Source organism: Dipodomys merriami, unplaced genomic scaffold, assembly GCF_024711535.1.
Source record: "Dipodomys merriami isolate MVZ:Mamm:240054 unplaced genomic scaffold, mDipMer1.0.p SCAF_481, whole genome shotgun sequence".
NCBI lineage: Eukaryota > Metazoa > Chordata > Mammalia > Rodentia > Heteromyidae > Dipodomys > Dipodomys merriami.
Genome location: NW_027206048.1, coordinates 323,951 through 396,039, shown reverse-complemented (window position 1 = coordinate 396,039; position 72,089 = coordinate 323,951). Strand labels below are relative to the sequence as shown.

Genomic DNA, 72,089 nt, shown 5'->3' with positions numbered 1-72,089 from the left:
CTTTGTTTGCTGAAGGGACATTCATGTGCAAAGTGACCAGGTTGTTTACAATTAAAGCAAGTAAGCAAGCAAGCCCGGGACTGAACTTTGAAATGCCTTGGTAAAAGCAGCGCCTATGATGTGAGCAGTCCCTACTCCAGCACAAAGACAAACTCAGAGAGGTCACCCTTGTTTTTATGTGGCAGGAGGACATCTTGACATGCCGGGTTAGCATTTTCAAAGGCAAGATGTTTAACAAAGGCACTTTCATTTTCACTAGGCCCAAGAAGCCTTTCTGCAGCCAAGTTAAGCCGTGAGACAAAGTCACTGTAGGGTTCCTCTGGCCCCTGTCTAACCTTTGCCAGGGAAGTAGTAGCCGATCCCTTTTGAGGGAGACGCTTCCAAGCATAAAGGCCAGCGTTTTGAATTTGTGCCAAAAGTCCGGTAGGAAAGCACGCCTGTTTAGCATTGGTATCAAAGGGCACATTAACCAAAAGTTTAGTATAGGTCCAGGTTTCTGAAGATGTTTTAGCCAAATTTTTTTGTGCGGTCTCTCTACATTGTTCCTTAAAGTCCGCATTCCAGAAAACAAAATCACCCCCACTAAGGGTGGCGCGGGCCAGAAACTTCCAATCATTAGGGGTGAGCCAGCGCGCACTTTGGTTTTCTAATAAGGCTAACGTATAAGGGGCAGTCGGGCCATACCGGAGGCTAAGCCTCTTATACTCTTGTTGGCCTTTTCCCTGGGTGGGTTGTTCCTCTTCATCCCCAGTATCCTGTTCCTCATCCTCTTTTTCCTCCTCTTCTGATTCGTCCTCCTCACCCTCTGAGGTCCTATCTGTCTGGCTCCGAGTTACTGGAAAGGCGAGAACTGATTGATGGCCTGATCTAACCTTAATTTTATCAGGCTGTTTTGGCGTATCGGCCAAGGCCAGTGTGTGGAGTTCATAATCAAGGGACCGCAGTTCTTTTAAAAGTTGAAGGTGTTCTCGCCTATGTTGAAGAGTCTCGCATAAAGGTGCCAGGTTAGGTAAAGGGGGGGGAGAAAAAACATCTGGATCTGGAGGGGCAGTGGGCCCTTGAAAGGCCGGGTCACAAAAGGGAGGGGGTGCATAGGAGGAATGCGGAATATTTGAGATAGAGGGTTTAGTCTGAGGTAGGGGGTGACTGAGTAAGGGGGGCCAATCAGGCTGATGATATTGGGCCGCCTCCTCTTCCAGGGTGGCCTCTTCCTCAGGATTTCAATTATTCTGAGGGGAATGGGCAGTCTGGGGTACAGGATAATAATATTCATCTACCTTTTGAGAAGGAGTTTCAAGATCTAATACAACCAATGGGCAAGCCGCGGGGGGCGGAGAGGCCTGTTGGAGAACCTCCTCTCCCATTTTTATAAGTTTTAAAATTCCACTATCAAACAGAGAACATTTTAAAACTTCATTAATCAAATTCCAATAGGAAAAGGCGGTAACAGGAACCTTTTCCGGACCAAAGTTTTCATAATAATCTTTTAAACAATCTCCTACTCTTTGCCATCTTTTTGCATCTATGATTCCTACAAGTCCTCTATGAATGAGAAAAATAATTCTAAATCCTTTTTCTTAACCCGCGTTCCCCGTGTCTTGAAGGCCTCCCTGAGGTCTGACAGAAATAGATCATGTGACGACATTGCTTGTCCCATGGTGGGTCATTCACCTTGCGTCGTCCCCACTCTCCTCCTGGATCTGTCTCTCGGTGGGGTCTGTTGAGGCGATCTCTCGATCTCGGACTGTACTTGGCCAAGTTTTCCCGGAGGACGGCGTTCCTTTCTTAGTCAGAGGCTCAAGCCCCACGTTGGGCACCAGTTGTCCTGACCCGCAGGACTTCAACCAGGGCAGTGAACCTAAGCGAGAAGGAAAGAAGGGACAAGAGACACGAAGAAGGACAGCAAGACAAGGATTCTGATCAAGCTGCCAAATTTTATTTTTCACACAGGGGTATTTATATGCTTAGAATAAGGAAGCTTTTTCATTGGGCATAGCAGCTGCAGGATGCTTGCTTAGGGCAATGTGAAAAGGTGGTCAATAGCAGCTACCTGGTCTTTGTTTGGGGCAGGATGCAAAGACCAGATTCTGTAAATAGCCTTGAGAGATGTTCCAGCGAGATAGTCAAGCTTATCATGCAGATAGACTCCCTGCAGGGCTCTCGACAGTATCTAAATACCTAAATATATATTTATCTGTATACCACTGTCTGCATAGAAAGGTATTGCTGTTTTGGCCAAACCTATGTCTCCATCCCAGGTCCTGGGACCCACTTGGCAGCTGAATGGTCTGGAGGCTGCTGTGCTGACCCTCACCCATTCATGAATTGAGCCTCGTTGGTCCTCAGTTCAGGTCCCAGCATTGCCAAAAATTTCATTTTGCAGTAAGATTCCAAGTGTGACACCTGTTTTCCTTTTCTGTGCAAATGCTGGGTGTCAGGTATGATGTATATAGTATGTCTGCAAAGCTACGTGCTACAGAATAGATTGGAATAAATGTAATAAATATTATAGGTGTACTCAGGATCAATAAAATAATTGGTAAATACGTAAATAAATACTAAAATATAATTAAACACTTCAACAAACACGATATGGACTGAACATATGGATGTTAGTATAAATCATATACTAAAAATTACTATAAATGTTATGTTCTCCAGGATTGGGGCTAGAATTCAGGCCTAGAGAACTGTCCTGAATTTCTTATCTTCTAGGAGGGTAAACTTCCCCTTTCCCCACAGTGCTCCAGATTAACTCAGACTCTGAGTTCAAATCTCAGGCCTAGCAGAAAAAAAAGGGGGGGGGGCACAAATTCCATGCCAGGGAGCTTCATTAGTCCTTTTACTATTTTTAGGTTTATTTATTTATTTATTCATTCACTCATTTATTTATTTATTTATTTATTTGCCAATCACAGGGCTTGAACTCAGGTCGTGGAAACTCTGCCTCAGCTAACATCACCCTAGGCTGGGATGGTGCAACCTCTGGACCCACAGCCCATCCTGGGATCCTAGGCCTCGGGGCCTGACAGGAAATCAAAATGAAAATGGCATTGAAAAAAAAAACTGTGAACTGCAGATGGTCAGTAGTTTCTCAGGTTTCCCTTCCTTTCATTGTGACCATTCCCGTGTCCAAGTGACACGGCTGCAACCTGTAGTTCACCTGGCATTGCTGAAGGCTGTCAGGCTGTCAGCGAAGCCATAGGCCAACCTGGACACCTAGGCCCTGAGTTTGAATCCCGGTTATGCCACTTACAAAGGGCTGGAGAGCCTACAAAATTATTGCCTGTCCCTAGGAACACCAGAGGAATGTGATCAATGTCATGGTTGGATGAGTAGTTCATGAATCAGTCTAGCATGAAATTAGACCCAATAATCACAGGACACAGATTGATTAAAATTCATAGTTTATTTTGCATTAAAAGACTACTATCGATTAAATAGGGTCCTCACTAAAGACCTGAGAATCCGTAGGAATGTAGTATATATCATTGAATATCAGATAGACATTTCTGACAGTATCTAAATATCTAAATTTATATTTATTTATATACCATCATCTGCATAGAGAGTTATTGCTATTTTGGCCAAACCTGGGGCTTAATCCCAGATACTGGGATCCACTTGGCAGTTGAACTGGCTAGCGGCTGCCATGATGACACTCACCCTTAGTCTAGGTCCCATCATTGCCAAAAGTTTCTTCCTGGTGTAATATTCCATGTGTGACACCTGTTTTCCTTTTCTGTGCAAGTGCTGGGTGTCAGGTATGATGTACATAATATATCTGCAAAGCTACATGCTATGGAATAGATTGGAATAAATATAATAAATGTTATAGGTGCACTCACAGTTCATAAAATAAATGCTAAATCGATCTATCAATAATGAAATATAATGAATCACTCCAACAAACATGATATAGACTGAATATATAGATGTAAGTATAAATCATATATTTAAAATGTCTATAAATGTTACGTTTTTCGGGCTGGTGCTTGAATTTAGGTCTAGGGAGGAGATGAGAAGTCAATGCATAATTCTCATAGGAAATGATATGCAAGATCTTTGGCACAATGATTATTTTTAATTAAGACTTCATGAAGTGTGACAATAATACTTACATTCAGGAAATTGAGGCATTGGGAAAGATCCAAGAATTGGTACTCACATGGTAGATAAGATTCCAACACAGTTCGCCACATCTCCTACTCTGTACAAATAGGTATTTATTAGCACAGAAGTTTCAGCATATGAATGGATGAATATCGTGCACCAGCCCCACTCCGGGGCTCAAGCTCAAGTTCTGGAAACGGCCTAGCACCTTAGTGGCTCACAGGCTGATATGCTCACCTTGACCCATTCATCAATTTTGCCTGCTAGGCCCTGAGTTCAAATCCCAGTACTGCCAAAAGATTCATCCTGATGTGAGAAGTTTTCCTGTCCTGTGAAAGTCCTGCACCTAAGTGAGGATGGAGAATGCTATATAGCCATGGGAATAGGTTGTCATCCATGGCAGCACAGATATACCTGTCACAATACTCAATAAAATACACAATATATCCATGAACAGGACTCAAAAAAAAAAAAACTACACTGAATGGAAGATGCATACCACAACTGTATGTAAATAAAGATCTTATGTTTAAAAGAGATGAGCTTGTTATTTTGTCCAGTGCTGGGGCTTCAAATCAGGCCCTGGACAAGGCCTGACATTCTAGTCTTCAAGGATGGTGAGCTTCCCCTTCCCCCACAGTGCAATGGAGTTAACCAGACATGAGTTCAAATGACAGCACTGACAAAACTTTCATCCTGATGTCAGAAGCCAGTCGTTGCACCTGTTTTCCTCTCATGTGGAAGTCCTGGGTCTCAGCTAGGATGGAGAATGTATGCATAGACAACCCTTTAACCATGGGAACAGGTCATCATCCATGTCAGCACAGTTATATCTGTCACCATACTCAGTAAAATACACAATACCTCCATGAATTAGACACAAAATAAGAAGGAGTGCACTGAATGCAAGATGCTGTCCACACATATATGTCAATACAGATCCTGTGTTTCAAGGATGAATCTATGCCTATCCTGGCCCTCTCTGGGGCTCGATGCCAGGTCCTGGGAATGGCCTACCTCCTCAGTTGCTCACAGGCCCATGTTCTCTCTTTGACCCTTTTGCCAATTGGTCTGCTGGGTTCTGAGTTCAAATCACAACAGTACGGAAACATGAATCATGATATGGGAAGCCCATCGATCCACCTGCTTTCCTGTCCTGTGAAAGTCCTAGGTCTCAGCTAGGATGGAGAAAGCATAAGCAACTCCATGGACATGGGAATTGGTTGCCATCCATGTCAGTATAGTTATATCTGTCATCATACTCAATAAAATACAAAATGCATCCTTGACCAAGACACACACTGAAAGCATGAGGCATTCCACACATGTATGTAAATAGAGATCCCATGTGTGAAATAGGTGGGCATATGATTTTTGCTAGTGTTGGGGCTTCAGTTCAGGCCCTGAGAGCAGGTCTGACCTTGTAGTATTCAAGGATGGTGATCTTCCCCTTCCCCCACAGTGCAACAGAGTTACCCAGACCTGAATTCAAATCCCAGTTCTGGCAGTAAAATGGCATGAATTCTGAGCGACAGTGCTTCATTCATAATTATTTATTTATTTATTTTTATTATTATTAATTTTTTTTGCCAAACCTGGGCCTTGAACTCAAGTCGAGGCAACACTGCCTTTGCTGCAATCATCCTAGGCTGCAGCCTCTGGACCCACAGCCCATCCTCGGATCCTAGGACCCCAGGGCTTGCAGGAAAGAAAAAATGGCCAGAAGGGGAAAAAAGTAGCCAGAATTTCCACCTCATGCTTTTAAATTTATTTTCCTTTGCATAGTGACCATGTTGGTCTGAACCCGGTGGCCTACAGAGTGAAGGTGACCTGGCATGGCTGAAGGCCTGCTGGCTATCGGGGAAGTCACAGCCAACCGTGCAACGGAGGCCACGGGTTGGAATCCCGGTCAAACCCCCTACATTGTGGGAATGGTGGAAGATCCTGAAATACTCGTTTCCGGACCTAGGAAGTGTGAAATGTGATCATCTCATCCTTGAATGAGTAGTTCCTGCAAGATGCGAGTAGGAAATGATAGGAGAGACTCATGAGGTATCCATTTTTTTTTATGAAGAGTAGATGAAGCGTGACCATAATCATCACAGTCATGAAATGGAGGCATTGGGGAAGATCTGAGAATTGGTAGTCACAGGGTAAATTGGATTCCATCACAGGTTGCCATCTCTCTACTCTATACAAATATGTGCTTATTTGCATACTACCTTCAGCTTATAAGTGGACGAAGATTGTGCCCCCCTCACTCCAGGCCTCAATCTCAGGTCCTGGGAATGGCCTAGCTCCTTAGTGGCTCACAGGCTGGTGTGCTCAGGTGGAACCATTTGCCTATTGGGCCTGCAAGGCACCAAGTTCAGATACCAGCAGTGCCAAAAGATTCATCCTGATGTCTGAAGCCAATCATTGCCCTGTTTTCCTTTCCTGTGTGAGTCCTGGGTCTCCTCTAAGATGGAGAATACATGGGCAACCCTGTGGCCATAGGAATAGGTTGTCATCCATGCCAGCCCAGTTATACCTGTCATCATATACTCAAGAACATACTAAATACATCCATGCATAGCACACAAAATAGAGAGGATAACTAACCTCAATGCAGGAGGCAGTCCACACACGGATGTGAATAGACATCCCATGTTTCAATGATGCATTGACGATTATTGTGGCCTCCTTAGGGCTAGATCTCAGTTCCTGGGAAAGGCCCAGCTCCTTAGTTGTTCACAGGCTGGTGTGCTCACATGGACCCATTGGGCAGTTGGGCCTCCTAGACCCCAAGTTCGAATCCCAGCACTGCCAAAAATTCACCCTGATGTGAGAAAACAGTCATTGCACCTGTTCTTCTGTGCTGTGCAAGTTCTGGGTCTCAGCTAGGATGGAGAATGCATAGGCAACTCTATACTCATGGGAATAGGTTGTCATCCAGGTCACCACAGTTGTATCTGTCATCCTATACTCAGTAAAATACAGAATACGTCGTGAATAAGACACCATGTAAAAACAATGACTACACCGAACCCAAGATGCTGCCCACCCATGTATGGAAATAGAGATCCTCTGTTTTAATTATGAATTGATAACTATTAAGGCCCCCACTGGGGCTCAATCTCAGGTCCCAGGAAGGGCATATCAACTTAGTGGCTCACAGGCTGGTGTGCTCATCTTGACCCATCCACCACTTGGGCCTGCTAGGCCTTGAGTTCAAATCCCAACCCTACCAAAAGATTCATCCTGATGTGAGAAGCCCATCGTTGCAATTGTTTTCCTGTGCTGTGAAAGTCCTGGGTCTCACCTATGATGGAGTATGCTATATAGGGAACTCTGTACTCATGGTTGCCAGCCATGTCAGCATAGTTATATCTGTAATCATACCCAATAAAATACAAAATACATCGCTGACTATGCCACACAATAAAATAACTACACTGAACCCATGATGCATGCCACACATGTATGTAAATAGAGATCATCTGTGTAAATTATGAATTTATATCAATAATGACCCCCAGCAGGGCTCAATCTCAGATCCCAGGAACAACCTAACCCCCTAGTGGCTCACGGGCAGGTGTACTCACCATGACCCATTCACCATTTGGGCCTGTTAGATATTGAGTTAAAATCCCAGCACTGCCAAAAGATGAATACTGATGTCCGAATCCAATCAATCCTCCACTTTTTCTGTTCTATGAAAGTCCTGGGACTCAGCTAGGATGGAGCATGCTATATAGGTAATTCAACCACCATGGGAACAGGTTGACATCCATGTGAGCACAGTTGTAGCTGTCAGCATACTCAGTAAAATACACAATACCTCCATGAATTAGACACAAGTTAAGGAGAAGTACACCGAATGCAAGATGCTGTCCACACATGTATATCAATAGAGATCCCATGTATAAATTATGAATTTATGACTATCCTGGCCCTCCCTGGTGCTTAATGTCAGGTTCTGGGAATGGTCTAGCTCCTCAGTTGCTCACAGGCCAGTGTCCTCACCTTGAGCCTTACACCAATTTGGCCTGTTAGGATCTGAGTTCAAATCACAACACTGTCAAAACATCAATCCTGATGTGAGCAGTACATCAGTCCACCTGTTTTCCTGTCCTGTGAAAATCCTGGGTCTCATCTAGGATGGACAAGGCATAGGAAACTCTATAGACATGGGAATAGGTTGTCATCCATGTTAGCAAAGTTAAATCTGTTATCATACTCAATGAAATACAAATGCTTTCCTGACTAAGATAGAATAAAATGAATAACTACACAGAAATCATGATGCATTCCACACATGTATGTAAATAGAGATCCTATGTGTAAAGTAAGTGGGCATATGATTTTTGCCAGTGTTGGGGCTTCAAATTCTGGCACTGGGAGCAGGCCTGACCTTGTAGTCTTCAAGGATGGTGAGCTGCCCCCTCCTTCACAGCGCAACAGAGTTACTCAGACCTGAATTCAAAACCCAGCTCTGGCAGTAAAATGGCGCAAATTCTGAGCGAGGGTACTTCATTCATAATTTTTTAATTTTTATTTTTTTTCCATACCCAGGGCTTGAACTCAAGTTGTGGCAATTCTGTCTCAGCTCTGATCATCCTAGGATGCAGCCTCTGGACCCACAGCCCATCCTTGGATCCTAGGACCCCAGGGCTTGCAGGAAAAAAACAAACAAACAAACAAAATGGACATGAGAAGAAAAAGGTGGCAGGAAGTTCCACCTGATGCTTTTTTGTTTATTTTCCTTTGCATGGTGACCTTGCTGGGTCTGAACCTGATGGCTTGCAGATTGAAGGTGACTTGGCATGGCTGAAGGCCTGCTGGATATCAGAGGAGCCCCAGGCTGACCAGGCAACAGACACCCCAATTTCAAATCCTGGACAGCCCCCCTACATTGAGGGAATGGCGGGAGATCCTGAAATACTTGTTTCCGGACCTAGGAAGAGTCATGGAATGTGGTTGAATGAGTAGTTCCTGCAGGATGCAAGCAGGAAATGGTAGGCAAGACTCATGGGGTATCGATTATTGTTCATGAAGAGTTGATGAAGCATGAACATAATCATCACAGTCATGAAATAGAGGCATAGTGGAAGATCTAACCATTGGTAGTCACAGGGTAGATTGGATTTCATCACAGTTCGCCATCTTTCCTACACTGTACAAATATGTACTTATTTGCATAATATCTTGAGCTTATAAATGGATGACTATTGTGCTCCCCAGGACCTCTGCCCTGGGGCTCGATCTCAAGTCCTAGGACTGGCCTAGCTCCTTAGTGGCTCACAAGCTGGTGTGCTTACGTGGACCCAATCACCTATTGGGCCTACTAGGCCCTAATTTCTGATCCTAGAAGTGCCAAAAGATTCATCCTAATGTGACAAGACAGTGTTTACACCTATTTATTTTTCTTGTGGGAGTCCTTGGTCTCAGCTAGGATGGAGAATGCATGGGCCACCCTATAGCCATAGGAATAGGTTGTCATCCATGTCAGCCCAGTTATACCTGTCATCATATACTCAAGAACATACTAAATACATCCATGCATAGCACACAAAATAGAGAGGATAACTACACTCATTGCAGGAGGCAGTCCACACACGGATGTGAATAGACATCCCATGTTTCAATGATGCATTGACGATTATTGTGGCCTCCCTAGGGCTAGATCTCAGTTCCTGGGAAAGGCCCAGCTTCTTAGTTGTTCACAGGCTGGTGTGCTCACATGGACCCATTGGGCAGTTGGGCCTCCTAGACCCCAAGTTCGAATCCCAGCACTGCCAAAAATTCACCCTGATGTGAGAAAACAGTCATTGCACCTGTTCTTCTGTGCTGTGCAAGTTCTGGGTCTCAGCTAGGATGGAGAATGCATAGGCAACTCTATACTCATGGGAATAGGTTGTCATCCAGGTCACCACAGTTGTATCTGTCATCCTATACTCAGTAAAATACAGAATACGTCGTGAATAAGACACCATGTAAAAACAATGACTACACCGAACCCAAGATGCTGCCCACCCATGTATGGAAATAGAGATCCTCTGTTTTAATTATGAATTGATGACTATTAAGGCCCCCACTGGGGCTCAATCTCAGGTCCCAGGAAGGGCATATCAACTTAGTGGCTCACAGGCTGGTGTGCTCATCTTGACCCATCCACCACTTGGGCCTGCTAGGCCTTGAGTTCAAATCCCAACCCTACCAAAAGATTCATCCTGATGTGAGAAGCCCATCGTTGCCTGTTTTCCTGTGCTGTGAAAGTCCTGGGTCTCAGCTAGGATGGAGAATGCTATATAGGCAACTCTCTACTCATGGGAATCAGTTGGCATCCAGGGCAGCACAGATATCCCTGTTACCAGACTCAATAAAATACACAATACATCCATGAATAAGACTCAAAATAAAAAAAAAATCTACAATGAATGCAAGATGCATACCACCCCAGTATGGAAGTAGAGATATGTTTGAAAGAGTTGGGCTTGTTATTTTGTCCAGTTCTGGGGCTTCAAATCAGGCCTTGGACCAGGTCTGACATTCTAGTCTTCAAGGATGGTGAGCTTCCCCTTCCCCCACATTGCAATGGGGTTACCCAGATTTGAGTTCAAATCCCAGCACTGACAAAAGTTTCATCCTGTTGTCAGAAGCCAGTCGTTGCATCTGTTTTCCTCTCGTGTGGAAGTCCTGGGTCTCAGCTAGGATGGAGAATGAATGTATAGGCCACTCTATAACCATGAGAACAGGTTGCCATCCACGTCAGCACATTATATCTGTCACCATACTCAGTAAAATACACAATACCTCCATGAATTTGACACAAGTTAAGGAGAAGTGCACCGAACGCAAGATGCTGTCTACACAAATATGTCAATACAGATCCTGTTTCAATTATGAATTTATGCCTATCCTGGCCCTCCCTAGGGCTCGATGTCAGGTCCTGGGAAAGGCCTAGCTCCTCAATTGCTCACAGACCAGTGTCCTTCCCTTAACATTTTCACCAATTGGGCCTGCTAGGCTTTGAGTTCAAATCCCAACTCTGCCAAAACATGAATGCTTCTTTCAGAAGCCCATTGTTGCACCTGTTTTCCTGTGCTGTGAAGTCCTGGGTCTCAGGTAGGACACAGTATGCTATATAGGCAACTCTATACTCATTGGAATAGATTGCCATCCATGTCAGCACAGTTATATCTGTCATCATATGCAATAAAATACAAAATGCATCCCTGATTAAGACACAAAATAGAAAGAATAACTACACTGAATGCATGATGCATTCCACACATGTAAGTAAATAGAGATCATCTGTGTAAATTATGAATTTATATCAATAATGGCCCCACCAGGGCTCGATCTCAGGTCCCAGGACAGAACTAACACTCTATTGGCTCACAGACTGGTGTACTCACCATGACCCATTCACCACTTGGGTTTGTTAAGCCTTGAGTTCAAATCCCAGTACTGTTAAAAGATGAATACTGATGTGAGAAGCCAAGTGATCCTCCTCTTTTCCTGTGCTGTGAAAGTCCTGCTTCTCAGCTAGGAATGGAGCATGCTATATAGGCAACTCTATAACCATGGGAACAGGTTGTCATCCAAGACAGCACAGTTATACCTGTCACCATACTCAGTAAAATACACAATACCTCCATGAATTAGACACAAGTTAAGGAGAAGTGCACCAAATGCAAGATGCTGTCCACACATGTATATCAATAGAGGTCCTATGTTTAAATTATAAATTTATGCCTATACTGGCCCTCCCTGGTGCTCAATGTCAGGTTCTGGGAATAGTCTAGCTCCTCAGTTGCTCACAGGCCAGTGTCCTCACCTTGACCCTTTCGCCAATTGGGCCTGCTAGGTTCTGAGTTCAAATTACAACACTGCCAAAACATGAATCCTGATGTGAGCAGTATAACAGTTCACTTGCTTTCCTGTCCTGTGAAAGTCCTGGGTCTCATCTAGGATGGACAAGGCACAGGCAACTCTATAGACATGGGAATAGGTTGTCATGCATGTCAGCACCTTTATATCTGTCATCATACTCAATAAAATACAAAATGCATCTCTGACTAAGACACACAATAAAATAAATAACTACACTGAAAGCATGACACATTCCACACATGTATGTAAATAGAGATCCTATGTGTAAAATAGGTGGGCATATGATTTTTGCCAGAGTTGGGGCTTCAATTCAGGCACTGGGAGCAGGCCTGAACTTGTAGTCTTCAAGGATAGTGATCTTCCCCTTCCCCCACAGTGCAACAGAGTTACCCAGACTTGAGTTCAAACCCGAGCTCTGGCAGTAAAATGGGGCGAATTCGGAGCTAGGGTGCTTCCTTCATAATATTTTTTAACAGACTCAGAGCTTGAACTCAAGTCGTGGCAACTCTACTTCAGTTCCAATCATCCTAGGCTGCAGCCTCTGGATCTACAACCCATCATCAGATTCTAGGACCCCAGGGCTTGCAGGAAAAAAAAAAAAGCTGCTAGGGGAAAAAAAAAGTGGCAGGAAGTTCCACCTGGCCCTTTTATGTTCATTTTCCTTTGCATGGTGACCATGCTGGGTCCGAACTCAGCGGCCTGCAGAGTGAAGTTGACCTGGAGTGACTGAAGGTCTGCTGGCTCTCGGGGAAGCCTAAGGGCAACGGGGTATCGGAGACCTCAAGGTCGAATCCAGGTCATTCCCCCTCCATTGAGGGAATGGCGGAAGATCCTGATATACTCGTTTCTGGCACTTGGAAGGGTTGTTGAATTCTCATCTTTGAATGAGTACTTTCTGCAGGATGAACTTAGGAAATTGCCACGGACCAGCTCTGTCGGACAACTGAGGACACCAAGTGGAGATAACTGGAATAGGTGGGGAGATGGCAGACAACTCACACACAAGAGGAGTGAGTGCTGAGTGGGATTTATTGCAGAGGATAACAAGCTTTTATAGCAAAAGTCTCCATGAGAAAGGGCAAAAGGTTACACAATCTTGTTGTAAGGCTTCATTCTTGGGTGATCGGTCACCAGCTGGTCACCTGATCTTGTTTTTTGGATGACGAACTATGACGATAGGCACTTGTTTTTGGCTTTACCTCTATTTTTAAGAAATACAATTGGTTTCAATGTTTATCACCTATTAACCATTAACCAGAGCATATGGGCAAGGGCTGAACAGAAAGGCATGAACTCTAGTACTTCATAGTTACTTTTGTTTAGTTTTGTACTTTATATGATTCAAATCTTTTTTAAGCAATTTTGCTTCTTTGCCATTCTTTAGAGGGTCCCCAATTTGTGGCCCAAATCATGATATTTAGTATACTTAGTTAAATCTGGCCATATATCAAATTTAAGCTCACAGTGTCTTTTCTGTAACCCGTTCACATAATCGTTTACTCTTCTCCATAGAGGCCTTAACTGGCTCATAAGATCTTTCTTATTCCTTCTTTGATAGTAAGTACCAAAGAGGCCTAGATCTAGCAAGTCTCTGAGTAAATGGAAGAGAGTAATAGGAAGTTCTTTCTCCTAAGTAGTTCTCCCAATGATTGCCATCCTTATCATACACACCTGTAAAAGGCTATGGATCTGGGGGAAGTCTCTGGGGTCCTCTAGATAATGGAGGATCCCATCATTTTCCTTTGATAAGCCATTGCCACCTTCCATCTACCGACTTTTTAGGAATCTTATTTAGTTTTTGGTCCACATATCCCTCTACATCTTTCTTATCCACAGGATATCTATATGAGTCTATTGTATATGCTTCAGGATTAAAGGGACGTCTCCAATAGCCATACACTCTTTCTGCTCTAGCCGTGCCTACAGCTTCTTGTAAATTTCTTACAATTCCTTCTGCTGAAGTGACATCATGAAACCCCCAATACTTTTATATTTACTTATGACTTGTCTACTAGCCTCCATAAGAGGGGCTTTCAGGGTAGCACTTAACTCTGGTGAGTTAGTCATATCCTCAGGACACTCATCAGATGTTGGAGTCGTCAACAAAAGAGCCTTGAATAAGGGAACGTAGAACATGAGTAAGTAGAGCAAGCAGCAGGAACAGTAAAAGATTAATAGGCGCTCCTATACAGCGAGGAAAAGGAAAACAGGAACACATCTTTCCCAGGGGCTTGGCAGCCTTTCCAGGAGGTAGGCCTCTTTAAAGCCCCATTCTCAGATCTAAAAGCAGGTTTGCCATGCTAAGCAGACTCCACCGGAGTAGGCGTGGAAGGAAATGATAGGCAAGATTCATTGTGTATCGATTATTTTCAATGAAGAGTTGATAAAGCTTGACCATAATCATCTGGAAAGATCCAAGAATCGGTAGTCATGGAGTATATTGGATTCCATCACAGGTCACCATCTCTCCTACTGTATACAAATATGCTGACTACCTTCAGCTTATGAATGGATGAGTATTGTGCTTTCCCTCTCCCACTCCTGGGGCTCGATCTCAGGTCCTGGGAAGAGCTTAGTTCCTTATTAGCTCTCAGCATGGTGTCCTCACCTTGACCCTTTCTCCTATTGGGTTTGCTAAGCTCTAAGTTCCAACCCCAACACTTCCAAAAGAGGAATGCAGATGTGAGAATCCAATATGTCCACTTGTTTTCCTGCCCTGTGGAGAAGGCTTAAGCAATGCTATAGACATGGGAATTAGTTCTCATCCCTGCCAGCACAGTTATAACTGTCATAATAATCAATAAAATACAAAATGCATCCCTTACTAAGACATAAATAAAAAGAATAACTACATTGAATGCATGATGCATTACACACATGTATGTAAATAGAGATCCTATGTTTGAATTAGGTGGGCATATGATTTTTGCCAGTGTGGGAGTTTCAATTCAGGCCCTGGAAGCAGACCTGACCTTGTAGTCTTCAAGGAGGGTGAGCTTCCCCTTCACCCACCGTGCTATAGTGTTATCCAGGTCTGAGTTGGAATCCCAGCTGTGGCAGAGAAAATGATGTGAATTCTGAGCTCGGATGTTTATTATTTTTTATTTTATTTTATTTTTTTGCCACCCAAGTGATTTGAACTCAGTTCATGGCAATTCTGCCTCAGCTTCGATCACTTTAGGCTGGTGGGCTGCCATGGGCGCATAGCCGACCCTGTGATCCTACGCCCTGAAGCCTTGCAGGAGAAAATAAAAACACTCACTGAAAAATAGCCGTAGAATGGATTTTTTACATTTTATTCCTTTGCATGGTGACCAATCTGGGCCTGAATGACAAGGCTACAAGTTTACTTCACTTTGCATTGGCCAAGGCTAGCGGGCTATTGCGGAAGCCACAGGCCCATATGTTAGCGAAGGCCCTGATATTGAATCCTGGTCCTGACACCTACCAGTGGGGAGACTTCCCAAGAGACTTGTTCCTATGCACGGGAATAACGATGGAATATTTGGAAACTCATGATTGAATAAGTTTCTGCGGGCATCGTCTAATCTAAAATGGGACGCAATGATCCTAGGATGCTGATTGATCTTAATGAATGGGTAATTAAGCATGAAAACAATACTATTCCTTCAATGGCAGCATAATAAATACCTAAGAGTTGGTAGGAATGTAGTTGATGTCATTGAATCTTAAGTAGATGTCTCTGGAATTCTATACAAATATATATTTGTTGGTATACTGCCACCTGCCTATCCATGTATGGCTATTTTGTCCACCCCTGTGGCTCAATCTCAGGGTCTGGGAACTGCCTGGCAGCTTCCTTGGCTAGAGGATGCTGTGTTGAATTGGGTCTGCTAGGTCCTGAGTTCAGATCCCAGCACTGCAAACAACTGGATTGTGGAATAATAAGCCAAGTGTGACACCTGTTTTCCTTTTCTCTGAGAGTCCTGGGTGTCATACATGATGGAGAACACATCTACAAATTGAGATACTATGTGATGGGATGTCATCAGTATAATAAATGGAATGCATATCTTCACAGTCAATAAACGGTAAATAGTTGAATAAAACAAAAATACAATCAATAACTACAACAAACAGGATATGGACTGAACATCTATAGGTAAATACAAATTCTATCTTTATAATGAATATAAATAGTATGTTTTCCAGGGCTGGGGCTTGAATTCAGGCCTAGGGACCAGGCCCGACTTTCTTGTCTTCAAGCATGGTGAACTTCCACAGTGCTACAGAGTTACTCAGACCCTGAGTTCAAATCCAAAGCCTGGTAGAAAAAAACAGCGTGAATTGCAAGCCAGGGAGCTATTTTTTATTTATTTATTTATTTTGAGAAACAAGGTCTTACACTCAGGTCATGGCAACTCTGCCTCAGCTTCCATCATCCTACGCTGGGGTGCAGCCACTGGAGCCACAGCAGATACTAGGATCCTAGATTTCCAAACCTTGCAAGTGGGAAAAATATGCACAGAGTAAAAGTGACAGAGGCGGGCGCCGGTGGTTCACAACTGTAATCCAAGCTACACAAGAGGCTGAGATCTGAGGATCGCAGTTCAAAGCCAGCCCTGGCGGGAAAGTCCGTGAGAATCTTATCTCCAGTAAACCACTAGAAACACGGAAGTAGTGCTATGACTCAAGCGGTAGAGTGCTCGCCTTGAGTTGAAGAGCACAGGGACAATACCCATGCCCAGAATTCAAACCCTATGACCGACCAAAAAAAAAAATGTTGCATGATTGCATTTTTACATTTTCTTCCTTTGCACCATGACCATCTGGGTCTGAATGACAGAGATCCAAAGGGTACTACATCTTGCATTGCTGAAGGCTGGCGGGCTATTGGGGAAGCCATAGTCCTGCAAAGGAACATAGGTCTAGAGTTTGAATCCCAGTCATGCCACTTCCAGATAGTGGAAGATCCTAAGAGACTCATTCCCATCCATCGGAATAAGGATGGAATGTTATGAATGTACAGTTGAATGAGCTAATCGTGAATACTACTCGTATAAAATTAGACATCATAATTTCAGTAGACTGATTTTATTTAATATGAAACATTAAAAGAATACTATTTCTTACAGGGATACAATAATTTCAGGACCTTGATTTACTTAATAGTTTATTAAGGATTAAAACAATAACATTAATTACATGGAGGCATAATAAATACCCAAGAATTGGTAGAAATGTAGTCTATATAACTGAATAATGTATCAACATCTCTGGTACTCTGTAAAGATATATATTTATTAGCATAATACCATCTACATGTCAATCTGTTCTTATTTTGTCAACCCTTGGGGCTCGATCTCAGATGCTGGGAATTGCCTGTAAACTCAATTTGTCCCGGATGGCGTGCTGACACTCACCCATTCATAAATTTGGCCTTGTAGGCTTTGAGTTCAGACACCAGCACTCCCAAACAATGAATCATGGAGTAAGAAGCTGATGGTGACATGTTTTCTTTTTCTGTGATAGTCCTGGGTGTCAGGTATGAAGTGGAATACATATGTAGACCTATATCCTATGTAATCAATGTAATCAATGTTCTATGTGCAATAATACTCAATAAAATAAATGGCCAATACATGAATAAAACAAAAAATAAAATGAATAACTACACTGAACGCAATAAAGAGTCAACATATGTATGTAAATATAAATAATGTATATAAAATATACATGAAAAAGATGTTTTCTAGTGCTGGGGATTGATTTCAGGCCTAAGGAACAGACTTGAATTTCTTGATTTCTCAGAGGTGAGCTTCTCCTTCCCACACAGTGCAACAGAGTTACCCAGACCATGAATTCCAATCCCAGTCCTGGCAGAAAAAATGGCACCTTCATTCTATGTGACACCCAATTCTTAGATATTTCATTATGCCTCCATTTAATGTATATGATTGTTTAAATGCTTCATGAAGTGTTACTTAAAATTGATCAGAGTCCTAGGATATAATTGTGTATAATTTTATCCTAGAATCGTTCAAGAACTGCCCATTCATTCATGACATATATCACATTCCATTGGTATTCATATGGATAGGAATGAGTTTCTTAGGATCTCCTGTCATTTGGAGGTGGCAGGAACAGGATTCAAACTGTGGGCTCCAGCTTCCACCATTCAATCTGCAGGATAGGGAACTCACAGGTCTGTCCAAGAACATCAGCAATGATTAGGCAGGCACCAATGGCTCTCAGCAGTCCTCCTTAATACTTACAAGTCTGTGATAGGAGGATGATGGTCAAAGTCACCCTAGGCAGGAAAGTCCTTGAGACCCCTGTCCAACATCAGTGCCAACAAAGCCAGAAGTAGAGCCGTGTGGCTCCAGAGGTTGAGGGCTAGCCTTGAGCAAAAGCAGCTCACAGACTGTGCCCAGATCCTGAGTTTAAGGTCCAGGACTGGCAACAAACAGACATACAGAACAATCTGTGCAGCCATCCAGCTAAAGCAGGTCACCTTCTTGTCCCCATCTGGATTAGACAGACTTTCCTGGGAAAGCGGTTGCTCTCATCTTGACTCCACCCATTTTGCCTGCATCACAGTATTCTGGTCACACCCCCATTCTTTTTTTTTTATTTTTATCTTATTTTATTTTATTTTTTTGTGGACACACTATACAGAGGGGTTACAATTACATGGGCAGGATAATGCATACATTTCTTATCAAGCATTGCAGCCTCCTCCTTTGTTTACCCTTCACATCCCTTCCCAGCCTCCCCCCAACCCCTCCACCTAATCACCCCGCCTTCCCCCCATCCCACCCCACCCCCCGCACCAACGTTGTAAAGCTCGTTTTCGACATGACAACTTGTACTTCTCATTGTTGCAACAGGTCCACCTGTATCCTTAAACGACTTGCTTTTCCCCATCTCCTCTACAAGTTATACTGACATCAAATATAGTGAAAGCAGGGGTTATACTGTGGGGGAGGGACATACAAAGCAACAAAGAGATAATCTTATAAATGAGTTAGAAACAAATGCATGAAAGAAAAAAATTAAAATACATATCTAAGGGTTCATTTTCCTAACTTCACTTTATCTGACCTTTTCCGCTTGACTCATACATATACTAGATATTGCAAATATAAGGGAAACCATGGGACCTACGTTTCTTTGGGCCTGGCTTACTTCACTTAATATAATTTTTTCCAAGTCTTTCCATTTCCGAACAAATGGGGCAATGTCATTCTTTCTGATGGAGACATAGAATTCCATTGTGTATATATACCACATTTTCTTGATCCATTCATCTACTGAGGGGCATCTGGGCTGGTTCCATATCTTAGCTTTGGTAAATAATGCTGCAATAAACATAGTTGTGTTGGTAGCTTTAGTGTGTTCTTGTTTGTAAACATTTGACACCCCCATTCTTTCATGGTTCTTTCTGACCAATGGGATACAAGAATGGTGGCCACACCCACATTCCATGCTGCCCAGGATTCCCTCTGTTGGTTGACACCATTACTAGCAGTTGAGGAAGGTAGAGGTGGCTAAGTGGTGAGCAAGAGACTCCAGGCGACCTTGGAGTAGAGTACGAAATTGACATCCTAATCAGTGAGTGGGAGAATAGAGGATTTCCCAGAGCCTGGGAATATGTCCAGCCCATCTTTCCCATCCCAGCGCTCAGATGTCTGAAGCAGTAAAACTCCATGAGAAAGCTGTGGGCCTGAAACTGCCGCCAGAACACCGGTAGAAGAATCCTCCTGACAGACCTGCCACATTCAAGAAAACAAAGAACATGAAAAAGGGAAGGATCCACAAGACAAACACCACCAGGGAGAGTGATTCAATGGAGGGTCCGGCCAAAGGTGATGCCCACCACGGGCCTCCCGTGCATTTGGACACAGTCACAACCACGAGGTTCCAGAGTGTCAATGGTCCTGATACCACCAAGGATCTGTAGAGGTGCTACCGACACGTGGTGCCCACCCTGGACCCCCGCAAAAGAAGAAACCAGGCACTCTATGCCAAGATCCAACCACTGAAGCAGGAAAAGACTGACCTGCAGGATCAACGGGAGAAAGAGAGGGAGAAGATAGCCTAGGTGCAGGTAGCACCTAAAATGGAGCTAGAGAGCCACAAGGCACCCATACAGAGGTTGGTTTCGGCAGAGAGCAATTTACAATGTGCACTCGCTTGCATGCAGCAGGCGGCTGATGACACAGAAAGGGAGCGTGAAGCTCTCACCAGCTGCCTGCAGGCCACAGAGCAGTGCGTGGCAGAGCTGGAGATGTCGGCTTCTGTGGTCACTGATCACAGAATGAGACTGAAATGTTCTTTGAACAGCTGCATGATGTGACCCTTCTGCTCAAGTAAAATGCCAGAAGCTTCGATGACCTGGAGCAAGTGAACTCAAAGTTACAGGAGAAGCTGGAAGTGCTCTGGACAACAGGAAGAAAGGAATCTGCAAGGTCCAACAAGCACTGGTGGGGCATGAGTTACTGAAGAGACTACTGGACAACGTGAGCTGACTGGTGAGCACATCCAATCTCGAGAAAGACACCTTCACAGAAGACCTGAGCATTGAGAGGTCCACGTGGAAGGAGGAGGCCCAGCAGCTGACCCAGCGGGTGAACCAACTGACTAAGGAGAGGGAGCGAGGGGCAAGGCAGGTGTTTGGCCTAGAGAACAGGCTGGAGGAACCATGGCCCAGCTCAGGCCGAGTGGCAATTGCAGGCCCAGGCCTACTGCACGCAGATGGAGTTGAAAAACCTGGAGGAATAACTTCACATCCCGGACCAGGAAAACCAGAGTCTCCATCTCCAGAATGTGGAGCAGCAGGAGCAATTGTGGAGACTGGAGGAGAAGGCCAAGGATTGGCAGGAGATCCCTGAGATACCATGATGTGCATATGTGTGTGATGGACAGCTGGAGGAACAGCTGGTCCTGCTGTGGGACACTCTCCAGAGGGTGAGCGGTGAGAAGGAGGAGCTCACCAGCATCCTGGACACAGAGCAGCAGGTGAAGAAACACTAGTGGGAACATCTGGTCCACACAGAGGAGAAGATAGAGGAATGGAAAGAAGTGGCTGAGAAAGAAAGAAAGCCAAGAATCTCAGGACCAGCAGGTGCAGTCCCTGGCCCAGCTGCAGGAGCTCAGAGCCACCTGTGAGTGTCACATCACCTCCAATTAGCGGCTGAGCACCGAGAAGGAGGCCCTGCAGCAGCACCTAGAGAGGCAGACCCAACTCTTGGAGCAGCTGAAGCAAGTGCATGGCCTGACCAACTGGGGAGACCAGGTGGTGTCCCCAAAGTGGCAGGACACTCTCAAGTGCCTGAAAGCAATCAGACCACAGGAGGAGCGGCTGCAGGTCCAGCTGAGTTTCCTGGCTTTCCCTGGGGAAGGTGAAGTTGAAAATCCTGGAGAAGCACAAGGTGAGGAGTCAACTCCCCCACCCCCCACATGACCATTGCAGAGGATGGAGACATTCCCCAAACTGAGAGGGATGTGGATTTGTGAGCACTCTTAGTGGCTGAAATCCACAGGGGGAAACTCCTGCAGCAGGAGTGGCAGGCCCACTGTGGGCAACTGGTTCACCTGGCAGCTCAGTGCCAGAGAAAGATTGAGCCACAGGCCCTTCATCCCGTGAGCTGGCACCACAGCCTGTGTGGGGATGGGAAGCGGGACACATGGGTGTCCGAGAAGAAAATCTACTTTGTCCATGACCTGCCTGATAAGATGGACTTCCATAGTCCAGCGGGTGATCTTCAACATAGATGCAGCCAGCTGTTGGCACACATCACACTGTTGAGGAGTCCCTCATGGCATGTAAAGAGCAGATGTTCATTCTGGCTGAACTGTGACAGAAGAAACGTGAGCGTGTGTACCAGCTGTCCTAGGAAAAGATGGAGAAGAGGAGAGAGCTGCGGGAGCCACTGTCACTCCTCACAGGGGAAGACATGGACAACGGGCTCCAGATGCCAGCACAGGCTGCGCCTTCTGTCACTGCCACCTCTTTGAATGCCTCCAGGCTCCAGGGTGGGCGAAATGAGAGAGGAGCAGAAAGGTTTTGAAGAATTGCCACTTCAACACAGTGTGGAAACTGCCAGAGGAGAGATCGAGGTTCACAACCCCATAGAGGACTCCCCCACAAAGCACATCCTGCTGCAGCTACCCCACATCCAGATCCACCCACAGCTCATGGGCTCAGGTGAGGAGTGCTCCCTCCCTTTCTTCTTTAGACTGATGCAAATGATGACTATGTGACATAATGACTCTCCAAAGCCTCAGCAGCAACCATAAGTAGGTGGCCAGTGGCCTTTCTCTCAGGCCTCCATCTTCTGGGTCTTGGGAAGGGTTAACTGTGGGTTGGGTAGGGCAAAGTCTGCTGAGAGGTGGTCCATATTCAAGGGACATCTAATGGCCTATTGGTGGCCAGGGAAGAGGCCCATGTTATGCTTATCACAAAGAAAAAATCGTTTTCAAAGGGAAAACAAGCCTCCAATAAAGATTTGTTCTTCCAGTTCTGGGGCTTCAACTCTTTTCCTTGTCACTGTCCCGGAGCTCTTTCTCTCACGGCTAGCACTCTACTACTTGAGCCACAGGGCCCCTTCTTGTTTTCTGATGGTTCATCGATGATAAGAGTCTCACACACTTTCCTGCCCAGGCTGGCTTTGAACCGTGATCCTCCAGATCTCAGCTTCCAGAGTAGCTAGGATGACAGGCATGAGCCATCAGTGCCCAGCATTTGATACCTTTTGAAGGCATCTTGGCGAGTCTGTAAAAGGAGATCCAAAGAGCCTGGATAGACCTTGACCCAATCAAGGAGCTGAGATGGGGGAAGGCTGACCTTCTAGCCATTCTGTTCCCCAAAATTAAAGATGCCAGGTGGTGTTGGATGCATCAAACACCTAGGCCAATAGCCACCAGACTCAGTGGGGAAAAAGTAGAGAATACCCAAAATTTGCAGTGTAGAAATCTTTGATTTTGCATGCATGTGGAGTGTGTGTGTGTGTGTGTGTGTGTGTGTGTGTGTGTGTGTGTGTGTGTGTGTGTGTGAACTCAGGGCCTAGGCTCTATCCCTGAGTTTTCTTGCTCAAAGCTAGTGCTCTGCCACTTGAGCCACAGCCCCACTTGCTTTTCGATGGTTAATTGTAGGTAAGTCTCAAGGACTTTCCTGTCCAGGGTGGCTTCAAAGCATGATGCGGTCCCCAGGGAAACAAGAGAAAACACAACTCGATAAAATCCCTATGGTGGACAACTCCTGCCTCCTGGTGGCCAGACGTGGAACATATGTCCCTGTGCCATCGTGGGGGACTATTGTCCTCTAGAGTTCAATTTGGGGAAGAGACAGGGGCCAACCTGACTTTTGCTCACCCTGAGTGCTGATTCCAGAGCCGATCTGTTCCACCCTAGGCCAAGAGAGCTCCAGGAGGCCTTGCTTCCACGGGCACAAGAAGTGAGAAGTCAGCTCCAGGCCCAGCTAAGAGCCTTTGCCCATGGACACACCAACTTGGCCTTCCTGATCACCATAAGGCCTGTCAAAGAACAACCCCAAAAAAAAACCAAAATTGGAGCTGTGAATCAAAGTGGTAGAGCTCTAGCATTGAACCAAAGAGCTCAAAGACAGGGGCCCAAGCTTTGAGTTCAAGACCCCCAGCTCACCTTCCCCCATAAAACACACATTAGCTAAATGTGAACTAGTAGGATTTGTGAAGTGTTTCTGAAGAATGATGATACTGAAGAAAGCACTCTAACTCTAATGACAGCTGAACTTGTGACATACAGGTATGTGCTGAGTGTTTCACAGGATGCTGTTTTCTGGTTTCTTCCCACATAGTGTGTTTTTTCTGAGTCTTCATAAACCATGCTGTTGTGCTGAGTCATCCCAAAGGGTGCTATGTTCTGAGTCCTTGAGAAGAGTGGGCTGTGCTGGGCTTTTCAAAGGGTGCTGTGTGCTGAGTCCATTACACAATGTACTTTATGCTGAGTCCTTCAAAAGTGCGGTGTGCTAATTCATCCCAAATGGTGCTATGTGATGATCCCTTGAGAAGGGAGGGACAGATGAGTTTTTCAACGGGTGCTGTGGGCCCAGACCTTTACACAGGTACTTTTCCTGAGTACTTCAAAGATGGCTATGTACTGAGTTATCCCAATGGGTGCAATGTGCTGCATCCTTGAGAAGAGAGGGATGAGGTGAGTGCTGTGTGCCAACTCCTGTAGACAGTGTGCTCTGTACTGTCTTTCAAATGGTGCTGTGCTGAGTTCTTCCACAAGGGGGTATGTGCTGAGTCCTTCAAAACTGTGCTATGTGCTGAGATTTTCAAAGGGTGCTGTGCACTGAGTGTTTTACCAAGGGTGGTATATACTCAGCCCTTCAAAGGATAGTGTGTATGGAGTCTTAACAGAGGGTGCTATGTGCTGAGTCCTGGAAAAGTGTGCTACGTGCTGAGTTTTTCAAAGTGTGCCATGCACTGAGTCCTATTCACTGCGTACTATGGACTCAATCCTTCAAAGGGTGCTGTGTGCTGAGTCATCCCAAAGGCTACTATATGCTAAGTCCTTCAAAGGGCACATTGTGCTGAGTCTTTTACTCAGGGTGCTTTGTGCTGTTTTTTGAAGTATGCTGTGTGCTGAGTCAGCCCAAAGGGTGCTATGTTCTGAGTCCTTGAGAGGTAGTTTTCCCCAACAATCTTTCTAAATCTCTCAGTCTCTCAGTCTCTCAGTCTCTCTCTCTCTCTCAATCTCTCTCTCTCTCTCTCAGTCTCTCTCTCTCTCTCTCTCTCTCTCTCTCTCTCTCTCTCTCTCTCTCTCTCTCTCTCTCTCTCTCTCTCTCTCTCTCTCTCTCACTGGGTCACTGTGCACATCCTTGATATGTAGAGTGGAGAGGCTTGGAGGAGAGTCTCCTCTAGTGGTGGGGCTGAGGGGAGATTTGATCCCCTGAGCAAGTGCTACGATTGGCGGGGAGTGCTGAGCTGAGGTGAGGCTGTAATTCCCATGGCCTGGAAGCCTTAGGGCTCAGTTAGGGCTGCTCTTGTGGGCAAGGGTAGGGGTCGGAGCCAAGGGGAAAAGGGGACTGGGCTGAGGGGAGGAGGAGGCAGGGCTCAGGGGCCGCACTGTGGAGGCAGCAGTGGCCAGGGTCTCGCAGGGGCAGGTGTGCATGCGCAGAGGGTGTGAGGCGGCCTGCGAGAGGAGTGGAGATAGAGAGAGCAGAGAGGAGCGAGTTCAGGCACAAGGGTAAGTGGCTTCACATGCTCTGTTCGTGGATCAATAGAAAAATAGCCAAAACAAGAATAAAGGCAACAAATGTACAGCCAAGAAGAATATAGTTAGAATAAAGGTAGAGGCAATAAAGGTGCAGCCAAGTGTATAGGAAGCCTTGAACCAACACCCGCTTCCTGCAGGCATGCTTCCATGAGGCTTATGCTTTGTCTGGCATGATCTCTCACGCAGATTCAGCAGGAGGTGTCATGGCATTTCTTCCTATTTTTTTTTTTAATTGAAGCTCATGAATGTCTCGGTGCACAGAAGAGACAAATCCAAAGATCATCCTGAAAATGACTCAAAATATAAGAATAAGAATTGAGAGAATTGATCTGACAATGACAATTATAATTATTACATGAATCCAATCCAGAGGATTGAGGGCCTCCAAGTTATGCTTAAATAACTCTGCCAAAGATTGTAAATTTTTTACATCTAAATGAGCTTTACTAATTGATGTAATTTTGTCTTGTAAAGCCTCCATAACATGAGAGATATCTTTATCTCTCCAAACTCCTAACAAATGATTTTTGGTAGCATTCCAATTAAAAGAAAAGTTATATTTTAGAGCAGTAACACCGATATATTTAAAATTAGCATGACATTTAACAGAGTTGTGTTTTTAAATTTTGAACTTCCTGACCTATAGCCAGAACCACTTCCTCCAGAGCATTTATTTTCATTTCTAACTTTTTATCTATAATTTGTTGTTCTGCTAGGTCTAATGAAACATTTTTGCTTAAATCAGTAACAAAATGAGCATTGTTTACTTCATTTACTAAGGCTGCTGTAGAAATCGCTAAAGAGCTAATTATTGTTATTAAAGAACTTATTCCTAAAATCAAGGCCGTAACAAAGCGTTTTGGCTGCAACATAATATCCACAGTTTTCAGCATTCATAAAGCAGAATTTTTAAACCAAGGGTCATTTTATAGATCTACATGTAACATTACATGTGAAGGTCTTTTTAAAATAAAAATTACAGAATATGTTTTATCCAGAGAAGAAGTAAGACAATTAGTAAAAATACAACCCTTACAGCTAATATAATAAGATTTTCCTTGATTAATAATGATTAAATTATCTAGTTTTCCAGCTAAAATTTCCATAGGATAACTCACACATGCTCTTACCCCAATTGCAGTACTCTTAGTTTCTATGGGCTTTTTCAGTAAAATCATGTTTGTTGCTGCAAAAAGTCTGAACAAATCCAGCTGAATGCCAGTTTTATTGTGAAAGGGAGAGTGACTCACCAAAATGGAAGCCACCCACCCTGGAGTGAGCCATCTTTTCAGGGGTTCCCTGGGCGTATCAGGAGCATAGCCATTAAACTTTCATGAATTATGTTTTAAGTAGGCGGCATAATCATAATCGGGGTTAGCAATGGAAAAATCAAAAATACTATCTGGTGCCCCATCAGGTTGTAAAAAAGAGGCCTTTTGAAATCCATGGCAGCTTTCAGAAAAATTGAGGTAGCAATAAATAAGTCCTCCCATTCCATTTTGTTACATTAATGACTCATGAGCTATGGGACCCTTACATTAGCAACCCCTTGCCATCTGTGTAGGTGTATTTAGTATCAGGAAAGACTGTGATTTTTAGAAAGCAAAAGAGATCAGGTATGGAAAAACAGCATAAGAGGAGATACATTTATCACACAGAGATTAAGAACTAGCCTAAGAGATTTAGAATGCTAAAGGCAATGAACAATAAGCCTGGTTGATAACTAGTTCTTCAATAACCAAAAATGCTTCCCTAGAATGATTTCTGGTATGCATTAGTTACAATCATTTGTTCCTTCCATTTAGAGTTATTCCTTCTCTTGTCCCAACTGATAATTTGCCTCTGCCTTTTTGGTGCCATGACTGACCAAAAATATTTCCAAATCTCACTTAGACTATCCTTCTCATTGTGATTAGCAGTGACCACTCAAAAGCCTGGAATCTTTGAATTTCCAGAAATAATCTTCACCTGACATCTAAGCACATTCCTAGCATTAATTGTTGTGACCTAATGAACAAAACTTTTTTTTCAACACAGTATCCTAATATAGGTAAAGTACATGAATTAGGGAGTATTGTCAGGTATTAGTATGGAAGGAGCAACATATATTCCAAGTATGGATTATTTATTTTGCATTTACTAACTAAATTTTTTTAATGTTTTTTGGGTTTTTTTTTTGCCAGTCCTATAGTCCTGGGGATTAAACTCAGGGCTAGGGAATTATTCCTGGGCTTTTTCTTTCTCTCATGGCTAGCACTCTACCACTTGAGGCACAGCACCACTTCCAGTGTTTCTTTTTCTGTTTATGTGGTACTGAGGAATTGAACTCAGGTTTTCATGCATGGTAGGCAATCACCGTACCATGAAGCCACATTCCCAGAGTTCTAAATGACTTTCTTAAGATGGTATTATATTTTCATTCCATAACTATGTATCATAATTTTGGCCAGTTGCTAGAAAAGGACATAGAAAACAATACTAAGTCCAATAAGGCTGGATGGACAATAAGGCTGGATGGTCTAGCCAGGGCACAGAGGGGCTTACCTCATGGGGCTGGTTCAACAGGCTGAGTGAGACAGTTCCTGACCCACAGCCCACCTCCAGAATGAGAGGGCCACCTTAGGTTCCAGCCACATGGGGACACTGGGCCACCTCTTCAGCACCCATTCAACCAGTTCCTGTGAAAGAAAGAGAGAGAGAAAAAGAAAGCCAGAATTACAATTAAGCCAGGTGCCAGTGGTTCAGGACTATAATCCTAACTAAGAGGCTGAGATATGATGAACATGGTTCATAGCTAGCCCAGGCGGGAACGTCCATAAGACTCTTATATCCAAAGAACCACCAGAAAACTGGAAGTGGCACTGTGGCTCAAGTGGTAGAGTGCTAATCTTGAGCTGAGGAGCTCAAAGACAGCACCCAGGCCCAGAGTTCAAGCCCCATGACTGACAAGAAGTGGACTTCCCACCACAAGAAGTGTACTGAATACCACTCATTCTCCTAGGGACCATGGCAAAGAAGTCAGGCTGAGCTTTCTGTCAACTGGAGGTCATGAGTTGGTCACCTATCTTCTCCGTGCCTCATTTTCCCCAGCTACAAAACTGAACACAGTGAAGGATCTCCTTCCTCATGGGAATAGGATAAAGATGAAAGAGAACCATGTTTTGTTTCATAATCCCGTACATGTCACACGACTAATAACAGGCCCCATCTGAGCCCTTTCCCAGTTATCTTCCTGTCATATGCTCCCAGAATTGCCAAGAACCATATCTGACAGCCGCTCCCTCTGTGCCAGGCCCTGCTCCAGAGATCCCCCTATATTGATCCCTTGTTTCCTCACAACTGTCCCAGGAGGAGACTGAGGTACAATGGTGGAGGCCCAACCCAGAGCTTTACGGCTGCTGTAAACTAAGTTTAGGACAATCATCTAAACGGATGACTGAGCATGGCGCTATATGTCTACCATCCCAACTAAGGAGGACCAGGCCTCGTGGCGCATGCCTGTCACAGATCGGAGGACCACGATCCAGCCCAGCCTGAGCACATATTGAGTGAGTCTCTATCTCGGAAATGCCCAAGACATAAAGGCTTGGCTACCGTGGTAGAAGACCTGACTGGCAAGCCTAAGGCCTTGAGTTCAACCCTAATACACCAAAAAGAACGAGAGTCCCGGTGCCAGAGGATCATGCATATAATCCTAGCTACTCAGGAGGCTGAGATATGAAGATCACAGCAAAAGATTTAAAATAGGTTTGGCCTCACCCATCAGAAGTCAAGATGAGAAAACCCGGAGTCTGACATATGCTGGTGCACTCCATACCAGCAGGGCTCACCTCCTTACTAAGTGCTGGCCATGCTCTCTGTACCCCTTGGAAGCCAACCCCTGTGGGCCCCATACCCAGATCCTCCCAAGCTCCAGCTGCCACCAACCAGGCCTAAAGGAGTAGAGAGCTCGAAGGCACACAGTTCCATTGGTCTTATAATTTAATGTTGCTGAGTCCCCTTCAAGCGTCTCACTCTAGGCCCCCAGACCTCAGCCACAAAGCCCATGCATCCCCCAAATGTATCAGGCACAAGTTACCAAAGGACCCAGCCACCTTATTACAACCCACTTCTACACACACACACACAAATCCAGACCAGTGACAGAAGACTCGTCCATGCAGCACCTGCAATTTTCCAAATGATCACTCACCTGATCACAGTCAGGTTATACAAGGAGGAAGATGATATCTCTCTCTCCCTCTCTCTCTCATGCACACACACAGACACAGACACACACAGACACACACACACACAGACACACACACACACACACACACACATACACACACAAACAGACTCAGAGTAGTGCCTCTCCAGAGTTTGTTGGTTCCTCATCTGGGACAATGTACAAGCTAGTGCACGGGGCTTCCCTTGGAGGAATCAGGAGCTCCAACCCAAGGGGAGCACCACTCTAATGATGCAGCACCACCCTGCCTATCCCTTTCTCCAGGGCCAGACCCTTGACTCCCCATTCAACAAAACCCTAGTCCAGGACGCTGGGTGAAGGAGTCCCGAGACAAGCGGCTCCTCAGAGCCAGGAGAGGAAACAAGCAGGGGGTCATGGTGACCCCAGAGGGGTGTCTGACCCCAGGTGGGGGTGGTGTTGGGGAAATGGATGGGGCCCTAAAGGCTACATACATGGACTTACTCCCTACTTCCAGCCTACATGCTTCTGGGCCACATGGCAGATTCTTGGGAAGGACAAGGAGACCAGATAGACTGGGAGCACCAGCAGAAGCTGGCAGAGCTGGGAAATGTGATCACTCTGTGAGAACTGTTGACAGTTGGGGGGAAGGGACAGGCTGGGTATATGTGTATGTGAGTTTGGGGGGGTGTTCCTCCCAGATATTCACATTCTGCTCTGACCCCCAGCACTGTCACTTCCCTACTGGGCTCTTCTGGGACCCTCTCTTCAGGTGAAAGGGTGACCGAGCACAGAGGACAAGAGCTCACACAGCAAGAGAGACCTATTTTCTGCATCCAACACCCCCAACCCTCAGAAAAAAGGAAAAGACCCAAGAAGGCAGGTGTGGAGGTGCTGCTCCCCACCTCTGACTAAAGCCACCAGGTTCCCACCAGGAAGAGGAAGGGTGTAGATGCGTGGCTGTGTGGTTCCCACTGCTCCAAGCCAGGGTCTCTGTGGTGCCCCCTCCTCACCCATCCCTGCATTTCCCTGTTTCCTGGGACACTGGCAGCTAGGGATGGGCGTGGGATCCCCTGGTCAACACCCACTCCCACCCCCACCCCTGGGGCACATTTGTTGCAGCGCCCTGGTCAGACTGTAGGGCATAGGGGAGCCGGAGGTCCAGTTGGGAAGGGGGGGGAATCGCATGGTGGGGGTCATAGGGTATGGGCCCAGGAGGAGGCCACTCACATGTGCTGCTGGGAGAAGCTGTTGGAGGCAGCTCCTGGTGGGTTCGAGCAGCGAAGGCAGTAGCATGGCAAATACTCAGGCCTGGAGCAGAGACAGGGGGGCCTTGACCAGGTCAGGGCCACAAGCCTGCCTGTGGTGTGCCATCACCTGAGGACTCCAAGAGGTACCATGGGTCCAAGCAAGCAGTGCTAGGTTTGAAATGCAGTGCTGCGGAATGCTGAAGGGGACCGGGGCGTGGGCAGGTGCGTGGCAGGGCTGAGCAAGGCCTCTCCTCCTACAGCTTGAGTCTTGATGACCACTCAGCCACCTCTACCTTCCTCAACTGTTGGTAGTCGTGTCAACCAACAGAGTAATCCCAGTGCTATCAGGCAGCATGGAATGGGGTGTGACCACCATTCTTATATCCCATTGGTCAGAAAGAACCATGAAAGAATGGGAGTATGGCCGGAATCCAGTGATGCAGGCAGAATGGGCAGAGTGAAGATGACAGTGGCTCCCCAGCCCCTTTCCCAGGGAACTGTGTCTAATTCAGTTGGGGACAAGAGGGTGACCGGCTTTAGATCATTGTGTATGTCTGTTTGTTGCCAGTCCTGGACCTTAAACTCAGGATCTGGGCATAGTCTGTAAGCTGCTTTTGCTCGAGACTAGCCCTCAACCTCTGGAGCCACACAGCTCTACTTCTGACTTTGTTGGCATTGAAATTGGACAGGGGTCTCAAGGACTTTTCTGCCTACGGTGACTTTGACCATTGTCCTCCTATCACAGCCTTGTAAGTATGAAGGAGGACTGCTGAGAGCCACTGGTGCCTGCCTAATCATTGGTCTTGCTGATGTTCTGGCACAGACCTGTGAGTTCCCTATCCTGGGGTTGAAGTGGTGGGAGCTGGAGCTCACAGTTGGAATCCTGGTCCTGCCACCTCCAAATGGCAGGGGAACCTAAGAAACTCATTCTTATCCATAAGATTACCAATGGAATGTGATCAATGTCAAGATTGAATGAGTAGTTCTTGAATGATTCTAGGATCAAATTATACACAATTATATCCTAGGACACTGATCAATTTTAGTTAATACTTCATTAAACATTTAAATAATCACATTCATTAAATGGAGGCAGAACGAAATACCTAAGAATTGGACCTCACATAGGTGTAATTTTTTCTGCCAGGATTGGGATTTGAACTCATTGTCTGGATAACTCTGTTGCACTGTGTGGAAGGGGTAGCTTGCCTCCTTGAAGTCAGGAAATTCAAGTCTGTTCCTTAGGCCTGAAATTGATCCCCAGCACTAAAAAACATCCTATTAATGTACATTTTAAATATATGATTTATATTCATATACAAATGTTCACTCCATATTACACTCAGTATAGTTATTCATTTTTGTTTTTCTTGTATTGACCATTTATTTTATTGACTATTATGACACATAGAACATTGATTACATAGGATTATAGGTCTGCATATGTATTTCACTTTATACCTGACACCCAGGACTTTCACAGAAAAGGAAAAAAAATGTGTCACCATCAGCTTCTTACTCCACGATTAATTGTTTGGGAGTGCTGACATCTGAACTCATGGCCTACAAGACCAAATTCATGAATGAGTGAGTGTCAACAAGCCATCCTGGGGAAAATTGAGCTGACAGGCAGTTTCCAGGACCTGAGATCGAGCCCCAGGGGTTGACAAAATATGAACAGATTGTCATGCGGATGACAGTACACTAATAAATATATATGTTTATAGAGTGCCAGAGATGCCTATACATTATTCAGTTATATAGACTCATTCCTACAAATTCTGGGGTATTTATTATGCCTCCATGTAATTAATGTTATTGTTTTCATCCTTAATAAACTATTAATTAAATCAGTGTCCTGAAATTATTGCATTCCTGTAAATAATAGTATTCTTTTAATGTTTCATAAATATTAAATAAAATCAATCAGCTTCCTGAAATCATCTTGTCTAATTTTATAGAAGAATCATTCACGATCAACTCATTCAACCGTGACATTGATAACATTCCTATGGATGGGAATGAGACTCTTAGTATCTCCTGCCATTGGTAGGTGTCAGGACGGGGATTTGAAATCAGGGCCTATGTTGCCACGTAGTCCTATGGCTTCCCCGATAGTCCACCAGCCTTCAGCAATGGAAGGTAAAATACCCTTTGCAACAGTGTCATTTGGACCCAGGAAGGTCACCTCACAAAGGAAGAAAACATAAAAAGGCCATCTTGCCACATTTTTCCTGTGATTTTTTTCCCCTTCAAGGCCTAGGGATCTAGGATCCCAGGATCAGCTGTGGGTCCAGTGGCTGCACTTCAGCCTAGGGTGATCGAAGCTGAAGCAGAGTTGCCACGACCCGAGTTCAAGCCCCACTCTGGGAAAAAATAAAATAAAATAAATTTAGCTCCCTGGCTTGCAATTCCCACCATTTATTCTGCCAGGTTTTGGATTTGAACTCAGGGTCTGGGTAAATCTGCAGTGGATTTGAAGATAAGAACTTCAGGCTTGTTGACTAGGCCTGAATTCAAGCCCCAGCCTTTGAAAACATACTATTTATATAAAGATAGGCTTTGTACTTACCTATAGATGTTCAGTCCATACAAGTTTGGTGTGGTTTTTCCTTGTATTTATTGTTGTATTCATTTATTTACCATTGATTTTACTGTCTATGATGACACCCATTAATTCTATCACATAGCATCTAGATTTGTAGACATGTTCTCCATCATACCTGACACCCAGGACTTTCAGAGAAAAGGAAAACAAGTTTTACACTCAGCTTCTTACTCCATGATCCAATTGTTGGTAGTGCTGGAATCTGAACTCAGACCCTAGCACGACTAATTGGCAAATAGGTCAATATGAACACACCATCCTGTGAGCAACTAAGGAGGAAGGCCATTCCCAGGATATGACATTGATTCCCAGGGTGGGCCACAATAGTTATAAATTCATTGTTTAAACATAGGATCTATATTTACATATATGTGTGGACAGCATCTCGCGTTCGGTCTACTTCTTATCCATGGAGGTATTGTATATTTTACTGCGTATGGTTACAGATATAACAGTGTTTACATGGATGACAACATATTGCCATGTCTATAGGGTTTCTTATGCATTCTCCATCCTAGTTGAGACCCAGGACATTCGCAAGACAGGAAAATATGTGAATCGATTGGCTTCTCACATCAGGATTCATATTTTGGCTGTGTTGGGGTTTGAACTCAGAGCCTAGCAGGCCCAATTGAGGAAAGGGTCAATGTGAGGACACAGGTCTGTGAGCAATGAAGGAGATAGGCCATTCCCAGGACCTGACATCGAGTGCCAGAGAGGGCCAGATAGTCATAAATTCATAATTTAAACATAGGATCTATATTTACATACATGTGTGGGCAGCATCTTGCATTCAGTGCACTTCTCCTTATTTTGTTCCTAATTCATAGAGGTACTGCGTATTTTATTGCTTATAGGTATAACTGTGCTGACATGGATGACAAGCTGTTCCCATGGTTATAGGGTTGCCTATGAATTCATTCTCCATCCTAGTTGAGACCCAGGACTTTCACAGGAGAGGAAAATATTTGCAATGACTGGATTCTGACATCAGGATGAAACTTTTGTCAGTGCTGGGATGTGAATTCAGGTCTGGGTAGCTCTGTTGAATTGTGGTGGAAAGGGAAGCTCACCATCCTTCAAGACTAGAATGTCAGGCCAGGTCCCAGGCCTGATTTGAAGCCCCAGCACTGGACAAAATAATAAGCCCACCTTTTTTAAACATAGGATCTCTCTTTACCTACAGGTGTGTTATGCAACTTGCATTCAGTGTAGTTATTCTTTTTATTTTGTGTCTTATTCATGATTATTGAGTATGATGACAGATATAACTGTGATGACATGGATGACAACCTATCCCCATGTCTATAGAGCTGACTATATAGTATTCTCCATCTGCGCTGAGACCCATGACTTTCACAGGACAGGAAAACAGATGGATCAATTGGCTTCTCACATCAGGGTGAAGCTTTTGGCAGTACTGGGATTTGAACTCAAGGCTTAGCAGGCCCAATTGGTGAATGGGACATGGTGAGCACACCAGCCTGTGAGCTACTAAGGAGCTTTGCCGTTCCCAGGACCTGAGATCAAGCCCCCCAGGGTAGGGGCCAATATAGTCATAAATTCCCAATTTAAACAGAGGACCTCTATTTCCATACATGGGTGGGTAGTACCTTGCGTTCTGTGTAGTCATTCTCATTATTTTACCTTATTCATTGATGTGGTGTGTATTTTCTTGAGTATAGAATGACAAATATAACTGTGTTGACCTGGATGACAACCTATTCACATAAGTAGAGAGTTGCCTATGCATTCTCCATCCTAGCTGAGACCTAGAACATGCACAGCACAGAAAAAAAAGGTGCAAAGACTGGCTTCTCACATCAAGGTGAATTTTTGGCAGTGCTGGGATTTGAACTTGGGGCCTAGGAGGCCCAACTGTCCAATGGGTCCACATGCGCACTCCAGCCTGTGATCCATGAAGGAACTAGGCAGTTCCCAGGAACTGAAATCGAGCCCCAGGGACGCCACAATAGACATCAATGCATCATTGAAACATGGGATGTACATTCACATCTGAGTGTGGACTGCATCAATCATTTAGTGTAGTTATTCTCTCTATTTTGTATGCTATTCATGGATGTAGTGTGTATTTTCTTGTGTATATGATGACAGGTATAACTGTGCTGACATGGATGACAACCAATTTCCATGGCCACAGGGTGACCCATGCATTCTCCATCCTAGCTGAGACCCAGAACTTGCACAGGAAAGGAAAACAGGTGCAACAATTGGCTTCTGACATCAGGATGAGTCTTTTGGCAGTGCTGGGGTCTGAACTCAGGGCCTAGCAGGCCCAAGAGGTGAATGGTCCATGTGAGCACACCAGCCTATGAGCCACTAAGGAGCTAGGCCGTTCTCAGGACCTGAGATTGAGCCCCCAGGTGGAGGGTAGGGGGAGGGTGCACAGCAGTCATCCATTTATAAGCTGAAGATAGTATGCAAATAAGTACATATTTGTATAGAGTAGGAGAGATGGCCACCTGTGATGGAATCGAATCTACTGTGTGACTACCGATTCTTGGATCTTTCCTGATGCCTCCATTTCACAACTGATGATTATTGTCATGCTTCATCAAATCTTCATTGCAAATAAGCAATACCCCATGATTCTTGCCTGTCATTTCCTACTCCCATCACGCATGAACTACTGGTTCACAGATGACATCAATCGCATTCCATGACTCTTCCTAGGTCCATAAACTAATATCTAGGGATCTCCCTCCATACCGTTTTAATATGGTGGCTGAATTCAAGCCTCAGGCCTGGAAAACATACTCCTTATATGCATTTTAAAGATAGCACTTATACTTCCATACAGATGTTCAGTCCATATCGTGTTTGGTGTGGTAGAATTTATACTTCCATATAGATGTTCAGTCCATACTGTGTTTTGTGTGATTATTCATTTTATTTTTTGTTTTATTCATTTATTTACCATTTATTTTATTGACTCTGATGACACCTATACCATTTATTATATTGTTTATATTCTATCACATAGTATCTAGATTTTTAGATGTGTTCTCCATCATGCCTGAAATGCAGGGCTCTCCCAGAAAAGGAAAACATGTGTCACACTCAGCTTCTTAATTCAAGATTAAATTTTCACAGTGCTAGGATATGAACTCAGGGCCTAGCAGGCTCAATTCATGAATGGGTGAGTGTGAGCCTGGCAGCCTCTAGCCAATAAAGCTGTCAGGTGGTTCCCAGGTGTTCATAATGAGCCCCAGGTTTGGCCAAAACAGTGATACATGGATAGGCAGATGGTGATATACAAATAAATATATATTGGTAAAAAGTGCCAGAGCCGACTATGTATTATTGAATGACATCTACTACTTTCCTACGAACTCTTAGGTATTTATTATACGTCCATTGAAGGAATATTATTCTTTTCATGCTTAATAAACTATTAATTAAGATCAATCAGAATCCTAGGATTCTTGCATCCAATTTTAGACTAAACCAATGCACGAACTACTTTTTCAATCAGTATTCCTATGCATAGGAACGAGTCTCTTGAGATCTCCGCCACTGGTAGGTAGGTGTCAGGACAGGGATTTGAACCTGGGGCCTATGTTGACAGGTGGGCCTATGGCTTACCTGATAGCCCGCCAGCCTTCAGCAATGGCAGGTCAGGTTCACTTTGCAGCTGTGTCATTCAGAACCAGTAGGGTCACCCTGCAAAGAAAAAAATTATAACCCCCCCAACCCTCTGCAGCTCACTACTTTTGGTGCTGTTCCACTTTTTTTTTTCTTCCTGCAAGCCCTCTTGGCTTGAGATCCCAGGATTGGCTTTGGGTCAAGAGGCTGCAGCCCAGCCTAGGGATATCAAAGCTCAGGCAGTGTTGCCATGATCTGAGTTCAAAATCCGTGGTTGGCAAAAAAAGAACAAACAAACAAACAAATAAATTATTTATTTATTTATTTAACTAAATTTAAAAAATAAAGCTTCCTGATTTGGAATTTCTGCTAGTTTTATTTTCTATCCTGGGATTTGAACTCAGGGTCTTGGTAAATCCATACCAATGTGAGGCAAGGTGCAGAGTCACCACTACTTTAGTTCAAACCCTGTGCCAATCCAAAATTTAAAATTAAGTCACTGATCTTGGCAGGGGGAGGTAGTTGTGGAAATGGGAGGGAAGGGATAGTAGGGGGAAAACAAAGGAAGAGGCAACAATGCTCAATAGGAAATGTACTCATTACTTTTCTCATATAACTGTAACCCCCTGTACATCATTTTTACAATAAACATCATACAAAAAATAAACAATTTAGTGCTCAGAGAAGGACTTTGGGGGTAAGGGAAAGATGTCTGAATAGCTGTACAAAATTCTACACTGCTTTTTTTTGAAATGTTCAGTATGGAACTGAATAAACATAAGTGCTTTCATCAAAAAAAAATTGTCACTGTCTTGGAAATGGGGCCAGTATTTCTGCCATTGCTGGGATTTGATCTCACATTCCAGGTAACTCTTTTGCACCATGGGTAAAGGCAAAGCTTACAGTCCTTGAGGAAAACAAATTCAGGCTATAGTTCCCAAGGCCTGCAGTAAGGCCCTGCAATGGAAAAATATTTATGATATATACTTACATATGTATGTTTATTACATATTATTATTATTGTCATTGTTTTTTATTTTTATTTTATTCATTTATTCGTTGTTTAATGTATTTAGTATTATTACATACATACATAATATTTATTACATTTTGTACATCTATTATAAAATTATACACAATAATTTAGGACATTGAGTCATTTTTCATTAATACTTTATTAAGTGTTGAAATATGATACATAATTAAATGGAGGCATTTGTCACAGTCATCACATGTTTACAATGTGTCCCCAGTATGAGCTTTGTCTTATTCATTTTTGGACAACTTCCTATAGGGATTTCTTTAGATGATTTATACTCAGAGGCTTTTTCTTGAGGATAGGCAAGTTGAGGGATAAAATAGTAAGAGTGAAGCTGGGAATGTGGCTTATAGGTAGAGAGCTTGCTCAGCATGCATGAATACCAGGGTTTAAATCCTCAGTGCCACATACTCAGAAAAAGCCAGAAGCTGTGGAATGGCTCAAGTGGTAGAGTGTTATCCTTGAGAAAAAGAAGCTCAGAGACAGTACCCCGGGATCTATGTTCAAGCCTCAGCACTGGCAAAAACAATAGGCCAGATGCCGGTGGCTCACACCTACAACCTTAGCTAATCAGGAGGCTGAGACCTCAAGACCACAGTTCAAAGACAGCCTAGCCAAGGAAAGCCTGTTAGACACTTACCTCCAATGAACCACCAAAAGACCCCACATGGAGCTGTGACTCAAGTGGTAGAGTGTTCACCTTGAGCTGAAGGGCTTAGGGATAGTGCCCAGGCTTGAGTTCGAGACACATATCTGGGGAAAAAAGTGAGGGTTAATCAAAGTACTTTTCCTATTTGTTAATTATGAGAACATTTTCTGGAAAATGAATGCTGGTGTACATCAGAATTGGAGTCAGAGCTCAATGTTCAAGTATAGCAGATTCATATGCTCAGGCTCTCTGTCTTTAGCATTATAACCTTGCTTTCTACAGGGTTCTGAAAGATCCAATGTTGAAAAGGTTAATATGCTCCCCAAGCCCTTTATGATGAGCAGTTGACTTGTATTTTCAATGTCATTACAGTTCTGAACTTAGCAGAGCAACAGAAGCTCATGCTTGTCAACCTCGCTTAGCAGTCTGAGGTCTGAGGATCACAGGGTGAAGACAGCCAGGGCAGGAATGTCTATGAGGCTCTGACTTCCACTTCACCACAGACAAAGCAGAAAGGGACTCATGTGGCAGAGTGCTAGCCTTGAGCCAAAGGAGCCCAGGGACAGAGCCTAGATCCACAATTCAAGCCCAAAGACCTGCAAGACATTTAAAGCAAAGGACAGAAAAAGAAGGAAAAAGCCAGTAACTCCCTTTGGGTTTGATCAATCTATTTCTATCTTGGAAGCTCCTGAGGAGCTAGCAGGACAAGGACCAAAGAAGGACATGGACTAGGAGAGCAGGCTGAGTTCAAGGTTCAAGTGTAGCAGATCCATCTGCCCAGCCACTCACGTGAAGATTGTAATCATCTTGTGTCCTCCAGTGGGCTTCCGGAAGATCACATGTTCAAGAATTCCTGGGTTTCCCTTGGTGATGAGAAGTTACTTACTTTCTAAATGTTCTTAGAGTTCTCAAGCTATAAAAGCAGGAAAGAAACATCATTGACCCATCCTGGGTATAAATGAAGTTCTCAGGATCCAAGACCTAGCCCTGCTAGCAGGAAGAACTCCAATGTAACTCTTTATTTGAAGGACAGGAAACAGTTTCAAAAAAACAGGCTAGGTGCAGAGACCTAGGCCTGCAGGATTAGAAGGCAGAATGTATACACTCAACAGGGAAGTGAGCTGCAAAACCACTTCATTCATTCCAGGCACAGCCAGCAATGGGGGGAAACCTGAAATATTTGTTAGAGTCACACCAGGGTCAGGCTTTTCTCAGCCTCTTCAAACAATGACTAATTATCCTTCCTCCCTCAGGTGAAGGGAGCCTCAGGCTATCTTTAGGTTACCAATAGAGAGCCAGTTTAGTAGGGGAGAGGGGAGGAACAGAGTAGAAAAATACTGCTTTTTGGTCTTAGGGAGTAGGTTCTTGACTCTCTATCTGTCAGATTTAAAGGCCCTTCTACCTCTGCCAGTCCATTCTCCTTCCTTCATTCTCCACATCATTAATGTACATCCCCAGTCCAAAGGGAGGCAGGGCCCTTTCTCTTCTGCCTCCAAGCATGTGAGTTAAAACTTGGTTCTGCCCTCTTGACTCTCGGGCCCTCCACTGCCTGAGAAGTGGGAAAGAGACAGTCTTCCTGCTCTGTGGTTATGTGAAGGCGATGCTGGTTTCCTGGCATACTGCAGAAGGCCTCATGGTAGGGAAGTGTTCCCTTCTTTCCTACTGACATCCAAGACCAGATTCACCTATCATCTGTCTATCTATCTGTCTGTCTGTCTGTCTGTCTATCTGTCTGTCTGTCTGTCTGTCTGTCTGTCTGTCTCTCTCTCTGTCTGTCTGTCTGTCTGTCTGTCTGTCTATCTATCTATCTATCTATCTATCTATCTATCTATCTATCTATCTATCTATCTATCTATCTCTCTGTCTGTCTGTTTGTCTGTCTGTCTATGTGTCTGTCTGTCTGTCTACCTACCTGGTATCTCTTTGGCGGTTCTTGGGCCGAACTCAAGGCCTGGGCACTGTCTCTAGCACTCTGCTACTTGAGTCACAGCACCAATTCTGGCTTTTTCTGTGTATGTGCTACTGAGGAATCAAACCCAGGGCTTCTTGCATGCTGGGCAAACACTCTCTCACTAATCCACATTCCCAGCCCCCTCATCTTTTTCTTAATGGTAGTTTTTACATAAGTATGCTACCATTTTTCGTCCCCAAGTTAATTTTTCTGAATGGCTGTAATAACTATGAACCCTGATCTTCTCTTCCCCTGCCTGATTTGTGACTGTTCCTGTGTTGGCCTCATAATAAAATGTAAATAAAGGCTGCTGAGAGCTTAAGTGTGCATCATATAAGGATGCAGGCATGGAGCCCCGGAAGAGAAAAGTGATGTGGGCTTGAAATGAAGAGAATGCTGCAGTATGCGCAATGAGCATATCTGAAAAATAAATCAGTAAGTAAAAGCAGAAGCATTTCATAGGGTCTGTTTGCACTCAGGGAAGTAATATACACACATAAGTTGGTAGGAGGACACTGATACATAACTTGGCCTTCTCTTTTTGAATTTTTTTGTGGGCATCCCAGGGCTTAAACACAGGGCCCAATGCATTCCTGAGCTGTTTTGCTCAAGGCTGAGGCTCTACCACCGCCACAGCTCCACTTCCAGCCATCTGGTTGATAATTGAACATAAGCGCATCCCAGGCTTTACTGCCTGCTCTGGACAGTATCTCCTGCTTGGCTTTATCTCTCAAAGCTGGAGCTCTACCCTCTGAGCCACTGCTCCACTTCTGGTTTTCTGGTGGTTTATTGGAGATAACAGGCTCACAGACTTTCCTGCTTAGGCTGGCTTTGAATGGTGATCTCCTGAGGAGGATTAAGCGGCTTTCCTTAGGGATTCACTGAGAAGCCGCTCCACACAAACATTTAGTTTAAATCTCAAGAGGTTCTAGAGAAAAACAGAAACAGAAAGATGCTTCTAGTGTGTTCTAGATACTTAAGGGTGTAGACAAAAAAAATTCATAATTTTATAGACAAAAGGAGCAATGCAGACAGTATGAAAATCGCTCAAGTTTTCAGTCCTCTCATCCTGAGACAGTAAATTCACTGCAGCTCAATGCTAAGTGACTGAACTGGCATGGCCTGTGGACATTTGCTCCAAAATCCTGGGACACTCATTTCTCATTTTTGGCTTCAAACCTGTAGCCAGAGGGGAAGATAAGGAGAGAAAAACCTTCTCAGAGAAGGCAGCTATAAAGAACATTGGGTAGTTTACTTATAAATTCAAACCATTGGAATGACCCTGTTAAGAAGTCAGATGTCCAGAGTAAAAAATGAAGAAGAAAAGAAAGGCAGGTGCCAGTGGCTGCTGACTGTAATTCCAGCTCCTCAGGAGGCTAAGATGTAGAAAACCTTAGTTTGAATCCAGCCAGTGTAGGAAATTTGACACTATTATATCAATGAGATCAGAGAAAAACCCAGAAATGGGGCTGTGAATTTTAATGCACTACCTCTGAGCAAAAGGAGATCAGGGACAATGGCTAGGGTTACTGTCCAACCCCAGGACCTGCCCCCCACCAAAAAAGAAAAAGACAGTGTAGCTCTATGTATTTGTATATGGATGGATGTATCCCTATAGGTGAATCTCCAGAGTAGCTATGATGAATGGCACTGAACTAGGAAATTTGTTTTCAATACAATGATTTCATAGCACAGACAGGGCTTTCAAGACATTGCATGTTCCAGGGCTCCCCTCACTGTTCCCAGTGTAGCCTGAGGGTTTCTCTGCATCCCAGGCCTGTTGGAAGAAGTCTCTCATTGTCTGGACAGGCAGACAAAAAGCCTCACTCCTGTACAGCTGTGTAACAAACAACTCCATCTGGGCCAATTAGTGAGGATGAGTGTGGGTAGGCTCTGAAAGTCAGGAAAAAAAGGCCTCTTTGTACCACAAGCTATCTCGCTCACCCGTGCTCTGTTTTGACAGGAAGCCTTCATTTATGCCACCACCCTTGGCAGGCCAAGTTTCCTGCACTTATCTTGCCTTTGTGAGACTAAATTCTGGTGTTCAGATACATTGTTCAATATAATTCAGGAGTCCTTCTGGCGGACAACTAGGGCACTGAACCTATTGAAATGTTTAATTGCAGGCAATGATGGGCCTATGATGCCTCTCCTAAGTTTCTGGAACCTTGGGAAATCAAGCACATGTCGGATATCACAACGCTTCTTGTCATCTAGGGCTGGTGAAACTCATCAGGTTTTGAAATATTTGACCTCTCCTAGTTGGGCACGGGGTGGCTAGGTTTTGGGGTTGAACACAGGGACTGAGTGCTGAACATGAGCTCAGTGCAGAAGCCCAGTGCTCTACCATTTGGTGTCACAGCTTCACTTCTGGTCTGTGTGTGTGTGTGTGTGTGTGTGTGTGTGTGTGTGTGTGTGTGTGTGTGTGTGTGTGTGTGTGTGTGTCCATGTGCATTCGTGCATACACCAGTCCTGGAGATTGAACTTAGGACCTAAGCAGTGTACCTAGTTTCTCTTGTACAAGGATATCTCTCTCCCACTTGAGCCACAGAGACACTTCAGGCTTTTTTCTAGTGATGTGGTCCTGAGAAATCATGCCCAGGGTTTCATATATGCAAAGCACTCTACCGCTAAGGCCCGTTCCCAGCCCTCTGCTTCAGGTTGGTTAGTTTGTTTCTGTGTTTTTCTTGTTGTTGTTGTTGTCTGTTGTAGCAGTTAAAGTCTGGACCTGGGTGCTGTCCCTGAGCTCTTCAGCTCAAGTCTTGTGCTCTACCACTTGAGCCATAGCACCACTTCAGGTTTCCTTGTGGTTTGTTGGAGTTAAGTGTCTCAAGGACTTTCCTGCCCAGCCTAGCTTTGAACCATGATCCTCAGATCTCATCCTCCTGAGTAGCTAGGATGACAGGCATGAGCCACAAACACCAAACTTCACTTCAGGTTTCTTAGTGGTCAATGGAGATAATAGTCTCCTGGGACCTTTTGTGTCTGAGATAGTTTGGAACCCAGATCCTCAGATCTCAGCTTCCTGAGATGGCAGGATGACAGACTTCAGCTATAGACCCCTAGGCAGTGGCACTCTGATGCAAGGGGTTCCTTGGCTCCACGTGGTGGAGGGCTATCCTGAGCCCAGAGGTAAGGGTCAGTGCCTAGGCCCCAAGTTCAATGTACATGACTGAGTATAAATAGAACAAAACAATTGTCTGCATGAGACAACTCACTAGCCTTCAGTTATACATAATTTTGTCCATGCCATGGGGACACATCTGAGCCACAATATTCTTTTTTTAATCAAACTCCTGTTTTTCTTTATTGTGAAAATACTGTACAGAGGGGTCACAATTACATTGGCAAAGTATTGAACACAATTTTTAGTAAGCATTGTTGCCTCCTCCTTTGTTTCCCCTTCCTATCCCTTCCCCCTCACTCCCCACCCCCCAAGTTGTAAAGTTCGTTTTTAGACATAATGAATTGTACATCTCATTGTGGCAATGGGTCCACCTGTATCCCTATTTAAACAATTTGATTTTTCCCTTCCCCTCCATTAATTATACCAACATCAAATACAGTGAAAACAGGGGGAGAGACCTACAAAGCAACAAATAAATCATCTTATTAATATGTTAGAAACAACCACATGAAAGAAAAAACATTTGAATCCTTATGGTGTGGTTCATTTCGCCTAAGAGCAACATATCTGACATTTTCTGCTTGTCTCAGGCATATACTAGTTATTGCAAATAAGGAAAACCATGGGACCTAAGTTTCTTTGGGCCTGTCTTACTTCACTTAATATAATTTTTTCCAAGTCTTTCCATTTCCTAACAAATGTGGCAATGTCATTTTTTCTTATGGAGGCATAGAATGTGATATATATATATATATATATATATATATATATATATATATATATATCACATTTTTTGTCTGCAAAATCATCTCAGTTGTGAAGATCTTACAAGTACCAGATGAATGAATGTGCCCTATGAAGGACACAGCACGTGACAATCTTTGCATGACTCAACACACAGCACCCAATGCAGGACTCAGCACACTGCAACCTGTAAAGGACTCAGCACATAGCACCCTGTGCAAGACTCAGCACAGAGCACCCTATGAAGGGCTCAGCACATAGCTCTATTCCACAAATTGTCATTAGGATTAGGGTGGTTTCATCAGTATTACCCCTCTTTGAGGAACATTTCACAAACCACACAAGATCACATCTAATGGTTTAGAGGGGTGTTTTTTTGTGGGGGGTTAACCATGGGGCTTGAACTCAAAGCATGTGGATACTGTTCTAATAACATTTGCTCAGGGCTAGAGCTCTGCCACTAGGAGCCACATTTTAGAGTCTAACAGACTTCCTACCAGGGCTGGGTTTTAAAGCTCCCAAACAGTTAGGATGATGGGGTTAAGCCAGCCATCAGTGTCTGGTTCCGTGCAGCTGGGTTGCAGCGGTTTACATATAGCTAAGTCAGGTTAGGTGGCAGCTGTCAGCACCAGACTCCTAGCTTGCTCTGTGCTGATGTATTTGAAGTCCTGTCCTTATATCATTGCAGGTAGAACATTCTACCTTTTTTTGGCGGCAGTCCTGGGTCTTGAGTAAGGGCTTAGAAAATGTCCCTAAGTGTTGGTGCTCCAGGCTAGCATTCAATTGATTGAAAAACAGCAGAACTTCTGGATTTTCTGTTTATGTGGCACTGAGAAATCCAACCCAGGGCTTCTTGCTTACTAGGCGAGCACTCAACCACCGAGCCCCAGGAGTGAACGAGGTATAAATAGGTAGAGCTTCCTGTATATAAGTATTATATACACAAAAAGATAGATGTCTGTATATTATTGAATTATAGATAATATTACTACCAATTATTAGGTTTTAAATTATGTCTCCATTTAATGATGTGTCCCAGTTGAACAATTAATAAAGCATTAATAATTACTCAATATCCTGTTATTATTTATCATAAATGTACATACATCCATACATATAATCACATATTTTATAAATGAGACAAATTAAATTATGCATCGTGTGTTACTACCCATTATTAGGTATTTAATTATGTCTCCATGTAATTTTTATTCTCTTAATGCTCAATAAAATATTAATTAAACTTAATCCAAGTCCTATAATAATTGCGTTGAATTTTATCCCAGAATGATTCACTACTAATTCAATCTGTTTTTCTTCCACCTATGTCATTTCTTACCTTTATGACATCCTATTGCATAGCATATAGATTTGCATACAATTTATACATCCTACCTGTCACCGAGCACTTTCAAAGAAGAGGAAAATGTGTCACACTCGGCTTCTCACTCCATGATTACATTTTTGGCAGTGCTGGTATCTAAACTCAGGGCCTAGAAGGCTCAGTTCATGAATGGGTGACTGCCAGCACAGCAGCCTCTAGCCAATTCAGCTGCCAGGCAGTTCCCAGGCCCTGAGATCGAGCCCTGTATGTTGACTCCATATTGCACTTAGTGTAGTTATTCATTTTATTTTTTGTTTTATTTTATTTATTTACCATTTATTTTTATTGACTGTTATTACACATGAAACATTTACTACATTTATTACATAAGATATAGATTTGCCTATGTATGAAACTTCACACCTGACACCCAGGACTTTCACAGAAAAGGAAAACATGTGTCACCATAGGCTTCTTACTCCACCATTCAATTTTTCTGAGGGCTGGCATCTGCACTCATAGCCTACATGGCCCAATTCATGAATGGGTGAGTGTCAGCACACCAGCCTGGGGCATATAGAGCTTACAAGAAGTTCCCAGCACCTGAGATCAAGCCCCAGGGATTGATAAAATAAGAACAGATTGACATGCAGATGGTACTACACAAATAAATATAGATCTTTAAAGAGTGCCAGAGATGTCTATACATTCTTCAGTTATATAAACTACATTCCTAGCAATTCTTGGGTATTTATTATGCCTCCATGTAATTAATATTTTCATTTCCATCCTTAATGAAATATTGATTAAATCAACTACTGTCCTGAATCTATTGTGCCCATGTAATTAATAGTATTCTTTTAATGTGTCAAAATATATCCATTAAAATCCATTGGCCTCTTAAAATCACTCTGTTTAATTTTATAGTATTATCATTAAGGAACAACTAATTCAACCTTGACATTCATAACCTTCTATCGGTATTCCTATGTATAGGAACCAGACTCTTAGGATCTCCCTGCATTGGTAGGGGTCAGGACCAGGCTTCGAACACAGGGCCTATGTGGCCGTGTTGGCCTATGGCTTCCTTGGTAGCCTGCCAGACTTCAGCAATGCCAGGTTAGAAACACTTTTCAGCCATGTCATTCAGACCCAGTATGGTCACCTTGCAAAGAAAACAAATGTAAAACCGGCAGCCATCTGCAAGTTGCTGATTTGTTTTTTTGTTTTTTGTTCTTGTTTTTGTTTTTGTTTTGTAAAAATACTGTACAAAGGGTTACAATTACATGGGCAAGATAATGAGTACATTTCTTATCAAACATTGTTGCCTCCTCCTATGTTTTCCTTCCCATCTCTTCCCATACCTTCCCTGACCCCTTACCAGATCCTCCCCCCCCCAGCAATGTTACAAAGTTCGTTTTTTGACATAATGACTTGTACATCTCATTGTTGCAATAGGTCCACCTGCATCCCTATTTAAACAAGACCCTCAGGTTATATTTTATTTTTCCATTTGGAGTGTGAATGCAGGCCCTGAGATCATAAGCAGCATCTTGAAGTGTATGGACAGCTGTATTGAGCTATAAGACTCACCTCAGAAAACAAGCAGAGGAAGTGGGATGCAAAATACACAATCTGAACCAATAGATCTATAGGTGACTGAGAGTCAATTTCCACATTAATGGCATGAATACAAGGGTGAGTCCATTTGAAGAGAGGTCTCCAACAATTTCATGGGACCCCATGGACAAGCCTGGCAGGAAGACACGTGTGTGTGTGTGTGTGTGTGTGTGTGTGTGTGTGTGTGTGTGTGTGTGTGTGTGTGTGTGTGCCTGAAGGCTGGGCAGGGGCTCAGGCTTCTCTACAGCTCCACTTCTGGCTTTTTTGGTAGTTGATTGGAGATGAGATTCTGATGGACTCTCCTACCAAGGCAGGCTTCGACTGTGATATTCAAATCCCAGCCTCATGAGTAGCTGGTATTAAAGAAGTGAGGCACTGGAACCTGTCAGGAATCCTCTTAAATACCAGAGCTATTCTTAGGGAGACAGGAAACACCTCAGTCCAAAAGATGGTGTTTTTTTCATGCTTTAAAGAAAAAATGCACTCAATACTAAAGTATGAAGTAATATTGAAGGAAAGAAGACAGCAAACTTTCATAAATCTGGCGTTGTGAAAGCCCATCAGACATGAGTCTTTCATATAGGAATCTATGTGGCAACATTGAGACTCACCCATGTGGTCATGTGAACTGGTTGAAGACCTATTCTCACACTGACATACCTTCAAAAGTCTGGGGTTCTGCTCTGTGGAAGATGTTTCCCAGTCACACTTGTAAGTCTCTTAGTTTTTCACACTTCTCATCCCTCATTCTTAGTATTCACCAAGTATCTTTTCCATTGCTGCTCCAGAAGGTGTTTTCAATGTCACTGTAAGGATTAATCTAATAAGAGAAACATGTTTGAAGAACTTTAATACTTATATTAATAATATCATTACTAATAAAGAGTATTATTCAAGAACTACTTTAAGATAAATAAAACATGATTTGGAGCAGTTATGTAGTTTGGATATTAAATATAACACACATATATTCTTAGGCCATTACAAATCTGTAGTTACTGCAATCTTACAATACATATATTCTTAAGAAAGAAAAAGTGTTGATAAGATAAGCAACCCAGTAGTTGTTGAATGAGATAAATATAGTGAGGACTTCTGTTGAGCTAGTACACACTGGTTCTTGCTCTGAAAGCATCACCTATCTGTTCTGAGAGCCAGTCAGGCTTAAGTAGGACACATGCTTCCAGATGACAGACCTGCCTGGCATTCACTGCCTAAGTCCATTCAGGCCCACAGCCCATAGAAAATATAGAACAACCTTCAGAACAGTCATCCTGACTTTAAAGCTCAAGCCTAGCTCATCAGCAGACTGATGTCTGAGGATTGTGGTTCAAAGTCACCCTGGGCAGCAAAGTCTGGAAGACCCTTATCTCCAGTTAACCACAAAAAAGCCACAGTGGGAGGGATAAACTGAGAGCAAGGGAAGGGGTGTAATTATCCCCAAAAAATGTATTCATTACCTGACAACTGTTTAATTTAACTGACTTAACTGTTACCCCTCTGAACATCATATTCCTAATAATATTTTTTAAGAAAACGAAAATGAGGCTGGGAAGGTGGCTCAATGGTTGAGTGCTTGCCTTGCATTCATGAGGCCCTGAATTCAATTCCTCAGTACCATATAAGCAGAAAGAAAGCTGGAAGGGACGCTGTGGCTCAAGTGGTAGAACACTAGCCTTGATCTGAAGAGATGAGGGACAGTGCCCAAGCCCAGAATTCATGCCCGTAACTGACAAAAAAAATAAAGAAAAGGAAATAAAAAAGGAAGAGTATTGCTGCCAGGCTCAGTGGCCAAGCCTGTACTCCTAGCTATTCATGAGGCTGAGGATCAGTGATTGAAGCCAACTTGGGTAGGAAAGCCTATATGAATTTTATCTCAAATTATGTACAAAAAAAATCTAGAAGTAGAGTTGTGGCTCCAGTGGTAAAACAGTAGACTTGAGGGGAAAAACAAACTACAGGTATAGTATCCATTTCCTGATTGCAAGCCCCAGAAAGGCACAGAATAAAAGAAGGAAAGACACTATGAACTTGGTTTATCTGTACCTGAGATGACTTTGTTAGAGACGATTATGGACTGAAACTCTGAACAGGGCATACTAGGTCTGGCATTTTTTCTACACAAACTGTGTGCACAACCATCTTAAGTCCTTCGCTATTTTATAGTTGCAGGTTGCATTATCTTCTCACCATGGAAGAGGTCCAGTATTTACTTTCCCTAGGGTAGCTGCTTCCTTGTCTTCTGCTCTTTACTCATGGACAGCAGTATTTTAACTGAGAATGCAAGGAGGAGGATTGGCAATGCCTTGAAAAAGGGAATATTCTAGAAGTGGGTGAGATGGTGGTGATAATGCCCAGGACCAGGTGAGCATTTTGGTGATGATTGGGCATGGTGTGTCATTCTTTATCAATATGCTGAGGGGCCATGGACATGAAAAGGAGGCCTCAATGCCTCCTGGGGTCATTCAGACTACATAGATATAAGCCAGCTAATCTTCCTCTCACTTTCCCAGCATGGAGTTATGGGCCCTGGCTGGAAGGGGACTCATGCCCAAGTATGGACAGCTATCCATACAACATCCAGTTGTGTCCTCTACATTGTTACTACATTGAGAGCAGTGCAGCACAAATCACATGGAGCATGTCTAAATCATTAAAGGGATGGGAAAGTGGTTCTATGTTATATGGACCAAGACAGACAGAGAACACCATATAAATTCCCTTTCAGAGACCCCTCTTCTGTTCAATGGCCAAGAGAACATACAGGAAAACCTGCAGAAGGAGGAGCTATGTTCCTAACCTGGACCCTTCACTGCATGATTTCCCAAAGCTTATGGATACAATGAAACTAAATCTCTCCAAGATGAGGCACGAAGTCTCTCAGAGACCATTGCCCACATCTGTGAGGAGAGCATAGGAGGTAAAATGGACTGTCAGGGGAGGGGAATAGCCACAGAGTGTCTCCATGACATCTCTGGCATCCAGTATTCAGATAATTAGGGAAAGGTTATGAAAGCCTATTTGGTGTGGATAGTGAATCATTGCAGCAGGTGGCACAGAGGATGGGAAAGCGAGTTTAGGAGTACATGGGTCACATCAAGTCTCAAGATGTGCAGATCTACCATCAAGAGAGCTGGACATTATGTTGCATATGTTACATGATAGCCTTTGCTAATGCCATCTTAGACACATGTTATACTACAGTGACTCTGCTGTCTACTACCACAAATGCATGGAAGAGAGATAGAAACTTCATACAGTTGCTGACATCACCAAGATCATCCTAAGGAAGAACTTCATAGACATTATCATCTGATTGTGTGTGGGGTCTGGGGTGGGGGTGGTGTATGTGTGGACACTAGGGATTCAACTTTGGGCCTGGACAGTGCCCCTGAGCCTCTTTTGCTCAAGGCTTGTACTATAGCTCTTAAGCCACAGATCCACTTTCAGCTTTTTTGATATTTTATTGGAGTCTCATACGTATTTACTTACAAGATAAACTTTAATTATGAGGTGATATGATTTTAAGGATGATATACTACTATGCAAATGCAATAAATAAAAATGGGAGGTAAAAAGACACTCTAAGGAGTATATAGGAAGTTTTATGAAATCCATGAAAGTATATCTTAAAAAAGTGTTATTAGTGACTTAAACAGCAGTGCTAAATTTTTTGTCCTGGATAAATGAATGCAGTCAGTTATTTCTGTTTAAATGTATAATGTTATTTTTATCTTAGTACTGTTTGTAATCTATGCTATTAATATTAATAGGTGTAGGAGACTCGAGCTGAGCTGTTGAACCTGGAAAAGGTTTGAGAGGTTGGAACACCACCTCAATAGTACTCAGAAAGCTGAGAGCTGACCATGCAAAGGTTAAAACACAGCTCTGTGAAGTAAGCCAGGCCCAAAGTTATTTGAAATAACTAGTATATGTCTGAGACAAACAGAAACTGTCAGACAAGTTGATGTTAGGTGAAATGAACCCCAAGATAAGGATTCAAAGTTTTTTTCTTTCTTGAGATTGTTTCCAACATACTTATAAAATGATTTCTTTGTTGCTTTATATGTACCTCCCCCATGGTATTAGCCCTGCTTTCACTGTATTTGATGTTGGTATAATTTGTGGAAAGGAAGGGAAGAAAAACAAATTGTTTAAATAGGGATACTGGTGGACCCATTGCAACAATGAGATGTACAACACATTATGTCGAAAAGCGAACTTTACAACTTTGGGGGGGGTAGGAAGAGCGGGAGGGAGGGGTGTGGGGAAGGATGGGGGGAGGGATGGGAGATGGAAAGGGATAGGAAGGGAAAACAAAGGAGGAGGCAACAATGCTTAATAAGAAATGTACTCATTATCTTGCCCATGCAATTGTAACTCCTCTGTATGGTATTTTCACAATAAAAAATCAATCAATCAATAAATATATAAATAGGGTTACAGGTGACCCCATTACAACAATGAAATGTATAAGATGTTATGTTGAAAAATGAACTTTACAACTTCGGTGGGGGGTGGAGGGAGAGAAGGGGGGTTGAGAGGGGAAGGGATGGTAAGGGGAAACAAAGGAGGAGGTAAGAATGCTTGATAAGAAATGTACTCACTATCTTGCCAATGTAATTGTACTCCTCTGTATGGTATTTTCACAATTTTACAAAAAAGCACAGCTCTGGAGAGGGTTAAGCTATTGCCCCCTTCCATAGTGCTTTAAAGGCCTTGAAGCCTGGGAGGTAAAAGAATTGACAACTTAACCTAGGAAGCTAGATAAAATAGACCAAATGTCTGGATTTTCTCTGGGTTGCATTCTCCTTTCTCAAAACACAAAAGGAACCAGTGTTTCTCACTCACTGTGGTGGCTCTGATTGCAATATAGAAGCTTCATTTTTGCATGTATCCATGGTAACATTCCCAGCATGAATTCAAATAAATATGATTGCTTGTGTGACCTGGGGCCCAGGTGCCAGTAAGCCTTGGTACCCAAGGTCCTCATTGATTTTTTTTTCTTTTTCTCTATACCTGTCTGGTATTTTCTAATTTTCTTCAGCTTGGTATCCTATTGCACTGCCTTGGGTTGCAATTAGCAACAAATATGAATATTCTTGAGTTGTAAAACATAAAAGACTTACAAACTTTCTTATCCCAGATGGCTTCAAACCACAATCCTCAGATCTAAGCCTTCTGAGTAGTATTACAGGCATAAGCCACTGGCAACCAGCATGCATCTGAAGAATTGATGTCAGTGAGATCTTTCTTGGGGAATGTCTGCACATCTCAGTCCTCCTCAGCTCTGTTCCTTCCTGTTGCCCAAACAGAATCAAACACTTTCACTCCTTTATGTTCAAAATCCTTGAAGTTAGTGAACTGACTTGCCTGCCATGTACCTCCTTTCTATAAATACAATAGTGGGTTTTACTTCTTACCATCGATTAACTAAATTAACTGGGATCCACACAGAGGTGACATGTCCTTTTCTGTATTGCACACCGTACACCTATGTTTTACTTTATCTAATAAAGTTAACATAACTTACCTTGTTTGAGGTTTCTTAGTTCCCATATTTCTTCCTTCTCATCCCTCTTTCCCTTGCACAGAAGGAAGAACAATTTGGAATTGTGAAGAGTGAGTTTTTAGTCATTTTCTGAAAAGCTTTGCCAATGGATCCTGATTTCCAAGTCCTGAGTAACTGGCCTGTAAAGCCTTGTTCTTTAATCTCTCCTCAGCTGACACAAATGACCATATATATCTTAAAAAGGCTTTGGGAAATGAGTTCAGGTTATCAGTTAGGAATCCTAATTACCTGGTCACTGTGCATAAGTTGTTTTTGTTTTTTGTTTTGTTTTGTTTTGTTTGAATAGTGTACAATTAGTACCAGAATTAGACTTCCAAGTATTTTTTTTAAATTCAAAGCTAGCAGGCTTTCTTATTTGAACCACAGATCAACTTCTGCCCCACTCTCTTTATCTTTTGGTGGTAAATAGGACAGAAGTGTCCCACAGGAATTCAAGGGCACTACACAGTATCCTCAAATCTGAGGACTGTGGTTCACAGCCAGCCTGGGTAGGAAAGTCAATGAGCCTCCTATTCCCAACTAATCAGCAAAAAGAAGTGGAACTGTGGCTGAAGTGGTAGAGCAGCAACCTTGAGCCTAAAAAAAGCTAAGATAAAGCTAAGAAAAAAAAGTTTTAAAAAAAGGTAAGTGAAAAACAGATCTAGCACTAAGACAACCACAAAATAAATTTTTAAAAAAGTACAAGAGAGCACAAAGAGTCTTAGAAATGATAAAAATTAACAAGAAACTGGTGGCTCACACTTGAAATTCTAGCTACTCAAAACACTGAAATCGAGCATTACTATTCCAAGCCAGCCAGGACAGGAAAGCCCATTGTGTGTGTGTGTGTGTGTGTGTGTGTGTGTGTGTGTATGTGTGTGTAAAAAGCCCATTGTGTGTGTGTATGTGTGTGTGTGTGTGTGTGTGTGTATGAGTGTGTGTGTGTTCCTTTCTGGGATATGATCTACAAGTTTTTGCTTGACCATTTCCAATCTTTTGGAGGTTAATTTGAGATAAGAATTTCATGAACTTTCCTTGTCCTCTGACAATGAACCGCAATCAGTATAATTCAGGACCTTGTGGGAGTGTCTATACTTCCCTCCTACTAACCACCAAAACCAAAAAATGAACCAAATTGCAACTGTTACTAAACTTTTAGAGCATTCTATCCTTCAGCAAGATTGGTGAGGCCCTAAAAACAAGAGAGAGAACCAACAAATAAATAAATGTATGTGAAGAAGAAAAGAGCCAATTAGTTTTTTATAATATAGACTCATATCTTTAATCCAAGCTGAAATGTAAAGATTACAGTTCGAATCCAGCCTGGGCAGGAAAGTCCAACTAACTTCTTTTTGAGTGTGCTAGACATGGGCTTGAACTTGAGGGTTTTTACTCAAGTTTAAAAATACTACTTCCTGTCTCATCTGGTTAATTGGAGATGAGTCTGATGGACTTTCTAGCCCAGGCTGGCTTTAAACTGTAATCCTTAGATTTTAGGATACTGTGTAGTGCCTTGGTTCCCATGGGACTCTTATCTACTATTAACCACTAAAAGAAAAATAGAGGCGGAAGTTGAGCTGAGGCTCAAGTAGTAGAGCCTGCTAGCTTTGAAATGAAAAACAAAATACCCAAAATAAAACAAAACAACCCTCATAGTCACTAGGCCTTGAATTCAAGCCTCCCCTCCCCCCCAAAAGAACCCTCAGGAGTTGAGTTTTTGTTCCTGCTAGCTTTGAGCAAAAAACAAAAGGCCAAAAATCTCATGGACAGTGAAGTAGTGTGGCCTAAATGTAGAGCCTGCTAGTTTTGATCTAAAAAAACAAGCCAGGTGCCTCTGGCTCATGCCTGTAATCCTTGCTACTCAGGAAGCTTAGATCTGAGAATCACATTTGGAAGCCAGCCTCGGCTAAAAAGTCCCCTGGTGACTGTTTTTTTTCCAACTAAGTAGAAGTGGCACTGTGTCTGAAAATAGTAGTGTACCTGCTGTGTCCCTGACAGACAGTTCCTAGGCATTGAGTTCAAGCCCCCAACTGACAATATCAATAAATTAATTAATTAAATACTGAGCATAAATGAGTAGGCCCTAATAATAAAGGACATAAACTTTGAAAAAGGGGGAAGGGACAATCAAATAAATGAAAAGGTGGAAAAGGAGCTATTAAGGCTTTCTAAATCAAAACTGTAAGTCTACCTGCTCAGATTACTGAAAACTGAGGACTGTGGTTCAAAGCCAGCCCAGGCAGGAAAGTACAGGAGACATATTTTACTGTGTTCAGTATGGGGGCTTGAACTTGCTATGTTTTGCTCATGGCTACAGGTCTACTTCTTCTAACCTCTTGGTGGTTATTAGAGATAATTGTCTCATTGACTTTCTTGCCCAAGACTGGCATTGAACCATGATTCTCAGATTTCAGTCCTTTCTGTAATGCTCTTGACTTTCTATTGATATTCTAATCTCCTATTAACCACAAAAAATGCAAAAGTTGAGCTGTGGCTCAAGTAGTGAAACCAGCTACTATTAAGGTAAAAATAAATAAACCTCAAGGAAAGTCATCTTGACTTAATTTCAAGACCTAAGAACCACCACTCAATTAAAAAAAATAGAACCTCAGTCACTGTGACCTGAGTTTAAGCCCTAGAAAAAGAGCTGCAAAAAAGAAAAACAGCCTGTAGTTTACCTGTGGTCAAAGTTGTAGGGCATGGTAGTTTCAAGGGAAACAAAAAAACAGCATAAGAGCTAGCGCCTAATAACAAATGTCAAAAGGAAAGAAAGAAAGAATAAATAACTGAAAAGGTGAAAGAAGAGGTAATTAAAGATTTGTAAATGTTGACTCACACTTATAATTCTGAATGCTAAGGAAACGGAAATCTGTAGGTCATGGTTCAAAGCCATACTGGACAGGAAAGTCCATGAAACTTGCTTCAGTGTGTTCAGTTGAGGGACTTAAAATTGAAGTGTTTTGCTCAAGGCTACAGCTCTACTATCTTCCACCTATTAGGTTGACTGGAGATAAGAGTCTCATTGACTTTTCTGCCCAGGCTGACTTTAAACTCTGATCATCAGATTTCAAGCCTTTCTGTACTGCCCTGGACTACCATGGAATTCTTGCCTCATATTAATCACTTAAAGAAGGCAGAAGTTTAGCTGTGGCTCAAGTAGTAGAGCCACCTACCCTTCAGTTAACTAAGTAAATCAATAAAACCTCAGAAAGAGAGGAGAGGAATGAGAGTGAAAGACAGAACGTCTTACAATAAGCAAAAGGAAAGAAATGTATATATCACCTGGAAGAAATAATTGTATTGTCAAAGCTTATAGAATTGTATTGTCAAAGCTTATAGAATTCACAAACTTTAACAACCATAATAATGACAATTTGCATTGTGAAGGTTAAAATATGTTTGTGACTTCAACTAAATATCACTATTCCACAATATTCTGAAATAAGAGAAATTTAGGTAATCACCTAATCTCAATAATAGTAAAAATCTCAAAAAGAGTCACCAGGCCTTAATTTCAAGCCCTAACACCAACGTGCCTAACTCCGGCCACACACACACACACACACACACACACACACACACACACACACACACACACACACACACACACACACACACACACACACACACACACACACACACACACACACACACACACACACACACACACACCACACACACACACAGAGCAGGAGCTGAGTTCTCATGCTTGGAGCAAAAGTCAAATGAAACAAAAAGTAGACTGTAGTAGACCTATGGCTTAAGTAATAAAGCAAGCTGCTTTTAAGAGAAAAGAAAAGAAAACCTGAGTATGAAGGCAAGGCCCTAAGCCCCTGACTCTTCCCAGAATGGAAATCAGTCATGGAATCCAACAGTTTGTGCTTGTTCTTGGGATCACAGCTGAACGTGCCCCTTCAGTTCTAGGCCCTCCTATCAAAAATAGAAGGTAGGCTTGTTCTTGGCTTCTGGCACAAGTACCTTGTGTAAAGGAAGCCCCTCCTCTTGCTTCCTGGATCCCAGGGTTCAGCCTCTCTTGTGAGTCAGGGTGGGACGTGGATGGCAGTGTGACAAGAGGTTCAAAATAGAGTGGCAGCTGTGCTAATTGACTTGAGGCTGACAGCTGGATGCCAGGGCTAAGTGATAACAGGTAGCTATCTCTGATTACCCAGCAGTAGGGAGAATGAGCTGGAGCACCTACTGGCTCTGCCTATCAAGTCCACCCCATCTCCTCTGCCCCTGTAACAACCAGAGGTTTAAATGGGGATCTGAGTTGGCTGTGTCAGATTCCTGCTCCCCAGCCCTACCTGTTTGCCTCTGTGTACACCACTGCTGAGGACACGCATCCAACTGCTCTGCAGCCCTACACCGTGAGGGAGATCATGTACATACAGGCAAGCCACTGTGGCAACCAGATTGGCGCAAGGGGGAGCATGACACTGGCCTAGGATCCTAGTCTCAAATTTAGGGGGATGAGGAGGAAGAGGATGGGGTTGGAGGGTGCAGGTGGTGGTGGTCATGTCTAGGCTGAGGTAGGTGGGGCTCCATAGTAGTCCCTAACCTCCTGGAAATCAAGTCCCCCAGATAGTTTCCCCAATTTCCCTAATTTGTGTGGCCCAGGTGGGTGTGGTTTTTTAAGCAAGGCTTGCATGTCTTTGTCTTACCTGAGACTCAAGTCATTGTACTTAGTTTCCTGGGAATAGACTAATGCATTTTTGGTCTGATTTGAATGAAAGGAGTGCAGTGTCTTTGAGCTGACAGATACAGAGGATTCCCTTTTTGTCAACTGATGAGTATCAGATAATTGAGAACAGTTCGTCCACCTTAATGCAAATTTCTCTGAGTTTTCATGCCCTAACTCAGTTCCCTTAAGTTGGGTGTTTTCTAAATCAGTGGTTGTCTAAATCAGTGTATGCTCTGAGGACCCTTGGGGTTCTGGAGACCCTTCTAGCTGAGTCTTCAAGTTACTGCTTTGGCAACTTAATGTCCATATAAGACCAGGTTCTGGTCATAGAATCCAAACAGAATATGGTATCCCATAAGATAGAATACTCATAGGAGAACCCAGATGTCTTCTATTCAGCAAGATAGCAAAGAGATTAACAAAACTAAAATACTATCAATTTTTGTGCTTTTTTAATTTAAAAAATCTAATTTTTTTACAAAAATAGTTGTGTCAACAGGACTTGGGTTTCTTATAGTTATTTTAAAATCCATTGTTTGGACAGTTAACATTCTAGGCCATAATACACTTCTATTTCCATCTCAGTTTTGGGAAATGCTGAGCAATGAGCACAACATTGACTGCACTGGAAACTACTATGTAGACAGCAGCTTACAGCTGCAGAGAATCGAGGTGTATTACAATGAGGCAGCTAGTGAGTGTCTCCCAACTGGCTTCCAATACCGTGGCAGAATAGGTCCCTAGGAATACTAATGACAAGGAAGGAGTTCCTGCCTTTCTTAGGGTGGTATTGTAGTTCGAATTTGGAGCCTCCATCTTGTAAGTCAAGTGCTGTATCCACCTGAGCCACTCCACCATATATTTTGTTTTAATTTTTGAGTATACACTTGTGAATTCCTCAGGAAAGCCTTTTACTGAATTCCTCCTACCTGTACTTGCTGACTAGCCACACCTGGATTTTTTTTTCTTGTCATGGGGTTTCAACTCTGGGCATAGGCATTGTCCTTCATCTCTTCAATCTTTCTTTTCCTTTTATTATCAGGGGTTCCTTTTTTTAGAACTCTCTGGGCTTCTGGGATCTCCTTCTAGCTTAGTTTAATTCATTAATTCTGCTTGTTGTAACATATTTGGAAATTTTAAGTTTTTATGTTTACTATGCGTGAGCTGCAAAACCGCTTGTGAAGTTGTAGGAGTTTTTGGAGGCAGCGTCACATCAGATGATAGATTGATTGGGGCATCGCCCACATTTAATCTTTGGTCCTAGTCTTTATTATTTAGAGAAGTCATCTCCATTGGACTGGAAAGAAACAACATGCTCTGTTCACGGATCAATAGAAAAATAGCCAAAACGAGAATAAAAGCAACGAATGTACAGCCAAGAAGAATATAGTAAGAATAAAGGTAGAGGCTATAAAGGTGCAGCCAAGTGTATGGGATGCCTTGAACCAACACCCTCTTCCTGCAGGAATGCTTCCTTAAAGCTCTTTGTCTAACACGATCTCATGCAGAGGTGGCATAGGAGGTGGCATGGCACCAACTATTTCAGGTAGTTTCTTGGAGATAAGAGTCTCCCAGAATTTCCTGCCCCAGCTGGCTTCAATCTGCGATCCTAAGATCTCAGACTTTTGAGTAGCTAGAATTTCACCCTTCAGCAACCAGAGCCCAGTTGCATTGCCCTCTTTAAAATACAGATTAAATTTCTAAAAAGAAAATTTTTGAAATTGAAAATTTTAAAATTTTAAAGAGGGGTGTTCAGTCACTAATATATATGTGAATAGTCCAAATCACAAAGCATAAATAAAGTGTCTCACCCTGAAATCTATAACACTTCTGGACTTCAGCATTTTGAATATGAATACTTAGCCAACAATAAATTCTTTTTAAGGTTTTTAAAGTAAAAAACATTGTTGTGATGTAGAAAAACCCAATAATAATGTGTAAACACTGCTTTTAAATGATTCATATTGTCTTTCCTAATACAAACAACCTTACTGAAGTCTACAGAGTAGATTTTCAGTTTTTGTAAATGTCAATGTGAAATTCATTTAATTTTATATAAAGAGTTTCCATTCTACATTATTGTATACAAACAGAATCGTAGATAATTGGTTTTCCTGTGTAATAAACCAATGAAAAAGTGCAAACAAAAGGACAGAGCTATTTAATGTATTTGAGTTTTATGGATCTACATTTAGGGATGTCCTCACCTTGGTATTTTGTGTTGATATTGCTTAAGTAAGATATAAGACTTTAATCTTGTGGTTCCTTGGTTGAGAGTTGTGTGGGATTGTGTCACTCCTATGAGCAGTATTTTATGTTGTGTCTTTATTAGATCCTGCATATCAGGCAGGATGGCCAGTTTTCTTCATGTGATTGTTTAGGAAGGGGGCAATCTCAAACTCATGTTTATATCATTTTAACTGATATCCCTTTTGAAAAATCAGGTTAAATGGCAAATTGCAAGTAATTGCCCAAGGTTGCTCTGAGTATTTGAATACAGGGAAATGTGCTATTTGATAACAATTATTGAAACATTATAACACAAGAAATATGTATTTTATGTATTTTCCCCAGGAAAGTATTATACTTGAATTCCTCTACATTTACTTGCTGAAGAGCCACACCTGGCTCTTTTGTTTTGTTTGTTTTTTTGTCAGCAGTGGCGCTTAAACTCTGGGCCTATGCACTGTGCCCCAACTCTTCTGTTCAAGACAAGCAGCCATACCACTTAAGCCACAGTGCCATTTCTGGTTTTCTATTAGTTTATTGGAGATAAGAGTCTCACAGACTTTCCTGCCGAGGCTGGCTTTGAACAGCGATCCTTTGATCTCCAAATCCACAGTTGCTAAGATTATAGGCATGAGCCAATTGTGCTCTGCACCTAGCTACTTTTAATTGGGGAAGGAAAGGGAGAACAACAAAGGAGTGGGTAACAATGTTCAACAATAAATGTTCTCATTTCCTTACTCATGTAACTGTAACTCCTCTATACAGCACCTTTACAATAAAAATAAAATTAACAAAAAAAGAGAAAGGTTCTTGCTGATAGGCAATGATGACTCACACCAGTAATCCTAGCTACTCAGGAGGCTGAGAAATGAGAATCATGGTTCAAATTCAGCCTGGGCAGGAAAGCCCCTGAGACCCTTATCTACAATAAACAACTCAGAAAACTGAAAGTGGGACTGTGGCTCAAGTGATAGAGTGCTAGCCTTGAGCTGAAGAGCTGAGGGACTCAGCCCAGGCTCAGAGTTCAAGCCCCACCATGAACAACAACAACAAGAAAAGGTGTTGTCATCTTTCTTTTGCCCCATTAGACTCAAAGCCTGATGCTCATCTTTGCCTCCTGAGTAGCTGAGATTTCAGCCACCATGCCCAAAGCAAAGGAATGAAATGCATGGAAATAGACAACTGCAAACGTCCTTAAAGTTGCTGAAGCCTCTTGCATGGTGATTCATTCTCAAGATATCTTTTCTGTTTCCATGTCTGAAATGCTGTAATTTATGTAATGAATGCTGAGAGCCACTTAGAATCATAAGCTCTGCCCCTAAGTTCCTTGTCAAGTATAGGCCTAAGTCAACTCTTGTTCCCACAGGCAACAAATATGTTCCTCGGGCCATCATGGTGGACGTAGAGCCTGGCACCTTAGACTCAGTAAGATTGGAACCATAGAGTTTCAGACCAGACACTTCATATTTAGTAGGTCAGCATGGTCCATGGAAGATGGCTAATAGGCACCCCTCCTTCCTAACATCCAGGCACTCCAGTTCCCAGAGCTGAGCTGAGCCTTTATCCATCTAGATATCATCCTCACCTAACCTACCTATTTCAGTCCATGGGAGTCATGTCCCTGGCCACTCAATCAGCACAGATAAATGCCAGTCTGCAAACAGCCTCTGAAGGGAATGAACAGCGAGCAGGGAATGCCTCCAACAAGGTTTCAGCGCTGCTGGCCATTTCAAATACCTGGCAATAACAGGGAACCACTTCAGGACACCAGAAATCAAAGCACAGCTATGTATGAGCAAGGTGCAGACAAGTGCCTGCAGCTTAGCTTCCCTCTTACCATTCTGTTCTCCTGTTCCTCCTGTGAAAGTAAGTACTTTTCCAGTATTGAGGCAGGCTCTGTTCATTTTTTTTTTGGTCGGTCGTGGGGCTTGAACTCTGGGCCTGAGCACTGTACCTCAGCTCTTCAGCTCAAGGCAAGCACTCTACCGCTTGAACCACAGCATCTCTTCTGGCTTTTTCTGTTTATGTGGTGTTGAGGAATCGATCCCACGGCATTGTGCATGTGAGGCAAGCACTCTACCACTGAGACCCCTTCCCATCCCCAGGCTCTGCTCATTTTTAGAAGTACGCACGTGGTTTGGGTTAAAATGTATCTTCCTCCACATTGTCTTTACTTTCTTTAGAACCTGGGTGATTTGTAGGGTCCCAGACACATTGAAAACATTTCCTGAGGGCTAGGAAGGTGGCTCAGCAGTACAGTGCTTGCCTTGCATGCATGAGGCCCTGGGTTCGATTCCTCAGCACCATATAAGCAGGAAAAAAAAGCCAGAAGTGGTGCTGTGGCTTAAGTGGTAGAGCACTAGCCTTGAGCTGAAGAGCTGAGGGACAACGCCCAGGCCCAGAGTTCAGGCCCATGACTGGACCCAAAAAAAGAAAACATTTCCTTTATTTCACCAAAGTGTATCTAAAATAATAGCCAAAGTTGCTCAGAGGAGCCTATAGTCTTCACAATGCATATAGCACAGTCATTATTCCTGGAGTATGTGTCTCATCATGTCTTTGTGTCTGATAGGCCAGAACAGGGCAGGCAATAACTGGGCCAAGGGCCACTACACAGAGGGAGCCGCGCTGGTGGAGTCAGTGTTGGAAGTGGTGAGCAGAAAGGTGTGGCTGTCTCCAGGGTTTCTAGCTGCACTACTCCCTGGGAGGTGGCACCAGGTCAGGCATGGGCACCCTGATTCTCAATAAGATCCGAGAGGAGTTCCCAGACAGCATCATGAACACCTTCAGTGTCATGCCCTTGCCCAAGATGTTGGACACTGGCACCTTAGACTCAGTGAGATCGGAACCATTTGGCCAGAGTTTCAGACCAGACAACTTCATATTTGATATGTCATCATAGTCCATAGGAGATGGCTAACAGGCACCCCTCCTCCCTAACATCCAGACACTAGTTCCCAGTGCTGGGCTGAGCCTTTATCCACCTAACCCTATCATCCTCACCTAACCCTACAACACCATCTTGTCTGTCCACCAGTTGGTGGAAAATGCAGATGAAACATTCTACATTGACAACGAGGCCCTGTATGACATCTGCTTTTGCACCCTGAAGCTGCCCATGCCCACCTATGGAGACCTGAACCACCTGGTGTTGGCTACCATGAGCAAGGTCACCATCTGCCTGTGCTTCCCTGCCCAGCTGAATGCAGACCTGCGCAAGCTGGCTGTGAACATGGTGTCCTTCCCCTGCCTGAACTTCTTCATGCCTGGCCTTGCACCCTGTCCAGCCATGCCAGCCAGCAGTACAATGCTCTTTCAGGGCCCAAGCTCACCCAGCAGATGTTTGACACCAAGAACACGATGGTAACCTGTGATCCCCACCATGGCTGCTACCTGATAGCGGCTGCCATCTTCCGAGGCCGCATGTCCATGAAGGAGGTGGATGAGCAGATGCTCAACTTGCAGAACAAATAAGCAGCTACTTTGCAGAATGGATCCCCAACAACGTGAAGACACTTGTGTGTGACATCCCCCCACATGGCCTCACGATGTTGGCCACATTCATTGGTAACAACACGGCCATCCAGGAACCCTTCAAGCACACCTCAGAGCAGTTCAGTGCCATGTTGCAGCACAAGGCATTCTTGCACTGGTATACAGGCAAGGGTATGGATGAGACGGAGTTCACTGAGGCTGAGAGCAACATCAACAACCCGGTGTCCAAGTACCAGCAATGCAAAGATGCCACTGCTGATAAACAGGGGGAATTTGAAGAAGTCTTGTGAAAGAAGAGGTTTAAGACTTCCCATTGCTAGCAGTGCAACAGGAATGCCAGAGCCCGCCTACAGCTTCTCAAATAAATGGTGCTTTCCTGAGCTACTGTTGTCCTGCAGTGGGACCTTGCTATGTATCATCATGCTCAGCCTTCTCTGTCAGGAACTCACTGACGGTGAATGTAAAAATGCAGATTTCTTTTAAATATGATTGTTTTAAAACCCTATTTGTATAAATAAAGAAGTATACATTTTATACCCTGAGCCCTTATTCTTCTTTAGAATCCTTTTTATTCTTTCAGTGTATTTGAAATATAAATTTGGCCAGAAGGATTTAATCTTAACAATATAGGACTGGTACTCAAGAGGAGTATTAAATTCATGGTTTTTCTGCTATTTTGAAGAGGAGGATGACAAGTGCCAATGTTGTTGTTTTTCCCCCTGGCCCAGTTTTATAGTTTTCAATCTCTCAAAAGCATGCAAGTAGCAAAAAAGCAGTTTGAAGAGAAAGAAAACTAGATCCAGATGCTACTTCTCCTTCAGACAACCACAGGTTCTTGTCTCATGTCCCATCAGAGGGATTTCAGTCACATTCCCCAGAAACAGTATCAGGAACACTGATCCCTGTGTTTAGAGTTCAATTGGCAATGAAGCAGCACTCACAGGATGAGTGCAAGTTCCTGGTTTCCAGGGTAGTTTCTCAAGGTGTCTGGAGCTTTAAGTACAGAAGTGACTCTAGCTGTTTGAGGGAGTGAGACGCTGAGAAGCTGACCAGTCCCATAGTGTATCAAGAACTGCTTGACACAGTACTTCCAAGTCAAGGAGAGGAGGGGAGACATGGCCTGTCCCAATGACCCATTCTCACGTTCATTTTTCCAGCAGTCAAAGCTGTCTGAGGCCCACAGGGTGTTGTAAGGATATAAGGGATGGATGGATCTAGCCTGTTGGGTATGTTTACTTTACGTGAGTGAAACAGAAATCTCAATTGCTTAGAACCTACAATAGCCAGGAAAAAGGTAAACACTTCTGTTTTCACTGGAGGCCAAATCAGTCACTGGTTCTTTTTGCCAGAATCTTTCACTCTTCTTTCAGTGAGGCTCCAGGCAGGTTGTCTGTGCCAAGCATTCCTCCATGGCCACCAATAACCTGTAAGAGCACCTTTTTCTTCAGAAACAGGGCTATGGGAATATGGCAAATTATAGAAAGCTCTAAGGAAAAGGTACTTCTGGGTGAGGTGCAAGTCCCTTGTTGCTAGTAAAGTTGGGAGATGGTAAGTTCCGTAAGTTTTCCTCTACCAGGCCTGAGGTTGGGGTAGGGTAGGGAGGGGTGGGATAGAGGTCTTTAAGCCAAGCTGGTCTCACTCATTAGAAAGTAAAACTGTCCCAGAGAGTGATCTATGACTAGAAGCAGGTTTTGTGTCCTTGCCCCAGGGAGATCAAAGTGCAAATAGCTTCCATTGTGGGAGTCCTAAGGAGTAAGTGTTGACTCCCCTAGGACTCTAGTCCTAGAACTGACCAGGTTGGATGACCCCAAATCTTCTAAGGTTGCTGGGTCAGAACTGAAGGCAGGCCTGGCCAAGGCACTCTCATTCCTCAGTGGGTTAAGGATTGAGGCCAAGCTGTGATGGAGGCACCACCCATCCTATCTACCAGTGTTTGACTAAGAACATTTTTGTTTTCTCTTAAGTACTCATTTATGAGTCTTTTCTGGTGGCTTTGGTTTATTTCTTTACACTTTTGAAGAAGTAGTTCTTGGTTCATAATTAATGACTCATGCCTCACTCCTTAGAAAACTCCTGTTGATAATTTTACCAGTAGACCACCATGTATTTTTCAGGCATGACTTTTGTTTTCTCCTAGCCAGAGCTCTGCATTCATTGCCACACAAGCTAATGTGGAGGTGATTCCTATAGATAGGTGATTTTTTGTCCAATTGCTAAGTGTAGCATCTCCCTTATTCTCATGTACCTTAGTAATTGTATCAAATACTTAATAGAGTTATTGACAAGTATGATAAACAAAGTTCAGAGGTGAAGATGCAGCTCAGTGGTAGAGTACATCCCTGGCAAACACATGACTCTCAGTTCAGTCCCCAGCACCAAAAGGAGGAAAGGCAACAAATGTTAGGCTCAGGAGAGGATACATTAGGACTCATAGAAAAGCAGCACCCAGATTGGCAATGAGGAGTTGTGAAATGAGGGAACATTGGTAGAATATTTGTAGGGGGGAAGAAGAAAGCCCCTTGATGTGTGTACCCTTTTAGAAAGCAGAGGTAGAAACAGGGAATTAACCTCTGGTAGTCAGCCTAGGCCGTGGAAGGAAGAAGCCATGACATTTATCTTACTCTAATGGGACCAGAGTGTATAGTGGCACCACCATACCAGGCCATGGCCTGACAAGAACAGACATTCTTGCATTGGAGAGATGTCTTTTGACCACTTTGGCCATGTTAATGATATTTCCTTATGCTGTTTCCTTTTTCCTTCCAACTTGTCATACCTATAGCAGATCCTGTCCAGGAGACCCATTCTCTCTAATCTTATTCTCTAAAAGTCTCCTAGTTTATAGCTGCACATATCCTAGACCAAAAAAGTAGGGGGTAGATACTCTGTCAGACATAGATTGAAACTGAAAGGTATCTTTAAAGTAGACTTTGACAAGGTTCTGGTATTGACAGTCTTGTGTTGATATGTGCTGTGATTGCAACCAGCTTCTGGTCTAATTCTGAGATGACAGTGGGAGAGAAATGGTGATAGGACATCATGGACCACTATGGTTTCAAACCCTTCACAGGTACATCTCCATTCATGGATGTGCTATCAGCCAACATACAGATGTCTGTTAAAGGGGTGATGGCTGGGAAAAGGAAATTTATTGGCCACAGATGAGACCAGCCTTTGGACAAGTGGTTGCATTTCAGTGTGAGGCAAAGAGTGCCTACCTATACAGAGATATTTTTCAGGAAGCAAGATGATTCACTCACATCTTCTTATCCACAAAATAATCTGAGAATAACTCTGGAATCCCAGAGGTGAGAGTCATGTGCTTTGCGTTTCTACACGACTGCTTTGCTTCATGGCTCTTTATGCTCTTCTGAAACCTCCTTCTGAGCTGGCCCACAATGTGCCCAGGAGGCAGGAATCAAAGGGGACTTGGAAGCTTGGCTGCTAATCACTCTGGCCACACTGACTTGGGGCTGTAGGCATGTGCTGGGCATCTGCTCTATTCTAATGGTATGGGCTCCAGTGGGAGCTTTGGTTCTTACCAGGAGAAGGTAACAGTGCTTCTGTTTTTGAGCCATCTCCCAGGTCAGGATGTCTTTATCTGCAAAGGCTTGAGATTTGCCATATCTCTCATCATGACAGGTTTCTTTCTTTCTTTCTTTTTCTTTCTTTCTTTCTTTCTTTCTTTCTTTCTTTCTTTCTTTCTTTCTTTCTTTCTTTCTTTCTTTCTTTCTTTCTTTCTTTCTTTTTTCCTTCCTTCTTTCTTTTTCTTTATTTTGTTGGTCATGGGACTTGAACTCTAGGCCTAGGGGCTGTCTCTCTGTTCTTCAGCTCAAGTATAGCTCTCTATCACTTGAGCCACAGTGCCACTTCCAGTTTTCTGGTGGTTTCTTGGAGATAAGTGTCTCAAGGCCTATCCTTCCCAAGCTGGTTTTTTACTGGCATACTCAGATCTCTGCCTCCTGAGTAGCTAGGTTTATAGTCAAGGGCCACTGGCGCCCAGTTTGATAGGTTAATTATTTGCTAAACATAACAATGGCTGCATTCTGTCCTGGGAAAAGTTTCCCTATCATCCTACAACACTGATGGTCTTAGTGTTGTGGCAGAGCACACAGCAAGGGGGCTTTCTATGTATGCATATTGACTAATACCTGAAAAGGCAGCTTGCAAAGGCCAAGGAGATTGTTGTTGAAGAGATTGTTGTTCAAAAGCCCCTAGTGCTAGGAAGGCTCTGGAAATGCATACATCTCAACTTGCACTGGGCATTTCCAAATTTTAAGTTCTAGTGTTGTTTCTTTTCCTTTGTACACAGCTTGAGTAGGTTGTTCCAGACAAGGAAAGCTACCTACAGAAGGTCTGTGTGCTAGCTACACTCATACAGAACAAGCAGTTCAGGGCTTGATTTTTGGTACATTTTTAGACTGCAATCTCTTCACTGGTGAGGTTTTTTAATGTTTCCAAGATCATTTTAAATGATTTTTTGCCCTCTCACCATATCACTTAGGTTTCTATCCTAAGCTAAATCAGCAACAACAATAACAAAAACAACAGACTGGACTCACTTGTAAAGTAGTTAAAAGTGCCACCTGCTGTTCAAACTGCAGAAATACCCATTTCTTGTAACCTTCATAGAAACAAAGGCTTTCTTTTTATTATTATGATTATTATTGTGAAAATACCATACAGAGGGGTCTTTAAAATGCTTATAGTAGTCTGTACCCAAAGTGGTCCTTATCATTGGAACTTATGGTGACTTCCCGGTGATAAAAGAAGTCCTGAGTGCCCTGAAAACAGCCACTGCCAATGACAGCAGGTCTATCTCAGTGCACCCGGCAGCATCTTCTATTGTGGCCTGGACTTAATTTACTTCATAGACCATCTCACAGATGATAGAAAGAGAAAAGGCACCAAGATGGCAGATGCAATCAGGTTTGCAGAGCCAATGTGTTTGCATCGGGGTTGGGGTTAGTTTTCCAAGTACTAGAACTGAAGATCACAGCCCTGCATAGGCTTCAATGTCAGTCATTTAAGTCAGTTGACTCAATTAACTCATCTGCTCTTTCTATGAGTCTGACATTAATGACTGCTTATCAGAGGCCAACAACTGAAACCCAGCAAGTGCTCGGCATGTTGGCTAAGAGTGCTGTATAGATAATGTACAGCTGCATGGTACTTGTGCTGTACACTTCTCCTATGCTTCCCCGAATTCTAAATATTCCTAGTAGAGAGGAAAAAAGCTGAATCAGCTAATGAACACATCTTACATCTGTTGGGTTGTTTTAATAGTATTATGGTTTGATTGGACTCAAAGCCTCATACATGCTAGGCATGCATTCTACCACACCTCCTGCCCCCATCTTGCTTTAAGTATTTTAAGTAATTTTTGGGCTTTGCTCTTCCCTCACATACACCTCCCACAGAGCTGGGATTTCAGGAATGAACCACCTAGCCAGAATAATTTGTTGAGATAAGGTCTGCTTGCTAAAACTTTGCCTAGACTAGCCTTGGATCTCAGTCCCCCCCATCTCTGTTATTCCCCAAAATAACATACCTATGGTTTGAAATATTATAATCCCATTATTATTCTGAGTTCTCAGATGTGGTGCTAGAAGGCATTGCCTTCTTACTTGACTTGAAATTATAAACCTTCATCAGTGGACATAATTCTGCTCTAGACTATCAGAACCTCATATCAAAGTGTAGACACTGCTCATTGTTAAATCATAGTTCAGGATATGTTGCATGTCTTTAAGCCTCACTTTTTACACACACACACACACACACACACACACACACATATGCACACACATACACACAAACACACACACATACCATTGTCTTCAGTGGTGACTTTGTACATCTTCTGTGAGACCACCTGAGTCCTCTCTTATGTATCTTAGAGCTTTTCTTACCAATCTTGCTGCTCTCCAGTCTTCTCCCTCCTCAGGTGTCCAGTCTCTGCCCTTGACAGTGGCTGAGGCTTGTAGTACTGGGATTAGAGAAAGAGAAAAGATAGATACAGATATTTAAGTAGAAACCTCATCTCATGCACTTTTAGGTGATTTTAGATGATTGTTTTCATCAGATCCTCACTCCTATTACTTCTCCCAGCCTCCCTATGCCATGTCCTTCTCCTAGATCCCACAGAAGGCTCAGCTGATATTATAGGAAACTGAAACATTGTGCTTCTGTGAAACCTGCATTGCTGCTGCTTTGAGTAAACGTATTTTTATCAGCGATAATTTTGCTTAATGGAATATGGGAGAATCAGAAAAAACTACTTATTTAAAGCAGTTTCACTTAACCTTTCTCTTACTCAGTTTATTTAAATTAACTTTATATGCCTATGAGGGACATTACACAAAACAATCTTTCTATGTATTGTATTTTTGCTTGTTTCTGTGGTATCATGACTCAAATTCCTTAAACTTTTTGAGGCAAAGATCTTCATTGTAGCAAATATTCAGAATGGAAGGAAAGGGAAGTGATAATGGAGATCAATTAACATCTTACATCATCCACTGTCCAGGGCTGCTATTTCCACTATTGGAATTGATGATACCCAGTTTGCAGATTCATTGTCATGAAATGGCCCTTACATCATTGATAAAACTGAGTATCTTGGGTTCCCTTTATAGCATTGGACTTTTGATGTCTGCATACTATGTGTCTGAAGGACCCAAGAGCAAGCTTATCTCCACAGAAGTGAGGTCTCCTCTCATGATAGAGTGAGATAATGTGCGGACTTTCCAAAGGAAGAGGCTATTACTCAGCACTCCTATATCACAGGATTTGGAGAGAGAACAAAACAAACCCGTAAACTGGCCCTAGAACTTGACCTCTTCCTACTCATTCCTTTCTTCTTCAGATAATAAAGCTGAGTAAGCTGAGGAAGGAAGCACACTACCTCCTAATTCAAATTTTGTTGCCTGGTTTCCCCAGACAATTCCTACACCCTTCCATGAAGGTTTGACCTAATATCTGATCTTGTCAAGTGTCTTCTCAGAAGGAATTCTATTGAATAATAATGTCTTCAAAAACTAACTTTGTGGAAAATCTTTCCTTCCCTTCCATATCTAAGACAGCCTTTAACTCAGTTCACAGATAATCCAGTGGGAACAAATACAAATTGAGTATGCTGCATTGTACACCTATTAATGTTTATGGGCTTTAATATTAAGTTTTAAAAGATAAGTATAAAAACCAGGAGCCTGCTGGTTCATGCCTGTAATCCTAGCTACTCAGGGGGCTGAAATCTGAGGATTGCAGTTTGAAGCCAGCTGAGACAAGAAAGTCCATGAGACTCTTATCTCCAATAAACTACTAAGAAAAAGCGGGAAGTGGTGTTGGGATTTAGTTGGTAGAACACTAGCCTTGAGCACAAAGAGGCTCAGAGACAGTGCACAGGCCCTATGTCAAGCCCAATGGCTAGCAAACACAACTGCATGTATACTTAACAAAACTGTACACATTTCCTCTTTAGGTCCATCATGATCTCCTACCACTAGCCACACTGCCGCTGGATTTTTGTAGTTCATGATCATACAGCTTTGTGGACTGGAGAGGTCTCTCCTGACAGGTCATTTCTACAAAGATTTGGTGGGTGGCTGTGTTTTAACAAACTGAGTTTCTGTTCAACTCATGTTTACAAATGAGTTTACACATCATCATTGCACCCTTCCTCTGAGCAGGGCTGCTGATGAATTTAGCATGGACCTCTGAAATAGAGACATAATTTCATTTGACATTATTATCATTCCAGGCAAAAATTGAAATTCCAGTTATAAAACAATGTATCAATCCTATTGAAATCCTGGTATTGATTTTCCTCAAAGACTTTGAAACCAGAATTTTTTTTAATCTTGAAAATGTAGTACAGAGGGGTTACAATTACACGAGCAAGGTAATGAGTACATTTCTTTTTTTGGGGGGTGGGGAGTCCGGTCATGGGCCTGAACTCTGGGCCTGGTCGCTGTCCCTCAGCTCTTCACCTCAAGGCTAGCGCTCAACCACTTGAGCCACAGCACCACTTCCAGCTTTTTATTTCTGCTTCTGTGGTGCTGAGGAATCAAACCCAGGGCCTCATGCATGCAAGGCAATCTCTGTACCACTGAGCCACCTTCCCAGCCCAAATGAGTACATTTCTTATCAAGCATTGTTCCCTCCTCCTTTGTTTCCCCTTACCATCCCTTCCCATCTCCCTCCCCATACCATGCCAGAGTTGAAAATTCATTTTTGACATAACGTCTTGTACATCTCATTGTTGCAATGGGTCCACCTGTATCCCTGTTTAAACAATTTGTTTTTTCCCTTCCCCTCCACAAATTATAGCAACATCAAATACAGTGAAAACAGGGATTATACTGAGGAGGAGGGACATAAAAAAACCACAAAACAATCATCTTATAAATATGTTTAAAACAATAGCAAGAAAGAAAAAATATGAGTCCTTATCTTGGGATTCATTTCACCTAACATCAACTCCTCTGAACATTTCTGCTTGTCTCAGACATATACTAGTCATTGCAAATAAAGGAAACCATGGGACCTGTGTTTCTTTGGGCTTGAGATGAGAATTTTTTATGTATGTACAAATATATCATGGGAGAAGCATGGAATCATGGACAGTTTTTTTATTCTTATGTTTTCATGTACCACAGCTTTATTGTTAAACTCCATTGTGAGCTTTCGAATAATGCCTTGGGCCATCTCATTTAGAAACCTTAGATATTAGTGTGGCTTATTCTTTTAAAGGATCAATTCTTGCATAATGCAAAACATTACTTACCTTGGGGGCAATTGGCAAGGCTG

General features: G+C 43.1%; 1 pseudogene; it reads left to right on the top strand.

Moving 5' to 3' along the window:
* Positions 1 to 20,152: 20,152 nt before the first annotated feature.
* Positions 20,153 to 63,568, top strand: LOC138809076 (tubulin beta-2A chain-like; annotated as a pseudogene).
* Positions 63,569 to 72,089: the final 8,521 nt, after the last annotated feature.